The sequence below is a fragment of the Ruditapes philippinarum genome, unplaced genomic scaffold (genome assembly GCF_026571515.1).
Source record: "Ruditapes philippinarum isolate M1 unplaced genomic scaffold, ASM2657151v2 ctg387_1_1_1_1, whole genome shotgun sequence".
NCBI classification, from domain to species: domain Eukaryota; kingdom Metazoa; phylum Mollusca; class Bivalvia; order Venerida; family Veneridae; genus Ruditapes; species Ruditapes philippinarum.
Window position 1 is genome coordinate 5,549 of NW_026856517.1, and position 65,824 is coordinate 71,372.

At 33.2% G+C, this 65,824-nt stretch overlaps 3 protein-coding genes across 3 annotated transcripts; 1 reads left to right on the forward strand and 2 right to left on the reverse strand.

Moving 5' to 3' along the window:
- Positions 1-4,834: 4,834 nt before the first annotated feature.
- LOC132746841 (acireductone dioxygenase-like) lies at positions 4,835-8,441 on the forward strand (the record flags this gene model as incomplete). Its single annotated transcript, XM_060736105.1, has 3 exons — positions 4,835-4,957; positions 5,940-6,119; positions 7,070-8,441. Coding segments are annotated over 3 exons (420 nt in total), but the record flags the coding sequence as incomplete, so codon positions are not given.
- Positions 8,442-9,528: 1,087 nt separating this feature from the next.
- LOC132746842 (uncharacterized) lies at positions 9,529-11,183 on the reverse strand. Its single transcript, XM_060736106.1, has one exon. It carries the CDS (start codon positions 11,020-11,022, stop codon positions 9,544-9,546), a length of 1,479 nt encoding a protein of 492 aa, XP_060592089.1. The 5' UTR covers positions 11,023-11,183; the 3' UTR covers positions 9,529-9,543.
- A 6,772-nt stretch (positions 11,184-17,955) lies between these two features.
- On the reverse strand, positions 17,956-52,888 carry LOC132746843 (uncharacterized). The gene is made up of 8 exons (XM_060736107.1): positions 52,677-52,888; positions 42,417-42,512; positions 41,336-41,573; positions 28,618-28,884; positions 27,114-27,314; positions 25,791-25,925; positions 23,102-23,215; positions 17,956-22,544 (listed from the first exon to the last, which is right to left on the reverse strand). Exons 1-8 carry the CDS (start codon positions 52,740-52,742, stop codon positions 22,381-22,383), a joined length of 1,281 nt encoding a protein of 426 aa, XP_060592090.1. The 5' UTR covers positions 52,743-52,888; the 3' UTR covers positions 17,956-22,380.
- Between the last annotated feature and the right edge of the window lie 12,936 nt (positions 52,889-65,824).

Below are 65,824 nucleotides of genomic sequence, written 5' to 3' on the forward strand. Positions count from 1 at the left end.
TGAATCTACTTTTGTCCTATTAAATATTTTAGTTTTACTGTGTGAATGGTGTAGCGCCGATATATGTCCAAACGTCGAAAAATATCCAAACGACGATAAATGTCCAAAAATTGACGATAAATGTCTCAATCGCCGATAAATGTCCAAAACTCATTTAACGATAAATGTCCAAAAATTAACGAAAAATGTCGCAACAAGTTAGGTGCTCATAAAATTAATGTCCAAATCGGTTAACGATAAATGTCTCAACTTTTCAAATGTTAATTTGTAATTTATTGTATTGGATACTGTAACAGTCTATCCAACTAACCCGTGATTTTACCCTCTGGTTTACCCCCGACGTAAAATGTATCATACATTATTGTGCATGGCCAGTTGCAGATCCGGATGGGGCGCGGGGGGCATGTGCCTTCTTAACTCACCGAAGCAATACGTTTTAGCATTGTTTGTGTTCTTCAATATTTTTGACAATAATTTGGATAACAGTGACACAGAGAACTTACCAAGTGATATCGATACTGCCAATAATAGTGTTAGCGTTACTGCCAATGACTTGAATAACGATGTTATTTCTCTGCGCTCACTTGTCGAAAATATGCGACGTCGACGAAGACCGATTGCACCGAGTTCGTTCATATTTACAAATCTACCACTACTTATACAAGTTAAGATAGTGCGATACTGTATAAACGAAAATCCGGCAATGAGATACGTCTTAAGCAGATGTCATCTTAGTAGTGTTGTGCAGTAATGTGACATTTACCTACCTAGAATTTACATTATATGTTATTTATTTCCTAGTATGTCTGTCTGTCTGTCTCTTGTTTTTATCTATATACATTATACTATTTTTGTGTATATCGAAAATTTACAGATCAAAATCGCTATAATTGTGAAGTGATGATCTGTATTTTCTTTCAGGCAAAGACTGCTGACCTAAGGGTTTTTGTTCGGTACAATAAAATAAATAACACATGGCTGTGGGGGTGATAAAGGATTATTATATTGCAAACCCTTGAACTGGCATATTACCCTCGGCTGCGCCTCGGTGTAATATACCAGTTCTCGTGTTGACAATATCCTCTATCACCCCGACAGTCATGTGTTAATTATATATTATTATACCTCAATATATCCTTCAATGTAAAACTCCCATAGGCCTACAATGTGTTCTGATCGAATATCACCCTCCTAGAATATATATCCCGGGGAATATTTCTTATATCACTCTGGGGCACATAACTCTTACATAACTATGTATTCATAATAGCGATAATGCCTTAGTAAAACCCCTGTCACACTAGGACGGCGTCCAAAGAAAATTCAGAACGCCGAGGTGAGCGCAGTAAGATCGCAAACATCGCCACAGCATCGCCGTAGCATCGTAGTGGCATCGCATAGAACGCCGACCAACAGCGTGCATTTTGAACATGCTCAAAACAAACGCCGTTGCTCGGCGTTCTAAAATGAGCGCAGTAGCATCGCAGTAATCCTACAACGCATCAGGAGCGCTGCGAAAGCGCAAAAGCTCCGTAGCATTGCCATGATCACCGTGAGCACGCCGTGAAGACGCCGTGCAGTCTTCATGACATCAACAATATTACATTTTTATTGCGACCTCGCGGCACTTTGTTAAATTTAACAACACCGTGCGAACGCAGTGAAATCGCATTCTAGTGTGACAGGGCCTTAACCAGTTAACATAATGCAAAAATATACATACTAATACAATTTAAATAGTTTATGAAAAAATCTTTATTTAGCAAAGAATCCCACGTGGAAAGCGAAAAGTTCGCGCGAAACCGTTACAAGCTTGTACATGTTCACGTGTATAAAAATTACTACATATGAAAATTTTATTGTTAGATGATTAAAAATAATTGTAATTTTGCATCCATTAATAATAATAATAATAATTTGATTTTGTTGTTATTTATTTTCTAATGAAGAAATAACGATATGTCTGTCTGTCTGTTTGTCTTGTTTTTATCAATACATTTTTGTGTTTACAAAACCTAAGGTTTTTTTCGGTATAATAAAATAAATAACATATGGCTGTCGGGGTGATAGAGGATATTGCCAACACTTGAACTGGCATATTACCCTCGGCTGCGCCTCGGGGTAATACTAATACAACTTCTCGGGTTGACAATATCCTCTATCACCCCAACAGCAATATGTTATTTATATATTATTATACCTCAATATATCCTCCAATGTAAAACTCCCATAGGCCTGCAATGTGTTCTGATCGAATATCACCCTCCTAGAATATATTTCCCGGGGAATATTTCTTATATCACCCTGGGGTACATAACTCTTACATAACTATGTATTGATAAAAACGATAATGCTTTAATTACCAGTTAGCATAATGCAAAATGACAGTCATGTGTTATTTATATAATATTGTTAAGTTAATATTTGACATATAAGTAATTTTTAAATGTACATGTTTGTATCCAACCAGCACAGCAAGAAAACATACTATTACGTCAAGTGTCTATTATTGGTGGCTAAGATGTGACACAAGGGTGTCTCTTTATTTATCTTGTTCACAAAACGAGATAGTTATCTTGTTCCCACAAGAATATTATCTTGTTCCCACGAGATATTATCTTGTTCCCAACGAAATAATTACCTTGTTCCCACGAGATAATATCTTGTTGCCACGAAATAATTATCTTGTTCCCACGATAGAATTATAGCCAATCAGAAGCTGTAAAATGGGTAATATAGCAGTTACTTCCCCTTATTTAGTTGAACATTTAACTTGATTATATATACATTATATTCATGTATAACCATGTAGGTTGATCTTGAAAGTGCCACACTGTAGGGACATACAAAACCTTAATTACCAATTACTGGTGTTTAATAGCGCATACCCTCATCTGGTGAAGCATTTGCGTGCAAACTGATCTGGGTCGACACTGGAGGGATACATGTAAGTAGCCTTTCAAAACTCTGTATTTATAAGGCGGTGGCCCCGCAGTGGCGTTCAGTCCCACCCCGCGCGAATGAGTAATAATCAAATACAAATGTCTTAAATCAATGTAGCATTAGAAGGACCGTCTTCGCAGCACTTAAGAGAAAAGTCACAAAACCCATTTAACACGTGTTGCGTATATGCTTATAACGACCATTGTCGAACCATATCCCCCGACAAGCAAATGCGTCATCCTGTCAAGGTCTGCTCTGTTCGCTGTTGAATCAGTAGGTAAGATTTTTTACTGTCAAAGCAGTTAAACCCTTAATAAGCTCACATGGTTTATACAGGTTAACTGCTTTGTTTGTCAGATAGAGTTGCATATTTTTCTTAACTTTTGACCACTTGACAGTAAAGGAATATGCAACTCTGTCCACGCCCCTATACCGTTCACAAACTTTCGGGACGGACACTTAGACACTCGAACGGACAATGGCAATGCTATATGGGGCACAAAAATATTGAAGAACACAAAACAATGCTAAAACGTATTGTTTCGGTGAGTTAAGAAGGCACATGCCCCCCGCGCCCCATCCAGATCTGCAACTGGCCATGCACAATAATGTATGATACATTTTACGTCGGGGGTAAAACCAGAGGGTAAAATCACGGGTTAGTTGGATAGACTGTTACAGTATCCAATACAATAAATTACAAATTAACATTTGAAAAGTTGAGACATTTATCGTTAACCGATTTGGACATTAATTTTATGAGCACCTAATTTGTTGCGACATTTTTCGTTAATTTTTGGACATTTATCGTTAAAGGAGTTTTGGACATTTATCGGCGATTGAGACATTTATCGTCAATTTTTGGACATTTATCGTCGTTTGGACATTTTTCGACGTTTGGACATATATCGGCGCTACAAATGGTCTGTTGTAGTTCTGCAACTGGAAATATGTTTTTCTTTAACTCTATTTTCTGTATTTGAGTTTTACATTTCAATTGTAGGGGGCCTACATACTTTAGTCTTGTCTCAGATATCTAAAAGTGTGTAAACTTGCTTATGTATTATATGCAAGGGAAGATACAAACTTTTAAAAAAATTCACATTAGGACAGTTAAGATAAATTTGTAAACTTGTTATTTTAAAGCAGGAGCCTTCAGTTAAGTTTGGATTAAGAGGCATATTATTTACTGAGCACTGATAGATTCAAAATTGCTAGACATACATGTTAGCATTTTCAAAAGTAGATTTCAAAAGGAACACTTTACATGTCTAGAATTTTGGCAATGATCGCCCTCCATGGGACAATCTCATAATCCAAGTAAAGTCCTGTTCCCATAACAGTCTCATTATCCAAGAAATGTCCTGTTCACGGGCCCAGTAATGTCCTGTCCCCAGGATGACATTTCTTAAATGTAGAAAACAGTAAAAACTGATTTCTTAAACCGGACAGACAGACTGAAAGTAAATCTTTAAACATCCCTGGCATTAACAGAATATAACATTTTTAAAACAAATCTTTACCCAAAGAGGAGATAACTCTTGAAATAGTGATGTTAGATTTATGAACCTTGTTATACATGATGTTAGTGTAACAAAGAAAAATTATCTTATGTTTAAAGAAGGTACCATTTAAAGTCACAAACAAGAAAAGAGAAGAATTTTTTTTTTTCAAATATACCATATATAGTATCAAAGGTGAAATTTAAAACTGTTTTAGTTGTAACACACTAATAGTTATAAAAGAGTATAAAATATATAAAAATTATTGTGGGGGGGGGGGGGGGGTGGAACAAATCTTGTGGGTCTTCACTTACAACAGAGGTTAGGGAGATCTGCAAAAGAGAACTATTTCTTTGCATAACCAGTAATCAAGTGATAATCTGTTTCAGATTGAGAACACTGACAACCCAGACAAAGATGATCTGCTACAAAAGGTGAGAAAGGAACGTGGATATTCATATGAAGACCAGATAACATGTTCACGGGAAAAACTGCCCAACTATGACGACAAGGTGAGATATAAGCATGTTTTCATGTGAAAATTTGACTGTAAAGGATATAAAGCTATGTAACTTTGTCTGTCAGTAATTGGTAGAATATTGTGTTATAATGAAATCGTACCAAAGAAACTAAATTGAAAGAATAACATTGTTTATTTTCTGCAGAGCAAATGGCATAGGCATAAGATCATAGCCAAGACTACTAAGAAAGTAAATTGTAATTGAATATTTTCTTTGGGAACATTTTATTTCATTATTATAATTCATGTTCATAAAATGACAGATACACTTTTTGTTTCTCCCTTTTATTTTGAGTGGACTGTTCCAAATTCAAAACTGGGACAGTCCAGTACACAAAATAGGCAGGGTACTGTATTTTATCCAGATCTTTCTAAGTATATATAGAATAGTATAAATAGAATATTTTGCCATTTAAAGCTTAATGTCTTCAGCCCTTATTACTTTAAGGACACTCTCGCCATTTTGATAGGGTTTAGTCTTCTTTTACTAAAGCCCAAACTGCCTATTTTTGATGACTCTAAATTAGAATTTTTGGACAGTTTTTAAAAAAAGTTTAAGTTGAAAAAGACAAGTTATACCATTTTACATTTTAATTAAGAAAATTTTAAATTTATTTTAAAAAAGACCCCGGAATAGAAGTGGATCTTATAATTAAAACAAAAGTGATAATTTTTTTGTTTTTTTAATTTAAACATAAAGCTTTCAATTATATCCTGGTGTCTATCTCTAGTTTTACTTATAGGTTTTACTTATCTCATGACATGTAATTTCAAAATGAATACAAAAAAAGATTTTTTCCCCCACATATCAATTGTGAATAAACATTTAATCTTAGGAATGCAATTAAATTGGGTTGTAACTTTGCATGAAGAGAAGTTGGTTGTAATTTTTCATGAGGAGAAGTTATCAGTCATTATTTGATAGAATGTACATTTTAGTTAAAGATGTTTTTCATAGAGAATGTACATTTCAGTTAAAAATGTTTTTCACGGAGCATCTACATGCTGATGAAGAAATCCGGTTGTGTACCGACGGCAGCGGATATTTTGATGTCCGGGATAACAATGATGAATGGATACGTATTGAGCTTGCTAAAGGCGATCTGATAATTCTTCCTGCAGGCATATACCACAGATTTACCCTTGATTCTAAAGTAAGTACAGGGTGGAAATGCCGCAGATTGACCCTTCATTCTAAGGAAAGTATAATTATGGGATATGTCTCAGAAGTATCCTTGATTATAAAGAAAGTACAGGGGGAAATGCAACAGATTTACCCTTGATTTAGAAAAAAAGTGTATGGAGAATATTGCACAGATTTACCTTTGATTACCTTTGATTCTAAGGTATCTACTGGGGGAAATAACCATTGATTTATCCTTTATTCTAAAGTAAGTACAATAGGAAATGCCACAGTTTAATCCATGATTTTAAAGTTATTACAATGGGAAATGATGCAGATTTACCCATGATTCTGAAGAAATATACAGGAGGAAATGGCATAGATATAGATTACCCTTTACACTAAAGTAAGTACAGTGAGAAATACTGTTGGTTTACCCTTGATTCTAAAGTAAGTTATAGTAGGAAATGCCCCAGACTTACCATTGATATTAAAGTAAGTACAGGAAGGATATGCCAGTACACTTACCTAGTAATTCTGGAAAATCTTAAAACTAAGTTAATACAGCGGGCAAATGTGACTGATGTTCCTTTGCTTCAAAATAAAATTTACCCTTCATATTTTCCAAATTTCATAGTCACAAAAATGTAGGGGGCGTCTGTGGCCGAGTGGTTATCGTTGTTGTCTTCAAACCATTTGCCCCTCATGTCTGTAGGTTAGAATCTTGACAGGGTCTTTGGATTCTTTCATGTGAGGAGGCTATCCAGCTAGCTTACAGAACAAGGTTGGTTCTACTCACGTGCTAATCTGTGTCTGAAATAATGCATGGAAGGGCACCTGAGGTCTGCTGAAGTGTGCTGTCCTTTTGACAGCTCTTGTTCTTGTAGGAAGGCCATCTCTTCAGCTTTGTTGAAGCATCCATTGTTGCTTGGATACATTGAAAACTCTTATGGTCTAAGTTTGTTTTTCTGTATTTTTCAGAACTACATCGAGGCAAGACGGTACTTTGTTGGTGAACCAGTGTGGACACCTCATAACAGACCAAATGATGACCATGATGCCAGGAAAAGTTACCTAAAATCCCAAGGCCAGGCATAAAGCATACAAATAAAAACTTCATATCACACATTACATTTTTTTTGTATATGGCGGAAGTGAAACTTTGTATATTATATGGACACTCCTTGGTCACAATTAATTATTTTCTATGCAATATAATAAATACACATCTGGATATATATTATACATATACATCTGTATCATACTTCATTTGATATGTAGTTAGAATAAAGAACATGAAAATCGAATTTCCATGTAAAAAATGTTTAACCATTCAAGTGCCTGAGGGGATAATAAAAGACCAATGTCACACAGATTACACCACATCAGTTTGTGCAGTCTGACCGGTCATTACTGATGAATGCTTGATATTTGTTTTTCATATTTATAATGTACTGAAAGTCCTTTACACAAGTTTAGCTTTGTTGACTTTTAAATTATGGGAGAAAGTTTTTATAATGACCACTGAATGTGCTCAAAGCAGGAGAGAAGATTTTAATATTTTATTTTCTGAATCAGTTATTCTAGTGACAGTAGTTGCTAGGAAATATTATCACATTGATATGCCAATATTGTTTTAAGACAACTTATATTTAACTTTTGTTTTTTTAAAATCCATGTGACTTTTGTAGCTTACTAAAATAACTTAGACTGTTAGTGAAGTCGATCACAAAATATATTGCATGAGACCTAATTGATTAATATACTGAAATAATGGAAAAAAATGTTATTTTTCAAGAAATAATGGTAAAAATTTCCTTAAATGGTATATTTCACTAATTTTGACAAGGTTAACACAAAATTACAGGAGGAGAAATCCATCATGCTTAAAATTGAAATTACAAGGGTGATAAATCCTTTAGGACTAAAAAAATGAAAAATTCAAGGGAGATAAATCCATCTGGACTAAAAGTGAAATAAACATGCTTAAAAATGAAATTACAAGGGGAATAAATCCATTAGGATTAAAAATGAAATAACAAGGGGGGATTAATCCATTATGACAAAATAGAAAAAAATACAAGGGGAATGAAGGCTGTGTTGGTTTATTTAAAGCATTAGGATGACAAACTGTCATAAAATGCTGACGTAAGCAATTATGTATTTTTTCAGAGGCCAGTGTATATAATTACTGGTAATATTGATTAAGGGAACTGTTAGGGCATTGATAAACAGAACTGTTAGATGATATTATTGTTAAAAATTATTTGTAATGTAAAAAAAATTTAGATGCTTTTAGGAATGTTGTTACTGAATTATTTGCTATATAGAAATATATTATGCAGGAGATAAATAGTTTTATTTGTTATTATTTACTAAGAGATTCAAAAAGTATATGGGGGGCTTGTTCTTCTCAATCTGGCATCAGTGCCTAGATTCTGGGTTAACCGTTAGCTTTTGCACGATTAGTGTAGATCTATGTCTGTAAGAGATTTTGAAAGAAGATCCTATGTAGATTGTTAAAGTTCAACTAAAACTAGTTTGGAAAAGAAAATTCTTTTTAAAATGGATACTCGGAATTTCATATTTGAATACTAGTATTTGGCTAATTTTCATATATCCTTTCCCATCCCTAGAATTAAAATATTTCTGTAGCAGATTTCATGCTGATATAATTATAGGAGTCACCTTGTGGCTGAATAAGAAGTCTGTTGCAATTTTCTTGTCTATAGAATAACTTGGAAACAATTCATTGAGTTGACTTTGAAACATTGGAAAATAGAAGAAGCGCAATATTTAAGATGTGTAACTCTACATGGTTCTATTTTTAGTTATTCCCTTTTTGTTTCATCTTCCTTGTAATGATCATGACCCTTACATTTATGAGGCCTCGGTGAATATCACATTAGCCAACTCTGTAACCTTGGATATTTCCCTTTTCTATATATATATATAATAATAGAATAAGATTGTTTACAAATCCAGATATAATTAATTGTTACTTGTTGTCATTAATAACCCGCAACAGTTGTTTTTAACTTGATTGAAAAACTTATCATTTGTAAGATTTTACTTAGTGTCACACCTTGTTTATAGTTGACACATTTGTTGTTTGTCTTGATAAGTAGCTATAAATGGTTTGCGCCTTTCCTTAAAGGAATTTTAAAATATGTTGCAGTTTCAGATGAAAACTTATTAGCCATCCTCTTGCAAGGAGAAGTTTCATAATGATGATTTCGAACATTGTGATTAAAAATGGTCAATTGTCTCTCACTGCTGATTCAGAAATCATGTGGAATTAAAAGTCATTCACTTGCACAGAAACTGGTTATTACTGGTTAGTTATCCAGCCAATGAGATGGACTGGTGAATGTGTAAAAATCGGCATAAAAAACAGATAAAGAAACAAACTATATAAAATATTAGAAAAACAATACATAAAATATTGTTCAAGTCTATGGCAGTTTATAAATGTGAAGAAAGATGTTGAATTTTTCATTTCCAGCATCACAACTGTAGTAAAGCTTTCTTGTTTCACCACACCAACATAAGCCCTGTGGACACTTCAGATCCTTCAGAATATCTATTCCTGTATAGCAGTCTCCTGATACCTCTCTGATAACATTTCTCTCCCAGTCACAAACAAAGATGGTACCTTCATCTGACAGTGCTATACCATACGGCCCTCTCGCATCATCATAGCTACAAGTCTCTTCACCCTGCCAGTTAAATCTCTTTACTGATTTCACGTCACAGTCTGATAGATATATAGAGCTACTGTCACATGTAACATAAAATGGAGTACAGGAATTATTGCTGATATCAATGTTTTCCAGTACAAAGCCATTCACATCAAGTATCTGGAGCCTTGCAGGATGAAGAAAGGACACAACAAGTTTATCTTGATGTTGAATAATACCATAACATTTTCCATCAACCTTCACTGTGTGCTTCTTTTCGAGTTTGTTTGATGAGATTGATAAAAATTGTATCATTTTTGCATGAGGGAGTGTGACAGCAAGTTCAGAACTAGAAACTAGTGTGGTATCCCATGGTGCAACATCGAGTTGTAATCTATCACACACCAACTCATTTCTGGTATTCACTACCTTCACAGCTCGGTTATCAGAGTCTGTAATGATAAGAAGATCAGGAGAATGAAGAGTCATCCCAGTTATACAACACATACTTTCGTCATCCGGTGTCTTCACACAAGTGGATTCTTTATTTAAATTTTCTTCGGTTATTATTCCCAAAGTCTTCTCTGTTGTAACCTGTGTTAATATGGCCTCATTTGGTATGAAGTTGTGCTCTCTGATTTCATATGACATGAGCTCTGGGGTATATGCCTCAATATTTTTCATGTTTTTTTCTGCAAGTTTTAGTTCCACGAAAAGTTTATTAGCCTGTTTAGAGGTATTTACTTGCCTGATCATTTCTGACGATGCTTGTAATAATGTGGCTATATCTTCACATATTTTCTCTACTGACTGCAAATATCTGTCGTTTTGAATATGTATGACCTCGGCTGCATTTACAGTTTTTCTTTCAAGCTTATCTAGTCGTTGGGTGATTTCTTGTCGAAACTTTTTGATTTCAGCTAATGCATCGCTCAGGGAAGAATTGGATTTGACAGTCTTTTTCTTTACATCTTCTACCATTTTTTTATACTGGTCAGACGTGGTACTTACTGCTTTTAGAATACCTTGATATTCTTTGCTGTCTATTATATTACCAGAAATATCTGGTATATAGTTGACTTTGCAGTGGGTAGCTTGGTGTTTAAGGGCAACACAAACACTGCACAGCAATTTTTCATGATCATGGCAGTAAAACTTTACCATTTCTCGTGAATGTTTTGGACAGGGAGTGATCAGATCATCTGACTGGCTTGTAGGGGGAGATGTTGTGGGTTGATTCAGAGATTTAGGCATACTTGTTGCATCTAGAAGTGTATGACATTTTGACAACTTATGTCTTTTATGGACTGTATAACATGTCTCGCATAGATGTTGCTTACAGTCAGTGCAATAACCATGGGCTGGAAGTCTGGGACCTTCTTCATCACAAGGCTGGCAGTACAGCAGAAGATCTTCATCTGGATTGTGTCAGTGATGTAAATTGCTTTGATGCTTTCTTTCCTTGGACAGCCATGTTTAATCTGAAAATTGTGTTATAAACTTTGATATAGGTCTCTTGTCTTATTTGTCTTAAAATTTCATCTTCAAAATAATTTAATCCCGAAATGATTGATCGCTTTTATCTATCAACATTGTGCTATATTTTGCACTTATTTGTAGTACATAATGATAATGTATTGATCAAAGATGGCTAGGATTTTATAACTCAATAATGAAATATCAAATCATAAAGAATTCCTGGAACATTTAAAAAAAGTATACTCAGACTAGGAGTTCAAGTATTTAAACTAAAATTTACTAATCAAGTACATGAATACATGAATAAATAAATGTGCATTTATATAAAGTAAAAGTTACTTTCTGTAAATTTAAGACTGAAATATATGTTATCTAAAGAATATTATAAATTACTACCTTAGGAAATCCTCAAAGATGTTTCACAAATTAGAAATCTCCCACAATATTTCCTTCAAACGAGTTTGTTTGTGAATATTTTTCTGTCATTTCCTACTGCGTTGACTTTTAGCTAAGATTTTAAACTTTTTTTTTTTGCAATTTTTACAAATTTGCCTTCCTGGTTTCAAAGTTTTATTTAACATAAAGTAGATAAGATTAATATTTACAACATGTACACTTTTAAGTTTGTTAGGGAACACATATTAAAAGCTGAGTTATTGTAAGTTAAAAGAGGCTGTATTTTTGGTCAACAATTTATATCATGTATAAAAGATTGGAAGAAAACGTGTTGCTGCTCTCCTGCACACTGGATGAATATTTCACAATCATTCACTATCTTACCTGTAATGTATTCACTTAGCCACAAAGGGAGTGTAATCTTGCACATGAAAATCAACCAATAATTTACTGAACTATGTCTCTTTGTTAATCAACTAAACCCTATTATAAATCTGGAAGCTGTCAGTTGATTTTTCACAAACATAAGCATGAATGTATATATCTTATAGGTTAAAGTGACATTATGCTCATTTTTTCACTGTCAAATTGTAAAAAAAAATGTTTGTATAATATTATTTCAAAAGATTGACTGTTTTAATGGCAATTGAACAATTATTGATAATTACAAAATGTTGGGGATAAAATATAAAAACTGCCTAAAATATAAAAAGATGGACCCAGTCATTTTATAAAGTGAACATTACCGATAATTTCCAAAGGCTATTCATAGATAATTACGTTGGTCATAAAGGGGCAATGATAACTCAGGTGACATTTATTATGAAATTGAAAACATTTATGATAAGATGTAAAGTTATTTTTAATTTGACCTGAACACTCGCCATTTACTCTTGGGTAGTTAAGATGTCACTTCAAACTCTATTCTTCGTTGGCAACTTAATTTATTTCTTTTAAGTCTAAGGGAATATTTTAAAAGGTCAGCTGGCTGTATACAGTGCCCATCAAAAGTCTGGAGACACACAATATTTCACTGATTTTTGGGTAAACTTGGCAAAATCTGTCAAGAAAATGCAATTTTCTTGTGTGAAATATAACATTACCTACATTTGTTATCTTTTGGCATAAAAAATGTTAAGAAAGTCATAAGATCTTCATATTTATATGACAAACTTACAGTTTTACATATTTTTAGAGAAAACTGATAATTAAGTAGTGTTTTCTATCACTTCAAAAACCTTTGATAATCTATAAAAAAATGTCTGCCCAAATATCAACATAACTTTCATGGTCAGTCTAGTCAGTGTTCCACTATAATACAATGGTTCTGTATAAAGACAGAGTGCACTGGAAACCCTGAGAAGTCAAGGAGTGGCTGCTTCAGAAATTGCCAACATTCTGGGAATCGGAAGGTTGGTTACTTAAAAGTATCATTTATTCACTTGCTGAATACTTTCAAATTCGTTTGCAAGAAAAATATCAGCTTTGAATGTCTCTTTCGTGCTTAAGTTCCTGTTCCGTATTCAAGACCCACTGTTCACAAGATCCTGGATCCATTTGAGGCTACTTGAAGTCACCATGATCGATGTAGATTCGGCCGCCCAAAGGTCTCTACACTAAGAGATGATCCCTTGCTTATCAGGAAATCTTTACAAGGCAGGAGACTCGTTGTTCCATTGCTCAAGAGGTCATGGGAATTGACAGGAGTTAATGCTTCACATTCCATAGTTTGTCACAGACTTCAGCATGTTGGATTAGAGAGTCATCAAGCCATTTAGAAGCCACTACTGACCAATGGTCATAGAGGGAAGCATTTGGCTCTTGCTAGAGCACATTCTGGCTGGAAATGGGTTGATTGGTCTACTGTTTTGCTCACCGATGAGAGAAAGGTCAACATGGTCCAGACAACGTCCAGGTGAAGCTCTTTTGGACAAAATTTGTGTCGTGTCAACAGTGACATTTCAAGGTGGTCGAATCATGGTATGAGGTGCCATGAGCTACCAGGGACCTGGTATTCTGAAGGTCGTGCATGAAAATTTGAATTCCCCAAGGTTACATTGACATTTTGAGCAATTGTGCCATACCATCACCTCATCTGCTAGTGTATGGAGATGAGTTCTGGTACCAAGATGATGGTGTGCCAAGATAGAGAAAGAATGGCACTCCCAGAAAAGCATTAGTTGCTTTGAGAACTGGCCACCACAGTCTCCAGACCTCAACCCTATCGAAAACGTGTGGCATTGCATCAAAATGAAGCTCGGGAACAAGCATCATGGTAATCTGAGAGAACTGTCAATGTTTGTGACTACTGGTATGACTTGACAGTTAATAGATGTAGAACATTAGTTAAGAGTATACCTAGAAGAATTCAAGCCATTTTGGCAGCTTGAGGCAGACACACTAAGCACTTACTGTGTGATCTTTTCTGTACCGCTTTTAGTTGGTTTTTGTGCTATTAGGTAAATGAGACAAAATTTGGCATTTATATTTTTAATCTAAGTTGTGCATTGTTCTTTTTGATCATATGTGACAAGAGTGAATTATTATGTATCATTATACATTCAGAATGAATTAAATTGGGCATTTTTCCAAGAATACTTGTTTTTATTGACTTGTCTCCAGACTTTTGATGAGCACTGTATTCCTTAGCCACATTATCATCTTGACCTCAAATGATGTAATGCAGCTGCAGAAACTTGCTCTTGTTATGTTCTAGTCCTTCAGGATCATTGATTCCAACATGTTAAAGATCAAGTATTACCCAAGTTGATGCTGGGGACAGGGTGGGGAATGGTTGGGTCATAGATGTAGCACTTGCCATTTTCTCTCAGGAACACACTTAAACGGAGAATGCATTTCTCAACTAATTGCGTTTGTTTTCATTGTTCTTGTGAAATCTCTCCTTATCCGAACTGTTAAGCTGGTACATTTAGTTTTCAAGTGTTATCTTGACTCATAAGGTGACTGAGAGGAACATCTAAGTACAAAATCTGATTAAAGTTCAGATCTTCTTATGTTTACCATAAGCATAGGGTTATTGAGGGGGCTGATTTTAAACATATAAATGGGACAAAAATATAATTAAAAAGGCAGACAGGAAAATGAAACCATAAACATTTTATCTTCCTGTTTTAAAGTTGACTTTCAGTAAGTCAATTCCTTCTGTAGTCATTCTGCCTATCATTATGATGTATTTTAAATTAATATTAATATTTGATTCAAATTTCATGAAAATTCTTCAATTTAGGATGTAGGAAATATTGAACAGAAACCATAAAGGATGCTAAAATACGTCCTCTGAACCCACATGTGCCAAGTCGGCTAACTACATTCAATCATGAATAAAATGTACACGTAAAAGGTATGCCTGGGTTACTGAGGATGACTAATGTAAATATGATGGTAAGTCAAACTAGTTGCTGCACAGATTCTGCACATTGTTAGTGTGGTAAACATTTGACCCAAACTTCATCAATATCCTGCGGCCTATGCAACCGGAATGATAGCACAAAAAGGTGATATCGCTTTCCAAATACTCTTCCCTTGTCAAAAGTTCTGATGATTCTTTTATAACTATAAATTATTTCTTAAAAGTGACATCATGTGTATCCAATTCTAAACAATAAGTGTACAGGTAAAAGACAGAATAACTGTACATTTTGCCATAATAATACTAGTACTCTGCTTCACAAAAATAAGACCATCATGTAATCATGATTCATAAAACTTTTATAGAGGTCTACCAGGTAATGTTATATGGCAAATAGAGGCATAGCATTATCCACATACTTAAGTCTACATAAAGCAAGTGACTCAATTTTGAACCGAGGTTCATAATTAATGCTGGTAAAACTTTTGTATTGATGCTACATGCCAAATATCTAAGCTCTGGGCTTTGTAGTTTCACACAATAGTACATAAATGTGTTTTCCTTTATATTATCAGTTTTGCTGAGGTCCACATGGTAATGCTGCATGTAAATTCTTTATAGCTCTTGACATTGTAGTTTCGCGTGTTTTTTTATACATAAGTCTTTATATATTGACACCCAGAGTAGGCCATATATTGACTCAATGGTTATGATAAAAAATTGATATAAGTTTTGTGGAGGCCCATAATGCTACATGCCAAATTATGAAATATCTAACCTCTGTAAGACAAGAGTTCCAGGGTTGGGCCAATATTGACAGTAGGGGCATGACAAATAAGCTAACAGATGGACTATTGGGTGTGTAAGAATATATGCCAAAATTTCATAAGGTGTACAACAACTCTGACAAAGTCCACAGAAAGCCATGTAACCCACAGCTACTTCTATGTCGTATGAATATCCCTCATAATTTTTTCGGTAACACAGTGAGGCCGTCTTTTTATATCTTAGGCAGTTTTCATATTATATTCTAGACATAAAATTTTGTTGTTAACAAGTAATGGTCAATCATCACCGTAATGGTCCATCTTTTAAAATATATTGCTAATTCAGCTCAACATCAGCATAATGTAACTAACATTTGGGAAATTGTCAACATTTGGTTGCTAATTTGCAATGCCGAACAAAAATGAGATTTCATTTCAAAATACTGTAGTACTACAAAATGCTACAGTATAATGATTCAACTTCAACAATGAGCATAAAAAATAACATAAAATACAACAAAGATTTGTTTTTTTATGAAGAAATGTCTTTAATAATAATTCAACATTCTTACAAGTAGAATATCAATTGCTATTTCCTAAACAATAAACTCAGTCTAAATAATCATAATAAAAGAAAAATATTTCATTTTGCTAGATGTTTTACCAACTCGTATCTAAGTATATAAAAGAACATTTATTTCAAAGAGAAGTTTCATTTCATTTATATCTAACAAAAAGTTTTTTACGAAAGTAAACCAAAAGCGAAGTTTCAAAATAAATAAACTAGAAGTTTGTCGAGATAAAAAAAAGAAAACGGGCAAAAAAATATATTTGAAACACAAATGAAAAAAAAATCTGTTTGACATTTCTGTGTCCGGACTATTTCTACAAAAAATTTAATATACCATAAATATACATACACGTAATGAAAAAAAAAAAGTTGATTAATGTTTTTTGTTCATGTAAATGATATAATGTGGATAATAGGCCAAATATATAGCCCAAATGAAAAAAAAAATCAACAAAATGTGCTATTTCCTTAAAATAAAAAATATGATTTACAAATCACAGTGCCAAGTCTTTTATACTGAAAATGGCAACTTGGTGTGGATGGCAACAAATTTTCTTCTAAAAAAAAGAGATTGTATAAAAAATTCGAAAAATGAAAAATTGTAGAAAATATTTTAAGAATATATATTTATATATTCAATGTGTAGTACCCTCAGTTTTGCTGTGCAAGTACAAAAAAAGGATATTCCCTCAGATTTACGTAATAATGATGAGGTCTTAACACTAAACATGCCAAACTTTGAATAAATTCAAACACATCATTCTCTTCCATTTCCAATTCAACAACACTTTTTTAATTTATTCAAAGCTTGGCTGTAGTGTTATTATTTTTTATGTGTACCAAATTGTAACTGCATATTTATACAACTGTCTCAATCTATTTCTGTAAATAGTATATCAAATAGTTTAAGACTTCTGGAAACTGAAGGCTTCACATCAGACAACTTGTAAACATAAATAATAAATAATAAAAATTCATCTCTATTTAAGGTAGCAGAAAAAAAATAAAATGTTTAAAAATATATCTTATAATATAACAGAATAAAAAGAAATCTGTGACACAACCTTTCTTAAACGGTCCAAATTTCTGTAACTGTGTAAGAATTTCAAAGTATAGAACTAATTTTACATGTTTGAAAGGTGAATTTATATTCAAAACTATTAAACATCGCAAAACATGATACAACTAATATAAACTGTTTAACATGGAAATCTGTAAAACATGTTATATAACAATAAACTGGCTTCTTCTGAAACACAATGAATACCTTTATACATTACAACAACTATTTGTTCTTTGAAAATTAAAATAGGCTTTGAAAAAAAACACTGGATGCAAGCATTTCTGAGAGTAACGACTGAAAAACTGGAATTTTTGATTCCGTTTGACCAAAACTCGCATTGATTTTCATTATATGGTATGGTCCGAGTTATATTTGTTTCACATCTGGTCAGTCATGTACAGAATGGTTACAGAACCAACTCAAATAAAGATCTGTTTGGCATACCAGATGGTCCGGCCACTTTCAGAATGCCTGCAGACCCTATATGAAATATTTAACATAACATTTGAAATTTATCAATATTTTTTTTTTTATTTGAACAAACAGCGTTCTTATGAGTTTCATCCAACTTTAAATAAATGATATGTTAATGAATACAAAAGGGAAATAATTCCTTCCATGAAACTATTCTAACCATAAACAAGGAAAGGAATTCATATCATGAAAAAAAAAAGAATTTGTTCGTCTTGTACATTATTTGTAATATTCATTGTGGGAAAAAAAGTAACTAGAAAGAAACCAGATAATGAATAAGAGCAAAGCTTTTGTAATTAAGTCTAAAATCCAACTTTTTATGATGTTATAGAAATAATCAAAGGCAAGTTACGTATGGACGATGGCGATAATGAAATATGTGTAAAATAACGAACATTTTCAAAAATATGTACAGAACTATACATTTAATAACATGATTAACATGACATATTAAAGCTATTTACAATTTTCACACACACACAAAAATTAAAACAACAGAACTTAACCCTTATCCTGATGGAAAAATAATCCTAAATCGGACATCTCCAGCTTATAATTTTGAAACTATCTATTATATTATCAAAAAGTTGAAAAACCCAGCAGTATAGAGCCTGTAGTGAAGGGCAGACTGGCCTGGGCTCTAAGCTGATGTGGAAGATTCCAGCATAAAAAAGGCTTAAACAATTACATTTGAACCATAATTCAGTAATGAATGCCGATTCAAAAATCGCTGGAAAAGTACGAAAATGGTAAAAAAAAATTATTCATAAAAAATAGATTTTGGTTTATGTTGTTGTTTTTTTCACGTAACATGATATATATTTAACTTTTCTTTTTTTCTTTTCATGTAACATGATATATATTTAACCAGGTATCAATGATTACAAAATTCCTGAAATCAAACAAAATATCATTTCTGAAGTCTCATTCATGATTTTATTTTTTTAAATAATTTCCAAATTGCACTTGATTAGTATATCATTATTTTGCATTAACATCTTCAAGTCAAATGCTTATATAAAAAAATACAAAAAAAATGAAAAATATCAAAAATCCTATTTCTAACAACATTTTTAAAATAGGAACAAATCTTATTCTCTAAGCAAAAATCATTGAACAATTTATTACAATGACTCACTTTATAAAATTTCCTAAAGCAATTTATTTTGTCCTGTTTCTGGTAAAAAGCAACTTGACTCATGATTCACACTAACACTTAATAAAAAAAAAATACTTGATTAAGATTTAGGATTGAACACTTGATTCATTAATAAGAACTTTCAAATACTTATCATCTACTTATCTTTGAACTTAAAAACGATGACGAAATACATCAAACCCACTTCCTTGTGTAGGTGGTAACCCTCTAAATTAAAACCACTTGTTAAAGTGATCACTTTTCACGGGTATCCCCAACAGGAAGATATGTAAGATGATGAAACTCCACTTGTAGAATTAACAATTCTTAATATTCCTTGATAATTACAATATTGCTCTTTCACAACTCTTTATAACAAACTTCATACATTTATTTCCCCATTTTCTTTACGTCATTAAAGAGTACTTTGACACAGAAACAAGGACGTAATGCGAAACTTGACACCAAAAGTCTGTATCACATTCTTAGAAATATATATATACACGCGTGAGACAACATCTTCTTTCACCTAAAAACATTCCCTTCCCTTTGTGTCAACTAGTTTTATTTACACACCATACTTTTATCAAATTAAATTCCAAATCCTTCATTTATTTTGTTTCAAATTACAGAAATTCTGTCAGAATCTTCCAAATTGTATAAAAAAAAAAATCAATTTCATATCACTTATTAAATTGTTGACATGCCAATGTCATTCATTCTTGATTATAAGTTATTCTAAATAAAACTTACTAAGAATATTCAAAAATATTTAAAAAAATGTTCTATTCTTTCTCTAAACTTTCTGTTGTTCCATTTTCAACCAGGACCTGAATCATGGCAGACAGACCGACAAACATCAAGAATAAAACATGTGAATGTGCCTCACCAATGCGTCGTTTAAAAGGAAGCCAGAAATACAGAATATTAACTTTTCGTAACCAATAACAAAAGAGGTAGCACAACTAAATCCTCTACTGTTAACAATAGCATGACAGTTTATTGTACATGTGCTGTAATTGTTTGAGTGATGCCTCACCGTCTTTAATTACACAAAAAAAAAATTCACACAATTTCTGTTTTTCAATACATCAATTTCAATCTCCTTATTCATATTCAATTCTCAATAATTTTCAATAATTATTACATGTATATAAGGAAAAGTATCTCATTACTTTAATGTTTAAATAAAATGTATACATTATAACCAGCTAAAAAATAATCCAAAATAAAATGATACTGAGGTTCATGAAACACGCTTAAAGAATATTGCAGAAGGAAATATAAAAAGTAATATATTTTGGAACTGATTTATTGAAATTTTAAAGCTTAACCAAACAAGCATAATAAATATTGATTTCTGAAAAAATAGTTATTTTATTCTTCATGTAAAAACAGGATAGGTATAGTTACCAGAACTTCATTATCATTCCAATTTGACCTAAAAAATAAGTTAAATTTTTGTTTTAGAATAAATTAATGCAAAAAGACAATAAAGTATCTGCGAAATTCTACTATGTTTTCAGCGCAACATCACTCAATTAATTACATGATTTTGATAATAAAACCAAGGTGGGATCATCTAGAGAAGCAAGAGTTCTCTAGTTTTGTTAAAGCAGTTTCTACATCAATAAACTTCTCCAACATTTAACATGTATATATAAAAGAATTACAGTTCATGATTCACTAACACTATTTCTAAATACATAATTTCATACATCACTGATAAAATAAAACAACAAGACATTTCTATTTTTTTTTTTCAATATCTCAAATTTTAATTTTTTTTCCCCTCTCACATAATACCACTTTTTCTTAAAAAGTCAGAAAAATATCATGTGACCCATTTGTTAAGGTCAAATTATGATGTCATGAAAACAAAACTGTTCAAGCAACTAATGAACGATTTTGTTTCCATGGCAACACAGTAGATGACATCAATGATTGGAATGTGTGTCAACTCTGGGCTATATACTGTTTCTATGAAGTCACATGATCAACTTTGAATGAGAACTATACATATACAAGAAAACACAAGTTTCATCTACTGACCAGCTCGGATTTGTGCCCATTTTGGGGGGGCCAGGGGCTTACACATGCGAAGGACAAAATATGAATGTCCCAGAAATATCAGATCTGTTCCTCTTAATCGGATGTGATAACTATGGTAAAATGCTGCTTTATGTAATACCAGACACAATTCAATTTTTTTTAAAATATCATGTTTAACAATAAATATAAAAGTTACAGTCCAAAAATCGAAGTTACACTCTAAAAATCAATGTAGTAACAATGTATTTGCCTTACTGATACATGAGCGAAATTCTATCGTCAAAAATCGAAAAGAATAATTACAAGTAAATTGGTGGCTCATAAATCTATCCACAAAATACTTGTATCAGACTGATTAACTGTGTAAATAAAATGTTCAACCTCAATCACACAACCTTTGTTAATCACGAAAGTACATAAAATAGAGCAATTTCCATAGTAACTGAACCAAATAAAATGAGCCCCTAACACCCCCCCCTGGCCATTTCTATCTATATGGAGGTATCACATATGCTGTGCTATCTTTACTTATATAATTTGTAACAGTTCCCGTACACTATGCACATGCCTCAACAGAAATTACCATATAGATCAAATGAATTTTGATCTGAAAATCTTAGGTAAAATAAGAGAAAAACTTTTTTTTTTTTAAAACACATTCATCTTTCAAAAATGTGAAATTTTGATGTTTTTTATTCATGATTTGTGGTAGCGATTTCCTACTAAAAATAGTTCATATCAGAGGCATGTGCACAGAATAAGGGAGGTAACTGGCACCCAGTATTTTTGTGTTGTCTACACGCACACTGCAGGCAGACATGTATTATACTACATGTACTGTATTACAATTTGTTCATATACATTTATTTTTCTTTGAAAAGCTTTCAACTCACCTCAAATGTAGCATATTTACCCAAGCATTCATAATAAAACACAATTTTACAAATAAGAAAGTACTTATTCACAGAACGTAGACCGAAGAAAACAGGAGAAAATAAAAATAAGGATCTAGAGCTAAAAAATAAATTAAAAATTTCATAAAGCACTTAGAATCTTTGAAAATAAATCTTTCCTATCATTTGATGAAAATAATCTTGCAAGTGTCTACGTACTTATCTACAGTTTTGTTAAATTATAATAGCACGTAAAATAAAAATTTTGCGATAAAAACCCGATTTAGACAAAATGATTCCTGACATATATAAATATCACATTTGAGTTGACCCGAAGATTTTCTCTGAATTAACACATAGATAACATATAGAACATATTGTGTTCAGCTAGAACAGCCCTCTTCATCTCTCAGGCGTAAAACTCTTTATCAGGGGCTTTCGTATACGAGTAATTCTGGTACTTCTGCTCGTCTAGGGGATAACTTCCCTCGTCCTTTTTCCTCATGCGGTAAACAACAAACATAACAAGGAGGACCATGCATAGAAGTCCAACAACTGCTCCTCCAATGATTGCTGGTGGAGATAACAAAAAGATACATTTAATATAAAACACTCCAAAAATATAAAATGTCTAGTTGGGAATATGAGCTAAGACATTAGTGTTAATCACTAATGGATAGCAAAATACCAATATGAACAATAAACAATTTATAAACCCAAATAACAAATAAGGTTATTACAAATAACAAAGCAGTGATCTAGTGGTTAGGATAGAACCAGGGATTGTGATACAAACTCTACTGGGGTCATGACTATATTTCTTCATAAGACACCACTCATTTAAAGCATCAGTAAGCAAATGTAGAAAGTGGTTTGATTAAGTTTCAACTTCTTACACTCATCACAATTAAGCTACAATCAGCTTGTTAAACATTAAAATCAAAATCTTTTTTAATATTTTTGATTGTGCGCCTTTCAAATATACGCATTTTGGGTAACATTTTATTAGTGTTCAATATAGGAAATGATTTGTCTTAATGCCATTTCATCATTTTTAAAAGTGACATGATTAAAATGCAGAAATTGGGTGTTAAGTTATTGGTATAGAATGAATATTAAGCAAACATTACCTGCAAGAAGGCCTGGCTGTGATAAGACGGTTTCACCACGTTTCATTGTTGCATATGACCCGTCAACATAGTTTGTCTCTTCCTCTAACTCTTCTACATCAGTTTCTTCAGATTCTGTTTTAAAACAAAAGAAATGATCAATGTATTGTAATATATTTTACACACTAATTTAACCCTAATCCTGCTGGAATTTTATTTTTTAAATGAACTTGTCCAACTTCCATGTCTGGAACTCTCCATTATCATTTTTAGGGATATCAAGATAAAAAATTTGAAGTTGGTTTTGTGCCAACAAAGTAGAACCTGGTCAGACTGCATGGCTCTATACTGGTGTCAATGACTAATCTTTTTCATTTCTAGCTGAGTAAAGGGTTAAATACTCACATAAATATATCTCTATAATATACACGTTCTTGAAAGTTTTGCCACTTTTAAAGTGTTAATAATCAAATAAGCTTCATGTTGTACAGGAACAAACTAGAGCAGTGACAACTCACTGTTATTACACGAGATTATTATTGTACTTATTTTCCAATTTGGTACTAAATCATGCTATTATTGTACTAAAAGTTATATAGTACTTCTGCTTTACTGAGGAAGATGTAAAGTGGCCCCCTATTGTATTGGTCAGAATTATTGAAACCAGCTAAATGCTCATGTTTCTACCACAATTATGACGATTATGTACACACAAAAAAAAATTAGAATCATGTCCAAAGCATGCCCCCTACATTCCACTGTCTTGTCAGCCTACGGGCAGACAGTAAAACAGCATAATAGTGGGACGGACAGACTAGAGTGAATCTATATCCCCCTCCCCCACCTCTAACATCTCCCCCAGCCCTATACATAGTAATCAGGGGCACCAAAATCAATTGTCTGTATTGCCCAGGAGGTTGTGCCACAGTCAGTCTGTATGGACACATGATTTATTTCCAGAATTTACTTTATAAACAAAGACCCATATAAAGACCAGCTTCAGGTAAAATGGACTAGTAAGTCAAAATCAGATTTTGCCGGCCCTGCTAAGTTATAATCAAATAAGAGATAATTTTTACATTTGTTTACACGGACTGATAATGATGATCATGCACAATCTTTCCTATTTTTTGTCTCAGTCTTGATAATAAAACAACAAGTGGCATGCACACAAAACATCCCTATCTAAATACTTCAACATAAACTTGAAAACAACTACTTTACAGTAAGGAAATCTGAATGGCTCTTCCTTTAATGTTATCAATATTTCTTTATCACAATGTAACAAGTGCATTCACATGAAATTCTTATTCAAATACTTCATCATTCACTTAAACCGTTTAAAGCTATACCTTACGGATCATTTTATATTGTAACATTTATAGACAGTACAATTATGTTGTTTTCGTGATCTTATGGTACCTTATATCTTATTCTAGAAAAAGATGTACCATAGAATGTCTGTGTCATTTAATTACTATGATAACTGTACATAAACAGAATAAAAAAAATGTTCCAGAACAAAATATTATGCTGCTTTAATTGTCCAGCAGCTATTTCATGTGACCCCATTCACTCATCAGGAAATATACAAACATGATTCTTTCATATGTGTAGTTTGGAAATATGCTTTACAAAAGAATAATAAACAATAATTTTGTAAACTACAGGCAGCAGATATATTGGTTTAAAATAAGGATAAATCAAATGGCTGGAGCCTATAAACAAGGAAGGCAAAACTGGAAATACAAAAACAATATACATGTAATATCGCAACAGGAAGCTAGAGTTTCCTGCTAATGAAACATCCAATAACAGTTTCACATTTTTTACAGAAGGTTGCGAGAGTTCATTTAAAGTGCAATGTACATTTTCACTGCTAGTGGAAAAAGCCAATTCATTTCAAAACAATTATAGGAACTTGATATTACTCTAAAAGCTGAATAACAAATAACAAAAAAAAAAAATACAAAATGCTTTTAAAACTGCATTCTCATGAACTGTTTACGGACATTTTGAATCGCTGTTTACAATTTTCAAACCACAAGTGTGAACATGTGAAAATGTTTTCTAAATGGTTTCATAAAAGTGCCAGTTATGACATGTTTCATAAACAGACATTACAAAAAGTACAGTAGATATTCCACTATTTTTGTCTTTATATCCTGTTTCATTGCACTCCTATTGGTTCAATCTACTTTACTATATAAAATGCTTGCGTCAACAACAACATTCCAAACTTGCCAGTATATGAGGTCGACCATCTTGTACATTTTTCAGTGTTAATTAAATGTACATGACATAAGTCTACTTGCAGACTGGTACCAATGAGAAGTTATTTAACCTCATAGTCTGGTTTCACTGAAACTATCACTCTATATATACATGAAACCACGGGTGTGAATGATAACAAGCCTTTACTAACAAGTCCAGCATGCCTGCATATTAAGAGAAGTCTAAAGACCCTATTCCTTACATTTTATTGACATCAGACTGACAAGTCATAAACCCATCCCTTAATGGCGAGTAAAATGCCGAAATACTGGTCTCTTGTTACATTTTTTTTTACTTGGTATTTGATATCAAGTGGCAACAGACATATAGACAATGGGACAGACATACGGACCGTGAGACAGACATTAAGCAATGTCATGTAGCTCCTCGCAAAACAAGATTTCTTTTGAAATATTCATAAATACATGTGTCTTACCTGGTATTTTTACTACAACATTTGAAATATCTTCTTTACTGTTGTCGTGTATATCATAGCCAGGATTTTCAGCTTCTGGTAAAGGCTTGACTTTATCTGGTATAATTGGCTTCTCAGCAGCCTTCGGTGTTGTTGCTGTAAAAAGCACGGAGCAAAATATATGTTAAAAAGTATTACCTTTGTTTTGATTGGATTTAAAGTAACACTATATGGCCACTTTTAAGCTTTTCTGATAAAGGAAGATGTCAAGTGCCCCTTGGTACAAACGGACTGGCATCCAACCAAGTAAAACCTGCAACCTTCTGTAAGCTAGCTGGACAGCCCCCTTACATGCAAACATCCAAAAAAGTTCCAAAAATCCTAAAGATCTGATTTGAATCCATAGAGATTTAGAGGATGTGACTCGATGTAAGCAGCATTTTAGTCAATCGGTCAGATACAAATTTTTACTATACTTTGAAGATTGATTAAATCATTTTTCATGAAATTATTTCTGAAAAAGCTTTTATTTCAAAAGAAGGTTAAAATTCTATAATTTTTCCATATATTAACATTTTTGGAGAATTATGACCTCAATATATTTTATAAAATCAATATCTGTAAAAAATGCAGATATAAAATTTTAAGTTCCAGCTATGTCTGACTTTTTTTTTATCTGATTCTTTATTAATGTTATAAAAAGCCATTAAAAATGCACCATGAAGTAGTTCTGTAATATAGTTTTGAATCAATCAGAAATGTTAAATCAATACCAATTATGTCATTTAAATCATACTATAACATGTTTTCTCAATTATAATAACAAATTATAATAGCAGTCATTAATTCTTTATGCATGCACACATGAAATTTAAATTGACAAAACTTAAAATAAAACTGACTACAGATTAACCCCCACTCAGAAAAAAAACCCAAACTAGTCTAATTTATCTATTAACAGTAAAGACATATATATAACTATGTTTATTGTTGAGTTTTATTGCACCAATACAGTAGAAGTTATATGGCGACATTCCAACTTTATGGTAGAGGAAGGACAGGTGCCTTTCCATACATTATTTTAGGCACAAACAGGCACCTGACTAGAACCACTGATGTTCCTCCAGCTAGCTTCCTTATATAAAAGAATCAAAAGTCCCTTGCAGGAATCTAACCTACATCAGTGACAGGCAGGTGGTTTGAAGTCATCAACCTGAACCACTGGGCCATGAACGCCCCTAATATAAAAACTTCTACTCTTTTTACTCATACTACTATTTCTATAAACCATGATCATTCTAAAATTCCCAAATGTGACCCCCCAAAAAAACCTATCTGACATACCTGATGGACAATCCGGTATTTCCGGTTTGTTTTTTATTGTTCCAATGATTTCATTACCAACAGCATCCACACACCAGCATTCAGATCCCTGGCATTGTATCTGCTCATATTCTCCTTCAAGAGTACACTTTGGTTTGTAAGCACCCAGCAGTCCCTGACTGTTCTGAACCAGTTGAAATACACATGTACTCAAATTCTCCCCTAAAAAATACAGATACCGTATCTCATTATGACAATACAACAGATATAAATATTTATTTCATGCTTTCCAGTGTTTTATTGTAATATATCAGATGATTATATTCTGATAAACCACTAGTGAAATTTATAAAATATAATTTTCACTGTAGCCCGACTATATCTGAATGCGGATGAAAAGAAAATCATAACTAAATGGAATAACAGGCAGAAATTAATGCCGTCGTGCGTAAATTTTGCTTCTTTAAGAAAAGAAAGTCGATGTCATCATACATCATGTTAAAAACGTAACAAAATTAAAGAAATTTAACAGACCTATATTTCAAAATTGATTATGTGACGTCATGATGTGATGACGTCACAAAGGAGAATGCGTGACGTTACGCGACAAAACCAGTAAAAAATACTTAAAATCACCTAAAAAGCATGAAATAAAAAGAAAATTTATTTGTTTTACATATAAGATTGAAAAATATTTCATTCGTGAACACCAGCTATTATATTTTCACTCGTGGCTACGCCACTCGTGAAAATATTGCATCTGGTGTTCACTCAGTGAAATTATATTTCAATCTTACATGCAAAACAAACAAATATCCTCTATATATTAGTATTATATTCTAACAACATTACAGTTTTATTGTAACTTTGAAAGCTGAAATGTTGGAGCCCCATTTTTCTGTAAAACTGTAACTACCAGACACAGTCAAAGACTTTCTCACAACTGGGAACTAATCACTCCCATTGGTGACAGGCTAGTTATTCAGTCTTTAAAATCTAGTTTGTCTGTTTTGGTTTTACATCACATCAACACAGTACAGGTCATATGGCGATGTTCAAGCTTTAATGGTGGAGGAAGACCTAAGGTGCCCTTCTATGCATTATTTCAGGCACATATGGGCACCTGAGTAGAGCAACCATAAGCTAGGTGAAAAAATCCAAAGTCCCTGTGGGGATTCAAACCCACAGCAGTGAGGGGCAAGTGGTTTGAAGTCAATGACCGTAATCTACTAATTCAGACAATGTTTCCCTTTCACAATATAGGGCTTATAGTGTAACATATAACTACACTCCTTCGTAATTTTTTGTCTCAAAAATGATAATGAAAATCAAGAAAAGTGTATTTGGTAACAAGAACATGGATTTAGTTCAAGATGTTTAAATATGCTACTGTGTTTATATATATTGACAATTTTTTTCAGTTTACCCCAACTATAAAGAGTCGTATCATCTAAATTTCTAATTTAGTTAATCATTTACTTCTGTTCTTTGTAGAATGGTAGTATGAAGACAATAAATATCTTACCAAAACTACAATCTGGCATTCCGGTTCCGGTCATACGTGTTCCGGTAATTTCTATACCTTGAGGATCAACACACCAACAGTTCTTCTGTTTATTTCCTGCATCTATCATACACTGACGTTTCTTAAACTCTCCATCAGTATCACACTCTGGCTTAAAGACCGATGTTGCCTGTACAGCCGTGTTTCTCAAGTTCTCACATGCCGTCAGCTGCTTACTGGTCGTTGTTGGATTGTTATTCACCATCACAGTTTTAACTGTCACTGGCACTGTAACACAAAATCAAATAATCATCATTCATTGTTTAATGTGGATGAAATCATGATTAACCTTCACCTTACAGGTAAGTCTAGCTTAATAATATAATTTAAAAGAATCATTTATCACAACAGCCTTCTGAATGAAGAGCCTATGACTCCTATAGGTTCAAGAAAAGCTTTGTGCATTTATAACAAATATATAAATGAGACTTTTTTACACATGACCTTCTACACATGACCTTATCAAACAACAGCAACACTTACAAATTTTGACAGCATTGCCTATCTGTAAGACTTAAAACAGCATTGGCTATTCAAGAAAAGCAACATTGCCTATCCTTAAAAAGTAACATTGCAATTCCTTGAAAATCATCATTGCGTATCTTCAAATAAGACAACAACCAGCTTTTTGATAGAGATACAGAAGTAGAGGAAGTACAGACAGATGGACAAAAGGAACAACAAACTGTTGCATAATGCTCTTACAGCTACCCATAGAAGCTGGATCTCCAGCAATATATAGGTTAACAAAATAAAAGGTCATGTCTACATGTCGTACATGAGTTACATTTTTCACTGGACTGTCAAACAGTATACTGAATTCAGTAAACAAGCCAATGACAATATCCTAAAAATAACAATACAACTGTATATTCAACAAGAGCTGTTGGAAGGACAGCCTGCCACTATTTTCAGTGCTAATGTATAGTAAAACAAGAGCCTAAATGATGTAGAAGTTCAAAAAGGTGCATATTTCTGTTAAAATCCATGTTAGAATTATGGGGCCTTGAACAGTGACCTTCATAATTATGCTCGTGAAGTTTCAGTACTTTAGATTATACCAATTTGAACACACAAACTGAAGGTGATGCCAACACTTGGTTGAGTTACAATAGCTCTCCCTATTCATTAAACAGTCATTCATTCAACAGTCAAGCTAAAAGCTAATAGACCATTCCTGAGCCATTCCTTGAAACTATTTATGTTATTGGCATATACATGATAATTTGAATAACAATAATAATTGGTATTTCACAACTTAAAAACAACCAGAAATGTCCTGCTGAGTTATTAATAAATACACAACAGGTGACACAGAAAAAACAACCTAAAATATCACCAAATGAAGTTCAAGAGGAAAATGCTTCAGTTACTGGAGGGGAAGGTGGGATAGGGGATGCTTTGAATCTAATATACCTCTCCAAAATGTTACAAATATTATTTCTCACTCTGAACTATTTAATGCAGATATAACACACTGAAAACCGATTAAAAATATTGCTGCACTTAAAACAGAGATTATTATAAGATTGTCAAATCAAATTTGATAATGGTAAGTTGGTAACTATTCCACTTTTAAATGGAGCCAGAGCAGTCTGCAAATCCTTACATGAGGCTGCCTTATTATTTTTTTGTAACTTAAAATTTGCATATTGAAAAGCAACATTTGAATAATCAACTTCTAGCCCTTGAGCTGCAGAATTTCTTAGCTTCCTTATACTATCAATCTTAAGGATATGGAGATAAAAATTGAAAACAAGCCAGCCAACTGTATAGAGCCTAATCAAATCGTAATGGAAGTGCTGCTTTCAGGGCAGGTTCTATACAACTGCTTATTTGGTCCCAGCAGGAAAAGGTTAAAGAAACAAAATTCTTTAATAGTAAGGCTGTGGACTTGTGGTACATCAGTGACATCTGATCATGGTCACTTTTAGCTTTTCAGTAAGTAATTATATTATTTTTTAGATTTCAACTTAAGTCCGTGAATGACTTTGTCCAGACTGAGAGATGGGCAAGAGCATTTAAGATAATGATGTAGCTTGGTGAGGGTTTAAATAAACTGGTCAGAGTATAATTATTTGAATGACAAGATACCACAAAACCACATTTTACAATTATAATTATGCACACTGTTTAATATGTACATGTGTAAAGTAACATGTACCTTAAATTCAGATGATAGGCTAGGTATACACCTAGGAAAACTACATTTTTTATAAGCCATGGGGCAAGTTATTACAATGTATATACAGACAGATAGAGTATGAAAATCAAATCTTCCCATTAAGAGACCATCAGAAACATAAAATAAAATTCAAAGAATAACTTGAAACGTATTTACAAACTTATTCTGACAGTTTCATGATTATCTTATAAGCTTCTAAAGGACAAAGATAAGAACACACAAAAGCAAGCTTCTACAGGACAAAGATTAGGAAAATACAAAGGCATTAAGAAGATTTCTGTGTTGTCTGCCAGAGAAATTATTCTAATTACAAGAAGAAAAAAAGCATGGCCCAGAGTGTAAAACTGATTTATAATGCATCATTTGCCAGGGACATTTCTCCCATTCTGTTATCCAACATCACTTTTCTTGTTTTTCCTTGTTCTCCCCTGGGTGACAACTTGACTGACATTCTGTCTGCAAGTTGACATTAAATGTATTATAAGCTCACCCTGATTTCTCTCATACTATCAGGAAATACAGTACACTAAGATAAGCGCAGAAACTCATTTCCTTCAAGTATATCTAAATTTTGACAAAGACAGTACTATATATGAATCAGAGCGGGGAACATTAACTTCAAAGAATGGACATTAGTAGCGCCTGTATATATCTAATAGCCTGCAAGGGAAAAAACAAACAAACTGGTTTCATCTTTTTTGCCAATTTTTATAATAAAGACTTAAAGATAGATAATCAACCTTAAATGGAACAGCAAGAAACTGAATTATTCTGTAGTCCTTCATATTATCAATCTTTACATCAATTTAAAACTTTTATCCATGCTTCATGTATTACATGGACTTGCCTATCATTCAATCTGGAGAAAACCATTCATATATTTAAAATCAATTGAAAATTTCAAAATATATACTGATCGTATAGCAAACAGTGCAGACCACCGAATAGCAAACAGTGCATTGTTGGTAAATTTTTGTTATTTTGTAATTTTAATTTTAACAAGATATGTTTGTAAAACATGTATGCCCCCTATCAGCAGCCAATTAGTCATGTGATAAGGTTATTATGCATGACTTCTGACCCAGTGATCAAACAATTAATAAGGGTTATCAAGTATCTACTGGTCATGACCTTAACCTTTGACCCCTTGACCCAAAACTCAATAGGGGTCATCTGCTGGTCACGACCAATCATCATACAAAGTTTGAAGTTCCTAGGCCTAAGCGTTTTTAGTTAATTGATCGGAAACCGTTTTTACCTTCAAGTTCAATGTGACCTTGACCTTTGACCCCTTGACCCCAAAATCAATAGGTCATCTGCTGGTCATGACCAATCACCATACCAAGTTTGAAGTTCCTAGGCCTAAGGGTTCTTTAGTTATTGATCGGAAACTGTTTTAACATACAAGGTCAATGTGAACTTGACCTTTGACCCCAAAATCAATAGGGGTCATCTGCTGGTCATGACCAATCACCATGCCAAGTTTGAAGTTCCTAGACCGAAGCGTTCTTAAGTTATTGATTTGAAAGCATTTTTACCTACAAGGTCAATGTGACCTTGCCCTTTGACCCCTTAACCCCAATATCAATAGGGGTCATCTGCTGGACATGACCAATCACCATACCAAGTTTGAAGTTCCTAGGCCTAAGGGTTCTTTAGTTATTGATCGGAAACCGTTTTTACCTAAGAGGTCAATGTGACCTTGACCTTTGACCCCTTGACCCCAAAATCAATAGGGGTCATCTACTGATCATGACCAATCACCATATCAAGTTTGAAGTTCCTAGGCCTAAGGGTTCTTTCATCATTGATCGGAAATCGTTTTTACCTACAAGGTCAATGTGACCTTGACCTTTGACCCCTTAACCCCAAAATCAATAGGCGTTATCTGCTGGTCATGACTAATCACCATACCAAGTTTGAAGTTCCTAGGCCTAAGGGTTCTTTTGTTATTGATCAGAAACCGTTTTTACCCAAGAGGTCAATGTGACCTTGACCTTTGACCCCTTAACCCCAAAATCAATAGGGGTCATCTGCTGGTCATGACTAATCACCATACCAAGTTTGAAGTTCCTAGGCCTAAAGGTTCTTTTGTTATTGATCAGAAACCGTTTTTACCCAAGAGGTCAATGTGACCTTGACCTTTGACCCCAAAATCAAAAGGGGTCATCTACTGATCATGACCAATCACCATACCAAGTTTGAAGTTCCTAGGCCTTAAAGTTCTTTAGTTATTGATCGGAAACCGTTATTGCTTACAAGGTCAATGTGACCTTGACCTTTGACCCCTTGACCCCAAAATCAATAGGGGTCATCTACTGATCATGACCAATCACCATACCAAGTTTGAAGTTCCTAGGCCTTAAAGTTCTTTAGTTATTGATAGGAAACCGTTTTTGCTTACAAGGTCAATGTAACCTTGACCTTTGACCCCTTGACCCCAAAATCAATAGGGATCATCTTCTGATCATGACCAATCACCATACCAAGTTTGAAGTTCCTAGGCCTTAAGGTTCTTTAGTTATTGATCGGAAACCATTTTTGCTTACAAGGTCAATGTGACCTTGACCTTTGACCCCTTGACCCCAAAATCAATAGGGGTCATCTACTGGTCATGACCAATCACAATACCAAGTTTGAAGTTCCTAGGCCTTAAGGTTCTTTAGTTATTGATCGGAAACCGTTTTTGCTTACAAGGTCAATGTGACCTTGACCTTTGACCCCTTGACCCCAAAATCAATAGGGGTCATCTACTGGTCATGACCAATCACCATACCAAGTTTGAAGTTCCTAGGCCTAAGGGTTCTTTAGTTATCACTCGGAAACCATTTGGTCTACGGACCGACGGACCAACGGACCGACAAGTGCAAAGCAATATACCCCCTTTTCTTCGAAATGGGGGCATAATCATCTTAATAAGCAAGACCAGTGACTGTAAGACCAATGGACCAACTTTTGTAAACAGGAATAAAATCAAATTTGACCCCAAAAAATACACTGTTACATAATTTAGTTGAACTTATCTAGTGTAACTATGTTATCACCAAGTTTGATGATATTATCACATTCCATTTTGTTTAAAATGATGTAAAAGTAAAATGAAATATCTAAATACTAATAAAACATCGCCCCTCAACCCCCCAAACCCAACACCCCAAATAAACAGTTACAGTTTGAACGAGACTCAATGAAGTCTGGTCAGTAAACAAATATAATATAGGTATTTACAAACATCAGGCTATGATTGCACTAAAATGTTGATACACATTTACATATTTCCTTTTAAGTGCCCTGCATTGTATTACTATTAAGCATTAATATAATTACTATTATGCACATTTTTTTCAAGATAGACAAAAGAATGGATATGCAATGAAACAGAATATAAATTTCCAGGAAAGAAGACAGATCTGGGTGTTCCTGGACTTAAATCAGTGGAAACGAGTACTTATATACTCTCCTATATTCTTATACACTCTTATATCACTCTGCATAGTCAGGGCAATCCATTTATAATAGGAAAATAAACAGCATGGTAACACGCACACTCAAATTACCATAATTATTGGCCAAGGGAAATAGAAGAAGATAACCTTGTACATCAGTTACTTTATACTAACTCCCTGTGATAACAAAATCATTATATACATATTTCAGACTCAGAAATAATTTCTGAAATAATCAAAATCTAGGAAAAACAAAATTTATTTTAAACAAAACTGACCAACATAAATGTATGAAGAGTGTAAAATGATATAAACATGTTTCGGACTTTCCAATAGTCATGTGACTTCAACATTGACTTTACCATGTTAGGTACAAACTCTGTAAATGATAAAATCCAAGCATTTCTACCCCCCCCCCCCCAAACCAAACCAAGTTACATTTTCATTTTTTTCTTTTCTACATGTATCATACTAAGCATATTCAGACATGGTCAGACTTTATAGAAAAGCTGGCTGGTATGTTAATAAGCTCCTCTACAAAGTAAAACTCTCGTGAAATTCACATTATCTCGAATATTGAAACAGACCACAGATAAAACAAAATCAGCCACGAAAGTTAAATAAATGTGCTTATTTTTAGAAGTCAGACTCAATTTGTTTATTTTAGTTTTACACCTGTTCGAAACAAGATTTCACTATTGTACTGGGAATGTAGTTACATAATATGTTTGTCTAGAATAATTGTGCCAGAACTTTAATATTATCTGTTATTCCACAAAAAAACTGCTAACTTCTTTACATAAATAGTAAATCATGTGAATCAGGTGTATCTGGAGACGAGTCTCATTGCAAGAATCACTTCTGTCAACCAGATTGTCACACCATCTTACCCTTGTATTTGAAGATATGAAGACCTTAAACCTAAACCTCTTGCAGATAGTGAGGTAACTAATTACAAAGAGAACAAATCGCAAATCTAAAACGAGAACAAGCCATGCAGGCCTCTCGCAGCCATAAAACTTTCCAAACAATTACTCTTATATGTGATATCACATCAGTAGATGGGTCCAGTAAATGGACCTTAACCCTTATAACCTGCAGAATATCTTAAATGGACTTGTCCAGCTTCTAATTTGGAACTGTCCCATTATCATTTTAATTTTTTGGGGATATCAAGATGAAACAAGAACCGGTTGAACCGGGTGATGCTCCCCGAGAAGGTTCTGGACACAGGAAAGTATAAAAAAAAATGAACAAAGGGCAATAACTCCAAAATTACACCAGGCTTTGTTTAGGTTCTTGAAGCGTTGCAGTTCTATCCAATTATATCTAGCTACCTACAAAGTTTCATGTTGATATCTCTAATAGTTTTAAAGTAATGTCCAGGACAAAAGTCAAAAAGTAAAAATAAACAAAGGGCAATTACTTCAAAATAAGGTAAGGCAGAGTAATGATTCTTAAGCACTGCACTTCCACCCAATGAGACCTATCTATCTACAAAGTTTCATGTTGATATCTCTTATAATTTTAGAATAATGTCCCAGACAAAGTTCAAAGTGTCAAAATGAACAAAGGGCAATAACTACAAAAGAAGGCAAGACAGTGTTACAGTTCTTGTGCACTGCAAACTTACTCAATGAGATCTATCTACCTACAAAGTTTCATGTTGATATCTCTTATACATTAAGAAATATGTCCCGGACAAAGTTCAAAGTGTAAAAAATAAACAAAGGGGGATAATTCAAAAATTAGGCAAGGCAGAGTTAAGGTTCTTGTTCACTGCACACCTACTCAATGAGATCTATCTACCTACAAAGTTTCATGTTGATACCTCTTATACTTTTAGAGTTATGTCCCGGACAAAGTTCAAAGTGTAAAATAAACAAAGGGGGATAATTCAAAAATTAGGCAAGGCAGAGTTACGGTTCTTGTGCACTGCACACCTACTCAATGAGATCTATCTACCTACAAAGTTTCATGTTGATACCTCTTATACTTTTAGAGTTATGTCCCGGACAAAGTTCAAAGTGTAAAAATAAACAAAGGGGAATAATTCAAAAATTAGGCAAGGCAGAGTTACGGTTCTTGTGCACTGCACACCTACTCAATGAGATCTATCTACCTACAAAGTTTCATGTTGATACCTCTTATACTTTTAGAGTTATGTCCCGGACAAAGTTCAAAGTGTAAAATAAACAAAGGGGGATAATTCAAAAATTAGGCAAGGCAGAGTTACGGTTCTTGTGCACTGCACTTCTACTCAATGAGATCTATCTACCTACAAAGTTTCATGTTGATACCTCTTATACTTTTAGAGTTATGTCCCAGACAAATTTCAAAGTGTAAAATAAACAAAGGGGGATAATTCAAAAATTAGGCAAGGCAGAGTTACGGTTCTTGTGCACTGCACACCTACTCAATGAGATCTATCTACCTACAAAGTTTCATGTTGATACCTCTTATACTTTTAGAGTTATGTCCCGGACAAAGTTCAAAGTGTAAAATAAACAAAGGGGGATAATTCAAAAATTAGGCAAGGCAGAGTTACGGTTCTTGTGCACTGCACTTCTACTCAATGAGATCTATCTACCTACAAAGTTTCATGTTGATACCTCTTATACTTTTAGAGTTATGTCCCGGACAAAGTTCAAAGTGTAAAAATAAACAAAGGGGAATAATTCAAAAATTAGGCAAGGCAGAGTTACGGTTCTTGTGCACTGCACACCTACTCAATGAGATCTATCTACCTACAAAGTTTCATGTTGATACCTCTTGTTGTTTCAAAGTTATGTCCTGGACAAGAAAAGGGGACGGACGGACGGACGGAAAGACGGACGGACGGACGGACAAGGCGGCGACTATATGCTCCCCCGAAATTTTTTCGGGGAGCATAATTAAAAGTTGACCAGCCAAAACTTGAAAAGCAAAGAGACTGGTCAGACATCATAGAATGATTTCCAGGCTAACCTTGCTAACAGCTTGTCAGGCTGGGATCCAGCAGTGGAAGGGTCAACTCAATCAATTGCAAGTTCCATTCTTTTAAAAGTGGTGCAATTTTTTTTTTTATTTAAAGTGTTACTTTTTAAACTGATAATAACTGCTTTGCTTTTTCAACCCTTCATATTCACAATGGACTATTCTGAATTAGGATGAGGAGAAGTCCATTACAAAATTTCTGTAGGGGGTAAAGGTTAAACAAGAATACTTGAAAGAGCAGTCAGTTTCATATTACTGTCTTAACAATACAATAACAATGCATACCAACATACCTGCAGTGTACAAAACAAATATGTGGAAACCTAACCATACCAGGGTACTTGACAAAATACGATATCTCATGGACACCTGAGCAATATGTGTACTATATATCAATACAATGTCGGTATTATTGTAGGGACAGTTGTTGGGCCACTATCTCTAATATTGTATTGTACCAACTAAGAGGACAATATTTTTTATTTTAGTCAATATTTCTTTAAATATTTCAACATCTTTTTTTTAACAATAATGTTTAATATATTTTGTATCCTTTTTCGGACAAAACAGGACAATATTTTGTATATAACTTTTGTTCCTTCATTGAGCTGATATTATTTCAATTAACATTTGTATCTTTGACCAGTTGGTATTTTTAATTCAGTTTGGAGGTTTGCAAAATAAACAGCTTAATATATCACAGTGCCAGTTACAGCCTTGTAGACTGGTAATTTTAATTATACTCTATCTATACATTGTACAATGGATAGCAAGTTACAAACTCTTTTATATCAACCTATCAAATTACCACTTTGGTCAAAATCTATGCAGATTAAATACTCACAAAATTAGCCCAATTTTACGGCATTAACATAGGATCTTGTCTCATACAGCGTTTAAACTATCACTTTTCACTGGCTTTTTTATTTACATAGTTGCCGGCCAGTTTAGCCATTTTGTTTAAAAACACTCGAGACTTCAAACGATGGGTTAAACAACTGATTAAATTGAAAAGAAACTTCATGCCCCATGAACCAAATGCTCCGCAACATGATATTGATCTCTCGTAATATTACTGTCCCGATTATTCAAGACACAAAATATTTTATTGAATAACTTCAGAATTGTCCATTCCTAAGATGTTTACTAAATTTACATGAAGATAATTTTGTATGGAGATATATAGACCAGACAAAAGGCTCCACAATTCCATACAATTTCGAGAGCACATCAATTCTCGTTATACCATATAAAAATTACAACTTCATTTAAAGAATTCCCAGAAGCTAGTTAGCATAGACTGATCTAAGTTATTGTATTATAATTAGTGTTATTAAACTTGCTAAATAATTATATTTCTCTTAACAAATTATGGTTTACTTCTTTATATTTTCATTAGAAACGTAATCTAAGTTTGAAGTCTTCTGCTTTTCTTACTGGATATAATGTACTTGTGCTTTAAATTTGGAGTCTGTTCTTTTCTGGATTTTTTGTGTGAATTTTTGGTCATATCTTGGCCTATCCAACCACCTACATCTGTGCAATCTGCCCCAAAGAAAGGCTTAAGTGTCCATACTGAAGGCCGACTAATTTTCAAAATCTGGATTGTGATCTCCCTAAAACTGACAGTGGGCTGCTCCAAATTAAAAGCATGCTAAGTGTCAGTTACACAACACAGTATCAGTAAAGTAAGACTTCTACAATGTAACATATGTTTGATATATAGAAGTGTTTGGTTTTTGCATGATAAGCTTTGATCTGTTACAAGGTTACACTTCAATAAAAACTGTATTGATTTTGTTTTTACAACAATCAATGAGGGATGAAAAATATTGTATAGCATGGCTCCTAGCTTTATCAATGATTTCCACTCTTTTCAGTTAATATACAAACAACCACTGTACATCATCCAGCCTGTCCCAGCAGACTGTTATAATGAAGTAATAAAAAAAAATTCTGCCTAGAAAGAGAACAATAAGCTCTTTTATCTTAGTTTAGTAAAAGATTAATTGATTCCATATACACATACACATTCTATTCCATACTGATTCTGTTTATTTATCATATAAATGGAACAAATATTCATATATGTACATGTGCTCTAGTCTTGGCACAGACTGTATTCTCCTTAAATGGAAACCTTAATGGTCAGTTGATAAACACTTAGTACTTTGCTAATATGGTATTGATTTGTAGAAAAGCATGTGCAATGGATACGACTACAAAGAATTGAACATACATAATCTTCTATTCTGAACACCAGAGCTTAAGCATCTTTGTCCCTGACATGATATCATGTAATTTGTCAGGTCCTATTTCAATAATTAGGCTGGTTTTTTTTTACAAGTTTGCAACTTTCAAGCTTTACTGGTAGAGGAAGACCTTAGGTGCCTTCGTGTATAATTTTAGGCACATTCTGGCAGCTTAGTAGAAGCTCAAATGTTACATAAGTTAGCTGGATAGCTCCTCACATGAAACAACCCAAAGTCGCTGTCAGGATTCCAACCAACAGTGGTGTGGGGTAAGTGGTTTGAAGTAAACATCCCTAACCACTAAGTCATGGACACCCCTTACTTGTGACTAGTCTTACCTAAATACAAGTGAAGCCCAACAATAACCAGCAATGTTATTGGTCTTATAAACTAGAACTGTGTCCAAAGGACACAGATGCCCCCACTGTACAGATGTGCTCGTAAACAAGAGCATGCATATCTGTATGGAAGTTTAAGCAAAATCTGCCATCCGGTTTAAGAGGAGTTGCGTTCACAAAATTTCTATATGGTATAAAGTGAAAAATCAACAAAGGGCCATAATTCTGTTAAATTTGGTCGCAGCAAAAAATTCCTTCCTTTACTACCATCTACACATTAAGGTTGTTCATCCCTGAAAGTTTAAGCAAAATCTGCCATCCCGTTTAAGAGGAGTTGCTTTCACAAGATTTTGGGACGTAAGGACAGATGTACGGACGGACAGACAAGTTCAACGCTATATGCTCCCCACCTTGTGGGGGCATAAAAACCTGTATAACCTATTGTAATGTTCACAATTTGAATATAAAACAAAAATAAACTTTCGAATAAATGAACAAATCCTATTAACCTATGATATCAAATATATATAACAAAACTCAATACATTCTTTACAAAAATTGTGAACTAAAGGCGACAGTGTGCATGGTGTAAATAAAATATAATTTACATATATACATACATAAACACACGACCCTATTTAAAAACACTTTGCATCATGCTGATGTTTCAGTATAAAACGGTGTTATGTAGCTGAACTTAAACTTTACTTTAAAGTTCAATAGAGCCAGTTCAAGGCTATGAATTTTTTGTGGGAAGAAAAGCCTAGGGAAAAAAATCTGCACAATGTTAAACAGGCCAAAATTTATACAATTTTCAATTTGGAATAAAAACGAAAACTATAACAACAACAACAGTTACAACAACAAAAGAAGTCCTTTTTACTTAAAGATGCCATTTTGCCATCCAGCCAACTATTTGGCTATTATAATAATATAACTCACTTTAAAGCTATTTTGCTGATGCGGTTTCTTATGATCTAAACCTATATGAAAGATGAGACCCTTTAATTGTCCTGACTTATCCCATTTCAATCATATTGAATGAGTAACAATGGTAGCTAAACTGTAAATTTTGAATAATTGTTGACAGACCAGTGATTCTTTTTTGGTTGATTTTGACCCCGAAATAAGGCCTCTTCACAATGCCAAAAAACATAAAATATTCACAAAAATGTGTAAAAAATTCACAATTGGCAGGATTGCTTTTCAGTACCAAACAAAATAATGAACTCACGAATGACAATTTTGAGAATTTGATTAATATATTTGAGGGAATAAAAAGAAGAAAGCTTAAACTATGAACATAATTATTAAATTTATGAATAAAGTGGCTACAGGAGATGATTTATTCTTGTTTATTTTTTCACAATTTGACAGATTATCATGCTAAAAATTCACAATTTCAGGGGTATAGGTTGTTGCGAAAAAAGTTAAAAAAAATCACTGCAGACAGCCACATATAATTATACAGAAAAAACATACCAATTGGGTCAATTTCAATACCATCTCCACTTCCACTTCCTTCCAAATCATCATCTTCGTCATCTGACGTCCCTTTCTTGTTGTTGTAATAATAATCATCTGTAACTGGTGATTCTGTTGTTACATGTACCTTAACTTCAGTGTCATCATCACCAGATGCTTCCACGTCAAAGTCTTCATCATCAGTATGTGTGTTGTCAACCTCAACATTTTCATCAAGGCCACTCCCTTCAGTATCCTAGTAGAAACACAGCAATATTTATATATCTAGTCTGTTTTTATCTGAAGCATTTGTTAACTTATCCGTATGACATTTATAAAGTAAATTCATGAAAATATCTACTTGTCCTTACAGGCTATTGAACAACCTAGGCAATACAGACAATTGATTAAGCTGCCCCTGTGTAACCGTATTCTTTTATTTTAAGTTTGACTTTACTTCAATTTTTTTAAATAATACAAATCTGGTCAAATCTTTTCCAATTACAGACTTTGTACCAGCTAGTAAAAATTCTAGATATAACCTGGCTGCGAGAATTACAGCCTGGCCTTAGGGCCCGTCTACACCTATCCAAGTCTTGAATGCAAGTATCAAAAAAGTGCAGGCAATCTCAGTAGCTGGGCTGAATTTATTTATACTCTATATATGAATACAATACACAATCACAGTAAAAATTTGTTTCTTTCTTGGATTAAACATGAGGTTACTACTACTTCTACAACTACTTTGGGTGTAGCACTTCAAACATTCAATTATCTCTGTATCATATTATCTTTTTTTACTGATAAAAATAAATGAGGTTAAATTGTTTACATACTTCTTAAATGCTTTAATATAGTGTTGTGATCCAAAATTACAAAAAAATCTGTTCCTGGTCTGTGGCCAAAAAAGGGTAGGTGGTTCCTCCCTACATAGTAATTTCTATTACATGATTTTATATACAATATCTTAAGTTCAGATTTTGAAAAAGAGGCAAGGCAAATCAAAAGTCAAGGGTCAGCAGTTAAAGAGGATAGGTAAGGAGACAAAAAAGAGAACTTTTTTATTTGGCTCTGTCTTTCTTTGATAGTTAATACTTACTAAGGTAAAATCAGCATTTGTCCCGGAAGCCGGTGCTGCATCATCATTTTTACCCCATAAATTCGAAAAGTCAAGGAAATTCTTTTGGTTGTTTTTCTGAAAATATAGAAAAATAAATAGTATCAGAAATATGTTAGGCTAGAAATGTGTCCATACAGCACAATACATCTACATTCCACTGTACTGTCCGTCTAAAGATGGACAGTCTGGCAACATGACCAAGAGACGAGGTAAAGTCTATATGCCCCGACACGCCCAAATCAATCAGACTCCCAAATAAACTTAAAAGAAAGGCAATCATGCAACTTTAGCAGTGCCAGGGTTTAAAATTCTTTTACTCGGAATCAGTATAACTTTCAGCTATTAACATAATAAAACAGGGTTGAGTATTTCAAGGATTCTCACACAACAATATTGAGGGGTTTATTTATTTACTGTACATGTACACTCATCTTTTATGATAACCACTTCACAATGCTTTTTTTAATCTAGATCCTGTTACACTGAAAAAAGTCTAACAGCACAAACATACCACTGACTGATGTACTTATATGATACTCTATGAGTACATGTAACTATAACAACTTAAACATATCCAAGAATTAAAACATTCAATTACAAGCATGTAGGTGTCATTTTTATCGGATATGGGATATGATAAAGATGACTGAGGGGTCACAATGCCTACATGTTTTTCCGAGTGATCATGAGTCATGCCTAAGAGCATCTCATGAGGAAAACAGGATATAAGCTAAAAGTGCATTTGAAAAAAAATTAAAGGCCCATTATGCCACAGAAAAGCTTTAATTTTTAATTCTATAAAGCAAAAGATTTTTATTCATTGTTTATAGTTTCCAAAGAGTTAATCATTGGCCAATTACAATTTACATGAACCATATTCTGCTTCTGTTGGCAAAATATTGTCAATACTAGTGTTGGGGACTAATTTGAATTCTTTATTAAGCGATGTATAATAATTATATCGTTCTGATTCATCCCAACACCTTTTATACTGTAGATATATTGCTTTAAATACAGATACAGTATGGACTGCTATTAAACTTCCACTTAAGGAAGCCCTTGGCATATCCATTTTGAAAGGAATTTCAAAGATTTTCAATTAATCAGGGGATCATAATTATATATGTATTTATATGAGGGTCCCGGAACTTCACATTTTTCTCATGTCATACATGTACATTCAACTGGTAGAGATTTCAATTAAGCGATGGTTTAAATGAAGTTGGCAAGGCTTATTTGATCAAATACAAGCCTATTAACCACATCCCAGGCATCAAAAATATATAAACATTACTTTTTTTATTATAAGAAATCATATCAGTTTACATAAGCCTTCATAAAACACAACAAGTTGAATAACACATACATTTTTTCAATGTACATTTGTAACCTTTCTTTACCAGAAAAAAATGTAAGTGTCTCAATCATAATAACCCTACTGCTGTCTAGCTTTCTATCTAACAACAGGGAAAACCTCACAAACAAATCTATTTCAATTGAACTAAAATCCTAAAATGTCAAATAAAATTACTTACTGACCTATCAAAGCTTTCATTAGATATTTAAGTGGTAATACCAGGTCAAGTTCTCTTACATTATTTTTTTTCAACAACATTCTATATGAGCATGTATTTCAGTCAGTAACCTTATACAAGGCCTCTTTCATCTGTTTGTCTACATATTGTTAGGCCTCTTTCATCTGTTTGTCTACATATGGTTATCCAATTAGAACTGCAATTACCAGTTAAGGCTCTCTTATAGTTACAAAACCATATTGCTGAGAATGCAGAGCTCCAGATAGCGTGCGTATAAGCGTAAAATACGCATAGAAAATCTAAAATACGCATCACTTTTAAAATTGGTGCGTCACAGTTACCCACAACAAAATGAAAATACGCTCCTATGTCAAAATTTATGCGTGAAAGAATAGAAGTGTGTTTTTTGATATGTAAAAAGAAAATGTTTTGAGCATAAAAATACAATATATTTCCATTTTATTGCATTGAAAACTAAAAATTCTGTTGTCAACAACGCATGTTAAAAACGAAAGTAGCAGGAAATACAGAAGAGAGGTAACTCCCGTAGATCAACTTGTGAAATTATTGATGAAATGATAATCATCGTAGGAGTTAACACAGTATTATGTTTGTTTAGGCATCTATTGACATGCCTATGCCTCAATATAAACAAAAATATATTTTAATTTCTTCAACTTTTGTTGTTGGAACAAAATAACATGTTTTTCACCTGCAGTTTTGTACTCAATATTTTCGTACCCAGTCTACAGTTACGGACAATTTTCTCTCAGACCAATACTTTTTTTTAAGGAAAGATAAAAAAAAATCTTGTTAATGTTTCTTTAATTCTAATTTCAACTATAATTGTTCAAACTGGAGTACATGATAAGGTACATGCCGACAGAAATAAAGAAAGAAAAATATTGACTCCTGGAAAATAAAATAATTTCAGGGCTTCCACTAGTGTAAGTTTGGAGACATTTATTCCTTCATTTTGGCCTGTGACTTCCAAAAATCGTTACTTTTCCTTCTGTAATTATATAATGTGACTTCCAATATAAGAGATTTTGAAGTCTTTGACTTCCAAATTTTGAAAATGGAAGCCCTGATAATTTTGCTGTGTATCCTAAACTTGAGTTCCAGTATACTCTGGAAGTCTGACTTTACATGTCATGTTTTGTATTGTTTCACATTAAATCAGTATTTAATTTGTAAAGGTTTTTCTAAAAAAAAAAGAAAATAAACAAACAAACAAACAAAACAATAAGTTTAATTTGTTTATAAAAAATGCAAAATGCTTTTTTTGACAGATTTTACCCCTTAAGTTTTTCAGAATTTGCATTTTACCCCTCACTCTAAATTTTGAGGGGTAAAAACCCCTTGGCCAAAAAAATTATCTGGAGCTCTGAGAATGAACTCTAATCATGCATCAATCTTTATTCTCATAGGGACAAGTCTTTTTTTAACCTGCTTAATTTCATAAATGGATTTGTCCAGCTTCAATTTTTTGAAGTTTCCATTATGACTCAATAAAGGAGATATCATGATGAAAATTTAAAAGTTGTCATGCCAACAGTATAGAGCCTGGTCAGACTGCATTGATGTATTGTAATATAGGCTGGCCTGGTTCTATTACTTGTGATTAAGGCAGCAATAACTCGGTTCCAGCAGGGTTAACAATGAAGCTTATAACCTTGTGTAGATCATCAGATGAATATTCATTTTGTTGTAAATAAAAATCAAACATGTCAGGAAAATAATATTCTTTAAGTTGAACACTTGCCATGTTGATATCTAAAATTGACTTGTCAAATGTCCATCTTTCAATTTGGACAAAACCATTTATCACTTTTCGGGAAAAGTTCAGCACAAGTATTGATTGAATAGCAAACAGACTTGATGATGCTTTAAAAGTACTGACTGAACATGTCTATAATTATATTTACTTGGTATGTAATTGTTAGCGTTTTAATTTTCTCAAGATTCACAATGTTGCCTTATTTGTATTTTTTCCTCTTAAAATCTAGTTTTAACTATGTACAACAGTACAAAGACTGTTCTTTTAAGAAGTTTCACATAAGATCATATCTCAACCACCTTGTACTTAGAAGAAGACCATTCATTGTTTCAAGTCCTCTTGAGTTAAACTGGGTACACTGTACGATATTGTACTGTGTGGTAAAATTGTTCTATTGTATACAAAAAGAGACATGATCACATCTACTTAATACTAGGTAAGTTATAACGTTTACAGTCATGTAATCATGTGACCACTCCCAACCTCTTATAACTCATTCATAACCCTCTTTTTCAAATATAGTTTCAAGATGATATTAGTAATTGAAGGTCCGGAGGCAGAAAGGTGAGGGTAAAAGGCGAAAGATGGGAAGTTATGGTACAAATGACCTTTTTTTTGGAATCATTATCTCACTTAACAGTTACACTTCTGAATAATGCCATGCCCTGAATCTAAACTTCACTTAATAAAAATAAATTTTTTTAGCTACAATCCCCTAAAAACCTATCAACCTACATATTATGCTTATGTGTAAGATTCAACCATCTAACAGTATTCGGCTACACATTAATTCCAGAGCTCTCTATCAAATCAATAAAGCTAAGGTGATTTTATTGTTCTAAGCAATTTTTTTCTCTCCTATCTGATTTTCATTCTGAAATGTCAATGCAATCTATTTACAGGTGTATGTTAATGACCCACAACTACATGTATTCACTGCCAGTATTCTGTAACATTATAAACATTAAAGCAGCATGCCTTCACGATTCTGGTAATTTTCATGGAAATATAATAACCAATAATTTTAAATGGGAAAAAAAATCTGCTATAAAGTACAACACTGTTCACTAGGGTAAACAAGCATTTAATGGCCCTTTCCTGTACAAGGAAACAAAACCCCTGATGTTAGTAATTTTCAGGTAAATTTTCATTGATATAAACTGTAACCTTTCTTTCTGGATGGTAATAGTTAAAAGCAGACTGAAAAATGAAAGCAGTATAACATTTAAACAGAAACTTTTCATTCTGTGTTGACATAAAAGAAATATACATTATAAATTGGGTCGACTTTTTTTGCTCTATAATCATTGATTGCCCTCGCTGAATACTAAAGAGCAAGATCCTATACAGAGTACCTACGTACATATTAAAGCAATTTCTTATTTGAAGCGCTACTGAAGCGTGGAATTCTCAAGGTACTCTTAAGTGCTTGTTTTAAATATGGCCACACAGCCATGACTCTGAATGTGTGTAAAAATTATTTCATTGGTAAATTAAATGCATCAAAGATGTATGTCAAACTAACAGTATATAATCTGTTACTCCATTAATGCAGTCACTCGAAATCTATTTTGCAATCAGATACGAACAAAATGCAAAAGCATGATATTTGATACAAAACGTTTAGTCAGATACTTTTTGAGGTGATTTAAAACAGCGGATTAGATAAGTAATGTAAAATTGGCAACAGTTGTGTTTTTGTTTACGTGAACATTCAAATTTCTTTTGACCTTTTCAAAAATTGGCAATGCTCATAAAATGCCCAGCCCCTGCTTTGGCAAACCTCTTTAAAAATGCACAATAGGTGAAAATCATGATTCCTACAAAGTGCATAGCCAGCTTAAGTTCATAAAGTTGATATATATGTTCAAAATAACTGGATTTTTTTCAACATTGCTTTACTGCATGCATGTTCTCTAGTTCATTGTATTTTCACGTGAATAAAATAGTTAAATGGGGACACTTTCAAGCTCTACTGGTGGAGTCAGACCTCATCAAGTGTAATCCTTAATTTTACAAAATGATTTTTTATATTTTATAAAGTCCTCTCAAAACCAAAATATTATTATCCAAAATAACCCAGGCTCACACACCATGTGGCAAACCAAATTTGCATTTCTTTATTTACAAAAAACACTTTTTTTTTTACAAAAACTTATTTCCCACCCAAAACCCATACTGAATTTGGGGGAAACATTTAAAATTAAAAATTTGTTTTTGTAAGAAAAAGTTCAAAACTTTTGTTTTTTTCCCCAAATCAAAATTAGTTTTGCACCTCCCGAGAAAAAGCCGCCTGACTATTTATCGGGCCAAAAATTTAAACCTTCCCTAATTACAAAAAATGAAATTTAAACCCCCACTGAGGTATATCCCCAGTGTTACTTTTAAAATTTTACCAAATGTAATAAATTTGTACTAGAAAAAATTTTCTTTCATTTTTTCTTCATTTTTTGCATTCCAACCTTTTTGACATTGGCTGTTTTTCACGTAATAAAACTTGAAAGATCATACAGATAATATCTCATTCTTTTATCAATTATATCTCAGAATCATAACCTACATACAGAAAAGAATTTTAGATTTCATTGGTTTTTTTATCAACATCATGTGAATTGAACAATGATGTGGTAATTTAATTTTTAATCACCCAATATCAACTCTGCCCATTCCTGGTTAGACTGAGAGCAGGACATATTCTGGACTATTCTATGAGGGGGGGGGATGGGGGTATTCACCCATATTTTTGAGAATTCATCCCTATTTTTTGAGAGGAAGGGGTAAAATTTTACATAGACAAAGAAGGAAAAAGATCAACAAATGTAATAAATTCTCACTTTTTGATAAAAATCCCCCCTATTTTTCGAATCCTAGAATAAACACTGCTAACAGTTGGTATGGTCAGACTTACTATTGCTATGGTCTGACAGCCTGGATAAGGACTCTAACCTGCATTATCTATACAAGCACTCTAGGGTTTAAATAGTCTAGACCATTCATTAAACAGTCTATGTAACAGGTAGAATAACTATGATAACAGGTCAATTCTGATTCTCTTATTTCACTATGTACTAACACATCCCTGTTGTTCCTTAATCCACCATACAAAACATAACAGTTACATTGCAAAAACTGGTTTGTAAATAAAAGTGCAATCAACATTTTTAAAGTGACCTTCGATTATTTAATCACAGCATGACAATGACTAAGTCTGAATGAGTGAACTTTACTCACAATTACTAAATTTATGTTGAACCAATGCTTAATATTTAATATCAGTCATTTAGACTTTGTAAAACAGTTGACATTTTTTGTAAAGTATATTAAAAACTTTCACCATTACCTGTAACTAAAATAATATTGAAGGAAAGAAAAATATTTGACAAAGAGCAAAAACATTAAACTTATAAGTTTTCAGGAATAGGCTTTAATAGCAGTAAGTTTTAATATAACAAGAGCTGTCCGTAAGACAGCGCGCTCGACTTTTTTATTGCTTGCCAATAAAAAAAGTTTTTGCAGTAAAAGGCAATACAAGAATCTCTGTATTTTTAAAGTGAACTAGTTGTTTGATACCCTTGAATATTACAGCAATGTTTATATGACATAATTTATGGTAAAGTGAACAAGTGGATAGGAATGAATTTTTTTAGATTTTTTAAGTTTTTTAGTGCTTGCCTATAATACAAAACATTGACAGTTAAGGGCCATAATTCAAATAAAATCTTTGACAGAATTACCTTCTCCTGGACATGTTTGGGAATCATGATTGTAAACAAGTATTCCAACTTTCAAATTAATATCTCAAACAGTTCAGTCAAAAAGTGGACTGGTACTAAAAACTTAACCAAGATTCTAAGTCGATAAAAGGCCTTAATTTTTAAAACAAATCCTTGACAGAGTTACCTTCTCTTGCGTACAGATGGGGTAATGATGTGAAATAGCATTAAAAGTTTCAAAGCAATATCTCAAAGGGTTAAGGCAATAAGTGGATTTTACCCATATTCAATGTATTTTCTAAGTCAAAAAGGGGCATAATTCTGTCAAAAACCTTGACAGAGTTATGTCCTCTTGTCTGTTGATGAAGGTCGTGATGGTAAACAAGTATGGTCAGTTTCAAAGCAATACCTCCAATGGTTTTGAAATAAAGTGAGGTGGTACAAAAAACTTAACCAAGCTCAATACACTTTCTAAGTCAAAAAAGGGCCATAATTCTGTCAAAAACCTTGACAGAGTTATGTACTCTTGTCTGTAGATGGAGGTTATGATGGTGAACAAGTATGGTAAGTTTCAAAGCCATACTTGTAATACTTCTGAAATAAAGTGGGGTGGTACGAAAAACTTAACCAAGGTGTGACGCCAACGCCGACGCCGGGGCGAGTAGGATAGCTCCCCTTTTCATAGAAAAGTCGAGCTAAAAATGCAAATTTATTCAATCTGTAATCTATGACTCCCATTGATATAAACTTAGTAATAGTAAGTAAAATTTTTCATCATTTTTACATCAAATGCACATTTTGTAGAATGGGAGAGGTTTTAAGGTATATGTTGTACATACATAAACTGACGCATTCAACATTACCAAAGGCCATATAAAGCGTAATTATGGCCTGTAATTTTGACAGCTGGTTTAACTGGACACAAACGTTCACGCCCACTTTTTTCACAATTAAGGTACTTTTAACTTCAGAAGAAAAACAATTACAGCATTTCAGTTATTTTCTGCACAATGCAGACAAATGAAAGTTAACACTCTGTGCAATGGAGTATAATCAGTTATGCTCCATATCAGGGTGCATCACAAAACGTTGTGATTTACAAGAATTGTAACATCTCTCTTGAGTGTTGTTTATTGTTTGCTTTGGTTGCTGTATTTTTTTTTATTTGATTTTTTTATTGGGGGAGGGGGTGGGGGTAAAATAATGGCAGAAGCTTTTTATTTAATGTAATTCAAACATCTTGGCCTGTAGAAAAAATTATCATAAAACTTTTATTATTACCAACAAAAATATTTCTTTTTGACCTTTTAAACCAATGAAAATATTTCTGTCAGAATATCATGACTTTAAACCAATCAAAAATTTCTATTTTAATGCAAATAAGACTTGGTTCTTCCTTAAAAGATTTATCATTTGCAACCACAAAAAGTGGAAAATTAAAGTTAACATGTGAAATCAAACAGGTCTAAGATTTACTTTTGTAGTTTTTACTTTTTCAAAATTTGACCCTTAATAATTTCAAATGACCCCCATATTTTTATATAGAGGGTCAAAAATGACCCACAAAAAATCTAGTCTGGCAGAAACACTGATTGCACTCTTTAATTTTCAACATCAGTTTTGTGGGTCCACAACCAATTTTATATATATTTCATGTAGTTCATGTTTGTATATATTAATACACTAAACAAAACAGAATGAACCGTTAGATGTCAGGTGCCCTAAATGCGACCCTTTGCTGGAGTCAAAACCCTTACTGTTAATGTCAAAATGTCTCCACAAATACTTTTCAATATTCAAGAGGTCGCGTTATAATCAAGTGTGATTGCGCCGACATACGATGTAGAGGGCACTAGACACCTTTTGGGGACAGTTCGTACCCTAAGGAAGGGGAATTTTGCGTTGTTTTAAGGGTCCCTCATTTTAAGGCAAAATTCGAAATTTCATCTTATCATGTATTTATATAGTGTATTTTTTATCAGATTTACTCATTACACTATTTCCTATCATTGGTTTCAATAGTTTGTAGTTTTCCCAGTGTCTATTCTAGGAATTGAAAAATAGGGGTGATTTTCCCCCCTCTATTTCAAAAAAGGGGGCGATTTTCAAAATCAAAGGGTGCCAATATAAACTGCCAATGTTAAATCGTCTGCATTAAGTTTACACTGAGGCGTTCAACCGATGAAATAATTAAAACGATAATATTTATTTAAGGCAGCAGAAGTTGTCCCCCCTTAATTTTTACAGATTATTACAGAACTGCCGCGATTGATTATAAAGGGATTGGCAATACAAATAATCGAACTATCTTTCACGTCTAGATCGTAGCCAAGCTAGGAATTGCCTCATTTTTCTTGATTATTTACTACACTAAAATGGCGCCCAACTGTCAGACCTAGCACACTAGTTCCGGTCGATACGGAACATTCCGTTAATTTCCGTCAAATCACGTAACCAGTACCATACGGTACTAAATTATTATAATTAGCTTACAGTTACCTCCCTTCGGTTTTCGGTATAAATGTAAACAAAACAACCAAATATAATGCGGGATGGAAGTTTTACGGTTTTATTAACTTTTTTATAGATGCGCGATTTTCACGCACATGATTTTGAATTGTGCATGATCTGTTAAATACTAGCGTGAATCGCGCAATCGCGCGTCCTAGAATAGACACTGGTTTTCCTACCATTGAAATCAATAGCTAGTTAAGTATTCAGCCCCAAAAATGACCAAAGTAGTGCCCTGCTACTGTAGCACAATAAAATGCTTAGGGTAACGAATCATGGCCACCCCTCCTGCTTTAGACCAGGTTATATAGCCCACAAACGGCAACAACCAATAAATGTTTTGTTTCACCAATATAAACATTTTAAATCAATCTTTTGTTCTTTACACAGCAAAGCCCACACAGCAAATGTACGTTCAGTGAGCTCTTCAAAAGCAACTTCATCAAGTGCACCAAAATCGCCATGGTCGATCCAAATTATCTCAAATTAATTTAGGGAAATCACCTGAAATTCCTTTGAATATTTTCATAATCAAATAATGATTTATACATTATAATTCATTCTTATAAATCGATTTACGTTGAATGTGTAATTAAACTGAAAAGACACTCTAAAACGTTGTCAACTTTCACATTATTCCTTAACAAATGAACGAAACCATGTTGTTTGTTTTGTTTCGTGTCCGCGATCAGTTACTTACCGCTGCCCCTGTTTCCACGGCTAATAGGAGCACACACACTCCTAAAATATATAAAATACGCCGCATCACAAATTTGTCTTTAAGTTTATACAGTTATTTAATTTTATATCTCCTTGTAAGAGGCTCACACTTCGATATAACACTTCACAAATTATTTTCTTGTTTTACCAGCAATTTAGGAACTACTTAATTCAGCCATTAATAGAACATAAATTCATCCGCGTTTAGCTGTTTTAACTTTCTTGAAGAAAAACACAATAAAAATAAAATATACATTTAATATCCAATTTCATAAATTATTTATAATGATTTAAAGGAATTTAGGAAAATCATTCGGTGTCCAAGTAGGATGCAAAAAGTCTTTTACAGGACTATTTTGTTTTCGTCATATCCGGAATTTTAACACAATGTGAGAATTGCACTAAGGAGGGCATGGGATTAACCCGTGAGTCATTCATAATAGAATAACTTTTAAAGTTTAAGTGGGAAGTATATTTTTGAAATAGAAAGAACGAATGAAATCATTGGTAAAAAACATAATAGAATAACTTTTAAAGTTTAAGTGGGAAGTATATTTTTGAAATAGAAAGAACGAATGAAATCATTGGTAAAAAACATAATGAAACACTTGGATTTTTTGGGAAACTGTTCGGAAAGTATCTATATAAAAATGGCTAAAAATAGGCTAATTAACACACCCCATAATTTTCAATTATTTCAGTAGCACTTTTCACAATGCTTGTTGTTAAGAATCCTATATATTACAATTTATAATAATAATTACAATGATATATTTTATAAAATTTTCACATTGTATAATTTGATACATGCGGAACCTGTATTAAATATGATATTCTACCTGAAATAAGAATATAGATCATACTGTATATAGATAATAAAAATGATGAAACTGGGATTACATGTACATATAAGTAATAATTTTTAATATCTTTATCCTACATTATATAATATACAGTAAAGTTTAATTGAATCATTTTTAAAATCATCATTTGAAATAGAGCTTATATTAAAAAAAAAGAATGAAAATAAATTAATATAAAACTAATGTAAACTATTTTGTTCTGTACATAGCTCAAGGAAAATAACGCTAAAATTTCAAGAAAAATCTCACTTTGTCACTAGCCGGGACATTTTTTTTTTTGTGATCAAAAAGTTTTCCTCAGAAATGACATTATAGTTTTCCGTAAAACTTGTTTGGTCCTTAATAAAACTTTTTATAAACACAAAGAAAAAAAAAAGAAGAGAAAAATGTAGACTGTCCATAAAACCTCATTTATCATAAGCTTAAATTGGTGCCCATCCGTTTTTGTCGTGTTCTAAATAAAATTTCATTTTGATTCTGTTTTAAATAGTAAGTGTTTGGAAGATTAGAGTAAAATAATACGTACGACTGATCCTGTTCCATAAGTAAATATAGGTGCATACATATTTTTAGACCGGGAACCACACATCGTACAGAACTTTTCATAAAAATTAAGTAAAACAATAATTAATTTAGCATGCCAGACGCAGAAATTCCCAACAAGGCATGAAATGAAGCTTTTCGGAATGCTATTGCATTCTGAACAAGCTTACTGTGACCAGAAAATTTGCCAACTGCTAACACTCTTTCGGAGTGGTCATCCACATTGGTTTCCGGTTTGGGTTAACAGTACAAAGTAAAAGTTACGTTATGTAGCTTTAATGCAATAGTCGATTGTGACTTATGTGAGTGCGTGAAAATAGACATCCGTTCCCGTCATTCCCGTAAAGCCGAGAGAAAATGCTATTGCCTTGTTAGCCGCGAAATTGTAACAGCGGGAAAAATGTCCGACTTACAGCTTCCCACTGCTTTAGCCATGATTTTAAGGCATGGTTTGATGCTATTCGCAATGCAGGGCCTTTTCCAGTGTTGGAGTTTGATAATCCTAATTATAAAGATTCCTCGGAGTGAAGACGGAGTTACATCTATTATAGAAGATATAGACTGATGAACTGTACTTCTTGGACGTGTTAAACAATGCACTAATTAAGGTGCACTCCAACCGTCAAGCTTGAAAGTCGCCATATGACTTGTACAATGTTGGTGCGACTTAAAGCTTATACTAATTAACTAACCTCATAGACCGTTTTTACCGCCCTTTTAGATATACTGGATTCAACTTTGTTGTTTTTGTTTTTGTCCATAGTATAAGTGCATTTAAACCTACATGTTTACCCCTGGAATGATTTTTTTTCGTTGTGCAGATAAGGCAAGCATGTGCTTTATAATGTTGTACGATGCATGATCCTGAATAACTCGGAACTAGGCCATAAATTCAATAAAATATGAATTAAAATTATTACCGTAAACACTTGATTTAATTTCACATATAGATTCTTAACAACAAAGCAAAATGTATAGCAATTAAACAGAAAACATAGTAAGCGCATACGGCAAAAAGCTTATAAAAACCTGAAAAGTTGTTCAAAGTTGTCTATGAACCGTGAGGAGGTTTTTTCTTTTTTTTATACATTCTCAAAGTCGCTCTCCGTATATGTGCTACACCAACTCAAACTTATGACATTTAAAATATTGTTTAATAAAAGACAAAAAAAAACAATATTCCGATAAAAAAGTGTACGATAAAATTAGATGTAGACAAAAACAAAAACATGTGCGAAAATAAACTTACTTAAGTAGTCTGCGTTTACCGTAATTTCCTTCGACTTAGATTTTAAATTTTATTAATTATGAGAATTAGATTGTTCTTCTTCAGTAAGAATCCTGAAAAAAAATCGCATAAAAATTCGGGTAAGCCGCACACGTTAATATAGGGGGCCTAGCTCATTTGTCTTTTTCAGGCGTTTCGGCGCCTGAGATTGTTATATATAACGTCAAGCGCATTCTTCTATCCCGTGAACGACCTTTATCATCGTAAGGATTATATAATTAGTAAAAGTGTCTGAAAAACGTCTGTGCCCAATTAAAAACTTAAATTTCGTTTGACTTTTATATTAAATGTTTCTGAGGAAGACATTCTCGACTGTTGACATACGTATATGACAGCTGTTTTTACTAAATGTGAAATAAGTTGTGATTAAAAGTAACAATATGTAAACAAAGTGGTATGTTGACTTCCATGCATAATACTAAATTCATATAACTGTACTAATTGACTAAACACAACAGTAGCAATAGATGGCTGTCTCAGGTATAATGACCAATGCGACTGGGCAGGCCAATGAGACTGTAACAGGGCATCAACAATAAACAAGAACAGTAACTGTTAGTAGGACATCGTGCTCGTCTATTCTGACTGATTTAGACTAAAACAGGAGCTTGGAGTATTATCAGTTAAAAAAGGGGCATAGCTCTGTCAAAATCCATCTCAGAGTTATGGACCTTGGATACTGACCTCCTGTTATGCTCTATAAAAGGTGAATGAAGTTTCAACCCATTTCCTTCAGTATAGTGTTGGATATATCAACGTGCAATCAGAAACTAAACCAAACGCCGACACCGACCTGGGGAAGTACTATATAAATCTTACGCCAGCTCCCGGTTCAGACCGGAATATCTAGCTCGAGGATGACTGTTTACGACGGTAACGAGGCTCTGCCGAGTTTCCGATAAACAGTTACCCGAGAGCTAGATAATAGCTCTTCGTGTTCTTCGAATAGTCGAGCTGGATAGAAGTACATTGTAAAAGACAAAAAGATACAATGTATGTCCTTTAGTTAAAAAAACGGGTTTTAATTCAGCATTTATAATAAAAAGATAATGGAAATATTCATATTGTGTTTCATGAAGAATGTTTTTCTTCCGTCATGCTATGCTGGTGCATGGCAACTAAATATACCCATGTCACCAGTGCTGACCAAAATTATAGTCAGCTTTTTTAGCTTTTAGAGCAGTCATGGAAGTTTTCCTTAAATGATGAATGGTTTTGTAAGATTTAAAAATGGACAAGTCCATTTAAGATATTTAGCACTGATAGTGTTAATAACGAAATTGATAATGCAATTCCGCCATGCAGTGGCATCTCAATACCTGTATGAAAATAGATCTATAAATCTGAAATAACATCAATGATTGATGGTTTAAAAGAAACGGGCGATAACTCTGTCAATGAATTTGCTGTAGTACATATGATAAAAAGATATAAAAAAAACACACACACAATTTATCAAAACATATTTCGTTTTAATAATCTTCATCAGTTGATAAATAGCAAATGAACGTAAACGTACGAAACAGACGTCTACGTTCATAGACGCCACATTTGGCGCGTATAATGAAATAAATTTTCCATTACTATTTTATACAATACAAATGTACTTTACATATGTATATATAAAGCATTACAAGATTTACACAAAATAATTGGATCAGAAGATACATACATTTTCACAAAGTAACTAGCCTAGGAAATAAATTCAACAAATAACAGTTACTTATTACCTATCTATTATCTATTCAAGTTATGATATTATGTTCAAAATTAATTCATGCTATAGAAAAAAATGCAATGAGTATATGAGTATATTATGAATAATATAGTATATAAATGTTAACATCATAATGAGTGAATAAAGGGAGGTAATCAAATAATTTAAATTATTTAAGTACATATCTAATTCTCTCCCTTGCTTTTAATCTATCCGTAAATTAATTTTTACACATCTGTACATTTGCGATATTGATCCCCCAAAACGGCCGAGCCTTCAAGGCGAAATGTTCTGTGTTAGAAATGTTAGATAATGCAGAGCAGTTCAAGTATCACATGACATGTATAATTATAAAATATGTAATACATGTACATACTTAATCCACATTTGGTAAAAATGTCTACTTCCTGCGCTTTCAGTAAATGTTTAATAAGCTTGCAAAAAGTCGTATAGTGAACGGAAGGAAAAGATGTTTGTGCTTGCAATAAACCATACACATTGAATAACAATGAGAGTCGCAATAAATGATACAGTGATTTCGCTTACCCACTAAGAAAAAACGCATGTCATATAATGAGCCGTGCCATGACAAAATTAACATAGTGCGTTTGCGACCATCATGGATCCAGACCAGCCTGCGCATCCGCGCAGTCTGATCAGGATCCATGCTGTTCGCTATCAGTTTCTCTACTTATAATAGGGTTGGTAAACGAACAGCATGGATCCTGATCAGACTCATTCTACTACTGCTCTGAGTACCTATGGTGTCTCCCTTGGGTTCTTTTTAGGTCCTCTTTAATGTCTAATATATGTCGATGACATGTCTGCAACCCTAAGCAATAAGCTTTTATTATATGCTGATGATTCAGGTATCCTTGTATCTGGTAAAATAAATCTGAAGAAATTCTCTCTTATGGCATGTCAGTCTTATAAGATTGGTAAATTGAGTATAAATTGTCTTTGCATCTTGGCAAGACAGAGTCTATTCTTTTTGGTTTAAATTTCACTAGCCTCCAGGTCACATGTAATAGTACTGCTATAAAGTACACATCTTTTGTTAAGTATTTAGGTGCAAAACTTGATCACATTTTTTTGGCGTCGCCTTTGATGCTTTGTATCAATGCTTTTCTTGTTGCTTTTTGTGATTGTAACATTTGGCATATTTTTTGTGTAGAAATGATCTACTGTACTTTCAATGATAGGTTTACTACAATCTTCAATATGTTTTGTGTAGCAGTGATCTATTGAAATCATTGTAGATGAATCTGTTTCCTGAAACTTGTTTATTTTCTGTGATTTTGAAAAGTAATTGTGTTCATTTTCTATGTATTGTGTGTACTTCTGATCATGAAGGAGCACACCTGGCATTTTGATATAGATCTAGATCTACTTTACCAAAAGTAGCTCTACTTATTTTTTCCAAGTATGAATTAAAACGTGAATAACATTAATTTTTTTAACAAATCTCTAACAATCAGTTATTTTGCCGTAATACCATGGTATACTTTGTGTAAACGTATATAATCAGTTTTTGTATTTTCTGGTCGCAGATCCGTAAATGCAATGCTCTGACACAGCGCTTCACGACAAACCTAACAACAAGTAGTTCTCAAAACAGCTTAAAACTAGCGATGTAAAAAAAAGAAATATTTTAATTTTGTTACATGTATCCAACAAATTACAACGCATTCAAAGTTTAAAAGTAGCTTGGCTTAAAAGAAAAATTTTCAATAAATGCAAAAAATCACAAAAAATTAAGCGGAAAAAGAATAAAAAAATTTTAAAACAAAAAGGGGAAAAAAATATTTTAACGGGTGGGCGATTACCGGGAAAACTTTAAGGGGCGTTAAATTAAAACAAAAAAAAATCTTACTTTTGAGAGTGGAAAAAATATACATTTTCCGGGGCTGTTTTGGCAGAAAATTGTTCGGGTAAAATTATTTTCATCTATGTTAAACAAAATGTTTATCGGGGAAAAAAATACCTTTAAATTAATAAAAAATTACAAACCCAAATGGAAAATTTTAAAATTTTAAAAATTTTTTGACTTTATTCAGGGTTTCTTTCGTATAACTTCCCCGGGTTTGGTTTCAGGGGGAAAGCCTGTTTTGGGTTTTGAAAAGGTCTGGGGTTCGAATCCCAGTCGAGGCAACTATTTTTTATTTTATTTTTAAGTGTCTTCTTTTAAAGAAGTAGCCACGATATGCTAGGATATTGTGTGGCTGTCATAAAAAATGAACATAAATGATTTTTTGATGCCACTCTAGTCATGCAAAATTCCGTATGTATCAAACTGAAACTGTTATAGTAAAATATCTAAACGCAGTCGCTGCATCTCGGTGCCCTGCAAGATGAATTTTAGTATATAAAATAAACTTATACAGGAAAATACATACAGATATACAGTACGATTTAGATTGCAAAAATCAGAAAATACCACAGAGCTTGCAGCCCTTTGATTTTTTCGACAGTTGTTACAGACGATAATAATCCGCATCTTAAAGACGCTTACAAAATGATAGCTGGGTGAAAATACCGAAAGACACTGCAAAACACTAAGAATAAGAAAAAATAAAATAAATCATTTTGCCCCAACATCTTTACATCGAACAATTTATTTTGCATATGTTGATGAATAAAAAGTTAATGTTCATTATGTCACCTGCTAACTATACCGTTCATTTTTTATTTTAATTTTATTTTACAATTTTCGTTTATTACGTGTCCTTCGATATTTTCACATACCGTTTCCGTAGACTGGTCCTACTTTTTTTATTGACTTCCCAGTATAAGGGAGGTAAGCCATGCTGTTCTAAATTACACTTTCTTTTTAATTATTTCCCTTCCACTGTACATTGTAACCAATCTTGAAGACCGTCTGACCATGTCCCATAGGGCACTAACCCTATGACTACTTCAAAATACGCTAATAATAGAGAAGAAAACAGTGACAGAATACTTCAGAGGTTGAGAAGGTAATAAAATGTATATGACCGGTAAAATTATGTCAGATTTCACACAATAATGGCATTTTGTAAATGTTTGTCTAGCCTTTGTATACGGCCTTTTATAAAGCCTTTGTGTATGGCTACAGTAATCATAATTTGCACATGTAAAATTGTCGTCGTAACAGTCTAGTTAACGTGGTATTTTGTGTATGAGATTCTCAGATTGTGACCCAGAACAAATATATCTCTAGCTCTGGCACCAAAAAATATTTTGACTACATTATAATTATGTAAAGCGGTGACAGTCATGCTGCATCTTTATTACCAAGTCAGCCCGATAATAGCCATTGGGTTTCGGGATAAAACCACTTTGAAAGGTTTGTAGAACTTAAATTGAATTAAATGTAACGATTTTTAACGTTGATGTCTCTTTTCTAAAAACGTCATTTTCTCCGATGTTACTAAAAGATAGTAGGCTAACACCGGAAAAATGACGGTTGTAGAAGAGTCATCTACTTACAAAATCGTTACATTTAATTAAATTTAAGTTCAACAAACCTTTCAAAAGGGTTTTTATCTCAAAACCAAATGAGCCGCGCAGGTCTGACCTCGGACGAGGCGAAATTTCTCTGTGACAAATGATTCTTTCAACATCGAATCAGAAATCATATGGGATTAGTAGTGAAATTTGGTATTTTATACTGGTTACTTATCCAGGATAGTCGGTTAGATGTACCTCCCTATCGCCGAAATAATTACTGACCAAAAAAATTATTAAAATCGGCGTAAAAACTAGGCAAAAACTGTTGACTGCTCATTTTACTTATTTTCTTATAATGATCTTGAAATTCAAGAATTGAAAGTCCCAAATTCGACGATTCCATAATAAATTATATTGCTGGTTAAGGATATTCATGAAGCGCTGATGCCTTATAATAGATTTATAGTTTTATAATTCCTTTATCAAATTTACTTTTATTATTAAAGATAATCATTGAAATGAGTTTATCTCATTCTGTAAAGAGAAATGTAGCAGTATAAGGATTTGTATACGAGTTCTTAAATGGGTTAAATCGTCCGGTATATGTCATGATAATCAACTGCCATGTCATATTGTAATATCTGCCATAACCTATTGCCAGAACTGGTTGCAATAATTAGATACTATATCTGTTTGCCATAACATATTGCTATATCTGGTTGCTAAATCGCTAATTCTATTTATCATATTCCACCGTGTTTATCCAGTAACGCCGGAATGTGAAGATAACGCACGATTCGTGAAATAAGTAACGCAGAATTGTGCAATAAGTATGGGTAAGAGTTCGTATTAAGACGACCGTAGGGAGTCTTATCGAACTCTTACCCATATAACTGCAAATCGGCTCTTACAACTCGATATCAGATAAAAATATAGAAAGTGTCACCTCTTTAATTAAGCATAACATTATTTTTCCCCAGCAGTCACGTACAAACAAGGATGGGGTCCAATTACTTAATCTGGCATGTAAGGCCGTGTCTACACCTATTCAAGTTTCTTACATGTCACATTTAGATAAGCTAAATAAACGGCCCTTTCAACATTTTTTCAGGCACAATTTTTACTGAAATGTCTCATTAAGATAGCCCAGGATTTATACCTTTGTCTTTGCAAGACTATCATGTTTCTGTAAAATATGTGAAAAGAAGCGGGAAAATGATGCAATTAGCTAAAACAGAATGGAGTAAATGCGTTCATTCTTTTTTAAAATTGAAAAAATGTGACAAAAATTTATTTTGTTTGATGAAACTTATTCACTAAATGAACAAGATCATTTTAAATCCATTTTGACTCTACTTGAAAAAGAGCTCTTGTTTATTTTTTTACAATGTATTTATTTTTATTTATTTATTTTTTTTTTTTTTGCTCTTCTGTGTATCAGCGTATTGATTTGTTCCTTTGACCAAGACATTGTAATCATTAACTGAAATTCAAAGGACATGTACACTGAATCACAACAAAAAGTCAGAAAATAATAAAAAATAACAGCACTATCAAACCTTCGGGCACATGTTTTGTGTCAAACCGGTGTTATCAGTGTCTTGACAGCCAAAAACTTGTAGAAAAATAGAACATGTTCTAACTTTCTTGCAAGGAATTATCTTCTTGGATGTCACATAATTTCTCTTTAAAACTCATTCAAGTAGGGTGTCTACACTATCCAATACAAGAGAATATGATACTTGCATTCAAGACTTGGATAGGTGTAGACGGGCACTAAAACAATGAGTTTTCAACAATACCTAGGATTGTTAATGCAATTCATTCCTGTCATATGAAACAAAATAATGTTTTGCTTACATTTCCTAGAAAATATAAACAGTCAGCAATTAATAATTGACATTTTTCTTAGAGTTAAAAGGATATCAAAAAGTTACTGTGTTCTCATTTGTCTCTGTGAGCTGAGCTCCACGTGAATTATCTATGTAATAAATTTGAATGTATCCTCACATTGCTACAGTGTTATCAGCCTTTTTAGAAACACCTGACCTGGCTAATTAAAATATGCCAATCACAATTTTCACTATCAGCACTGGTTTCTTCATGAAAAAGTGGCTACACTAATTACTGTCGAGTAAGAGCCGATTTGCAGTTATATGGCTGATAACTGACAGGATTTCCAACGCGGTAAGTAAACTGGCCAATATATTTTTTACTTAACCGAACTGAAAAAAAATGAATAGCTGCATACGGCTGCGAAGACATTTCTCTTTATCCATCATCAAGAGTATTTCCTTGAAACTGTTTATTTTTCAAGATCATTCGTGAAAATGATGGCTTGACCACCGTTTTGAGCGAGATTTTTGCTTTTGTCTACGGTACTCTTATTAGTAACACAATGCATATTTTTCCGTATAATTTGGATTTTCGGTAGGCAAGTGACATTTACTAAGCTTCTTGTGATATAGAATATTGAAATAAGCTGATAAAATGGTATTCAAGCCGTTTTTTAGGTAACGCCGATGTACGCGAATAGTGCTTCATGGTAACGCCGGGAAACGTGATTTTTTTCTCCATATATTGTATTGAACTGTTACACAGGTTTAACGCCATTAATCGGCGAGTATCAGCACTTTTCAAATTTATTTTTGTGGGGAAACTTTAATTCATTTTATACAGAATTTATTTTAGATTGATTGCGTAGAAAATAAAGACACAGTCTGGAATCCGTCCCTGAAACCACAGAGCTATAAGCTTCGTAATATCATTAATCTTAGTTGAACAGATAATAATTTACGCTGAAGACTTGTGGGCTTCTGTTTTAGGTTAGAATGCACAAAACGTCACCAGAATCGACGTTTTCAATGTTAAATTAGGTCCAAAGAGAAGTTGTCTCCAGTTTTCCAGCTACCCCGAGTGATTGCGTCGCACGGTATTTCCATCAAATTGTCCACCAACAGGCAATATCTCTACATGTGCATACTCGGAAAACACATCGCTAGCTAACTGCATTCCGATATTTTTACATAAATGTCTGTAATCTTCAAAAATTATGAAAAACTCACCTTGTTTATCGTGTCACTCGTCAAAGATGGGTGCTCACAACGAGGAACGGAAGTTGCTCACAACATTTTTACCGATGGACATTTTTCATTCGTTGTGAGTTAAACGGGCGTGCCTATTCTCTTTTATCTGGTAACCCTATTTTGTTGTACCTGGTACCCTATCGTGTTGCATCTGTTAACCCTTAACCCTATCTTGGTGTATCTGGTTTCCTATCTTGTTGTTGTATCTGGTTTCCTATTTTGTTGTTGTATCTGGTGTCCAACTTTGTTTTTGTTTCTGGTTTCTTATTTTGTTGTTGTATTTGGTTTCCTATCTTGTTGTTGTATTTTGTTTCCTATCTTGTTGTTGTATCTGATTTCCTATCATGTTGTTGTGTCTGGTTGCCAATATTGTTGTTGTCTCTGGTTGCCTATGTTGTTGGCGAATCTGGTTGCCAATCGTGTTGTTGTATCTGGTTTCTTATCTTGTTGGTGAATCTGGTTGCCTATCATGTTGTTGTATCTGGTTGTCAATCATCTTGTTGTATCTGGTTGCATATCTTGTTGGTGAATCTGGTTGCCTATCTTGCTGGTGAATCTGGTTGCCAATCCTTTGTTATATCTGGTTTCCTATCTTGTTGGTGAATCTGGTTGCCTACCATGTTGTTGTATCTGGTTGCCAATCTTGTTGTTGTATCTGGTTGTCTATCATGTTGTTGTATCTGGTTGCCTATCTTGCTGTTGTATCTTGTTGCCTATCATGTTGTTGTATCTAGTTGCCTTTTCGTTTGTTATATCTGGTTGTCTATCATGTTGTTGTATCTGGTTACCTATCTTGTTGTTGAATCTGGTTGCCTATCATGTTGTATCTGGTTGCATATCAAGTTGTTGTATCTGGTTGCTTATCTTGTTGTACCTGGTTGCTTATCTTGTATCTGGTTGCTTATCTTGTTGTATCTGACTGCCTATCATGTTGTTGTATCTGGCTGCCTATTACATGTGTGTTGCTGTATTTTGTCTGATTACTTTTAGCTCACCAGAACCGTATCAAAGAGGGATGCTCCGGCGTCCGTCGTCATGCGTCAACATTCATCGAATATTGATATTTTTCTCTGAAACTGCTGGGCAGATTTATCTCAAATTTGGTCTGTAGCATCCTTGTAACAGTGACGCTTAAATTTGCTCCTGTCATTTCAATTGGCCCCTTTTAGGGGTCAACAGAGCTAAAAATAGAAAAATCTTTAAACATCTTCTTCTACGGAACCAATTGATGGATGATCACCAAACTTTGTCTGTAGCATTCTTGGGTAGTCTTTTATCAAGTTTGCTCATATAAATCAAATTGGCTCCTTTTAAGGGTCTGATGAGCTAAAAATAGAATTTTTTAGACATCTCCTTCTACAGAACTAATGGATGGATGATCACCAAATTTTGTCTGTAGCATTCTTAGGTAGTCTTTTATATAAATTTGATTGGCCCCTTTTAGGGGCCCCTAAAGATTAAAATAGAAAAACCTTTGAATATCATCTCCTACTAAAATGATTGATGGTTGATCACCAAACTTTGTCTGTCGATTCTTAGGTAGTCTTTTATCAAATTTGCTCATATTAATTTGATACGTGGAATTTGAACCAAGGGTGCAATTTCTGATGTTTGATAAAATCTGATCTACTTTTGATATTTTTGATACCATTTTACCTACTTCCTTGTTTTTTGACATACATACTTGAAAAAACCACCAAAAAAAACCCACAACAATCAGTGTTGTAAACGTATATAAATAGAGGGGCAGATTAAAGTTGAGCATTGGCAAGTCCAAGTTCAGTTGAAAAATAATTTCTAACACTGAAAAACAGTTGTTTCTGGTCAGCGATTTAGAGCCATCATGGCCCTCTTGTTTTAATGTATTATTAATTCTTTCTTTTTTGCTGTTGTTGTCACATGTTGTTGATAACATGCAACCTGGTTACCCTATTGTGTTACTATATTTCTGTTAACCAAGAAGGGTAAATGTACTTCTTCTCAAAAATAACTGTAGTACATGTTGTTTCTCATAACGGAAGCCCTTCTCTTTAACTGGTTTACACTACAGGGCAAACAAAATCAACACAAACATCAACTTTAAGTTAATGCATAGCCTTCAAATTCATTAAAATATCAACTTTGAAGTAACATTTTAGGTCAAAGTATCGCATTGTAGCGATTGGCTGAAAAAGAAAACCTTATGATTCAATTGGACATGAA

Coding starts and splice junctions, on each gene's coding strand:
- LOC132746842 (XM_060736106.1), bottom strand. CDS start 11,022: ATGCCTAAATCTCTGAATCAACCCACAACATCTCCCCCTACAAGCCAG.
- LOC132746843 (XM_060736107.1), bottom strand. CDS start 52,742: ATGCGGCGTATTTTATATATTTTAGGAGTGTGTGTGCTCCTATTAGCC. Junction 42,513..52,676: donor CCGTGGAAACAGGGGCAGCG/GTAAGTAACTGA, acceptor CTATATTTTCAG/AAAAACAACCAAAAGAATTT. Junction 27,315..28,617: donor AATGCCAGATTGTAGTTTTG/GTAAGATATTTA, acceptor TGTATTTTTTAG/GGGAGAATTTGAGTACATGT.